The sequence below is a fragment of the Glycine soja genome, chromosome 5 (genome assembly GCF_004193775.1).
Source record: "Glycine soja cultivar W05 chromosome 5, ASM419377v2, whole genome shotgun sequence".
Classification (NCBI taxonomy): domain Eukaryota; kingdom Viridiplantae; phylum Streptophyta; class Magnoliopsida; order Fabales; family Fabaceae; genus Glycine; species Glycine soja.
This window is the reverse complement of record NC_041006.1, coordinates 31,720,217-31,792,305: the sequence shown is the minus strand read 5'-3', so window position 1 is coordinate 31,792,305 and position 72,089 is coordinate 31,720,217. Positions and strand designations below refer to the sequence as shown.

General features: G+C 35.5%; 2 pseudogenes across 1 annotated transcript; both read left to right on the top strand.

The window, feature by feature from the left end:
• Positions 1-10,665: 10,665 nt before the first annotated feature.
• Positions 10,666-19,890, top strand: LOC114411299 (annotated as a pseudogene).
• Positions 19,891-34,646: 14,756 nt separating this feature from the next.
• LOC114412531 lies at positions 34,647-48,093 on the top strand (annotated as a pseudogene). The gene is made up of 6 exons (XR_003666768.1): positions 34,647-34,727; positions 35,187-35,468; positions 35,555-35,722; positions 46,896-46,989; positions 47,071-47,259; positions 47,470-48,093. The product of XR_003666768.1 is annotated as an eyes absent homolog (transcript).
• Positions 48,094-72,089: the final 23,996 nt, after the last annotated feature.

Genomic DNA, 72,089 nt, shown 5'->3' with positions numbered 1-72,089 from the left:
AAATCAAGTGAAACCAAATCCATATCTTAGCTACCATCTAGGGCTACAATTTTTATGGAGACACCTAAGCCTATTCTGGTCATTTTTAAAACTCATTTTTCACATTAAAATAACATTCAATTGAAGAGTAAAAGCATACATCAACAATTAAAGAAGGCAATAACTTAGGAAGGATAAGTGAAAGCACTCACCTGGGTAGCACAAAGACGATCTCCGACCAAATCAAAAGAACTTGGTGACATCGTCCACCATGGCCCTCGCAACAACTCTTACTATGGCTAAAACTTAGATGTTATTTAAAACATTACCCCAAGCCGCCTATATGCCCCAAGTTTGGAAAGTCTAAGGGAAAGATACAAATATTAACTGTGAGGGGCTTCACGCTTAACGCTATGCCTACTCTATTCTTTGGTGCTCCTAATACTTGGCAGTCTAATCTATATATAAGGAAGAAAAGGGCTTCATGAGGTTATTTTGTCTAATATGGGACTTAAGGTGTTTTTCATGATCAAGTGACCTACTTTGGAGCTAGTTTTCTATAAGAATAAAGCCTATTTTGGTTTACAAGTTGTAAGGATGAACTGTAGCTTTTTTAGCAAGCTTTAAATGATGAAAACAACACCTCAAACAAACAACTATAACTTACGATATGACATGGTCTTTTATGGGATTTTCATCATAAAACTAACTAGACTTAGACAACTTTTCAAGCATTCATAATATAAGAACTTAATCTAATACTTCTCTAACAGCAAACATAACAACTACAATACTATATAACACAACAAACATAATATAATATAATAAAGACGACGACAATAACAACAACAACAATAACAATAATATACACAAAATACACATGTGCTTAGGAACACATACTATCACAACACATGTAAATGCTTAGGATAAAACCATTAATATACAAATAATAATAACAAGTATTTACAAAAAATATAACATAAGAGTCCTAATAAGGTTTCTCCTTAAGCTAATACTCCTAATACTTGAAACTTGGGGTGTTACACCAAGTCTTAGCTCTCTTAGGGCTAGCACCAATAGGAATACCTAGATAGACAAAAGGAATGTGTAATAACTTACAAATTAGTAAATGAACATACCTCTTTTCTGTTTCCATATACACCACAATAGTTCTTAATCTACTTTTGAAGTTGACCTTTAAGCCGAAGACTAATTCAAAGCATCTTAAAATGCTTTTAATAGTCATAACAATAGGCAATGTTGCTTTTCCCATAAAAATGAGTTTTTGAATATTGGAGAAGATTCACTAGCTTCTTGTTGTCCCCTACAAGAAAGCTTTGGAATAAATTCTTTTCAACCGCTTCCCTTATCATCCCACTCAAGCCTTCCATAATAATTGCAAACAAAAATGGCGCAAGAGGGTTGCCTTGTCTAAGTCCCTTAGTCACATCAAACTCATTTGAAGGACTACCATTGACCAACATTGACGCCTTACTACTCACCAAACACCCTTTCAATCCATTTAATCCATTTTGCATCAAATCCCAACCTTTGGAGCATATAAATCACAAACTCCCAACTAACCGAATCGTATGTCCTTTCATAATCTACTTTGAATATCAAACATTTCTTTTTCAATCTTTTAGCTTCATCTACCACCTCATTTGCTACTAATGCACTATACAAAAAGTATCTCCGCCCAAGAAGGCACTTTTCCTTTGGTGTATCACATCTCCCAATACTCTCTTTAGCCTGTTTGAGAGAAACATAGCCAATATTTTATACATATAACTGACAAAGGATATTGACTTAAACTCTCCCAAACTATGTGAAGCGATTACTTTTGGAATAAGGGCAATGAATGAGGAGTTGCACCCCTTTGGGAACACACCATTCACATGATACTCATTTAAAAACCTGATAGTATCTCCTTCAAGAAGTTTCCAAAATTCTTTGATGAATTTGAAGTTGAAACCGTCGGGCCCCAAACTCTTTGAACTCCCACACCGCCTCGTTAACCTCCTTTACACCAAACTTTTCAAGTAATAACAAGTTGTCACTACTTGATTTTTTTTAAAACTCACACTATCTAACCTCGGTCTTCCCCTCTCCTTTTCACAAAATCTATCTTTAAAGAATTTTTCTACTTCACCTTTTACCCTTCTTGAATTCTCCTTCTATACCCTATCAACATGCAATCCCTTAATTTAATTTTTCCTCTTTCTCCAATTGACACAATCATGGAAATAATTAGAGTTTTTATCTCATTCTACCACCCATTTCATTCTTAACTTTTGTCTTGCTAGTGATTCATTACTTATGGCAACCCTTAAAAATTCCTCTTGTAACACTTTCTTCCTCTTCCCCTCCTCCTTTTCAAGGTTGGCTTCATCTTCTTTTTTGTCCAAATCATTAAATTCTTTTTCATCTTTTGCTTGCTTTTTCACCAAATCCCTGAAAACATTTGCATTCCACTCCTTTAAATTACTCTTCAAAGCTTTCAATTTGTCTTTGGGGACAAATGCTCCCCAACCTACCACCCTTGATTCTCTCCCTTTTCCTTCAACAGCTTTAACTAATGTTGGATCTGAGAACCAACAATCAAGGACCCTAAATGGTTTAGGTTCCCAATCCACAACATTATTCTTGATAGGAATTGGACAATGGTCCAATACATTTCTATCAAGAATAACTTGTGAGCTTCCCGACCAAGTGTTAAGCCGCCCACTTGTTACCAGAATCCTATCTAACCTACTCCTTGCCTTCCCATTAGGTCTATACCAAGTGAACTTTCTCCCAATCATTGGTAAGTCCTCTATCTCCATCTCCATAATGAAATTATTGGATTCTTCCCTCTCCCCCACCACCATCCTCACCCCTAACACCAATTTTCTCCCCCACCATCTCACACAATTGAAGTCTCCCATTAAGCACCAATAAGCTATTTGACTATTCTCTTTTTTCTCTTTCACCTCTTCCCAACTTCTTCTCCTCCCGAGCCTATGACAAGATGCATAAATGTTTACAATGACAACTTCTTCCCCATTCTCTAGCTACACCCCTTCCTCCCCTACATACTCCATACTCACAAATTGTTTCTTAATTGAAAGCAATTTGTGTCACACATGCTTAGCAATCCTCCCGCAAAACCTGCCAACAATAATGCTATCCAATCCATGCTACTATCTCCCCAAATCAAGCTACACAATCTCTTATCAACCACTTCTTTCTTAGTCTCTTGAAGACACAAGAATTGAATTTCTTCTTTTTGTACTAATTTCTTTACTACTTTCACCTTTATTTTTTACCCAATCCCCCTCACATTGAATGACAACATCTTCATAACTTCATTTCCCTTTTCCCCTCTTGTGATTCTCTTTTGATTTTAAAAGCCCATCATGATCTCTTGTGATTCACTTTTTCCCATCACATTTTTATCACCATCATAAGTCACACCTACCGTCTCCCCCATCTACCAAATATTTTGTCACTGGTCATTTTTTTATCCATATCCGCCCATTGATGCCATTTTTAGAAACTTCATAACTCAAATTATTTTTTTTCCTCCTGCTCCTTCATATGCTTCTTCTCATCCTTTTGTTGACTTTGTACTTCCTTTTACTACATGAGATGTTGAACCTTCTTCAAATACAGAACTGCCTCTAACCGAACCACCAGAAGCCCCTTTCAACAAAGGCCGAAACCTGTTGCCTTCTCTCATCTCACAACTTGTCTCTTTTCTACTCAACATTCCTAAATCTTCTCCTTGTTTTTTTATTCTTTTCTCACGTTGCTTTTTCTTCTTTTTCCTTTGTTCAACCTTGTTAAGACTTATCCCATCATTGGTTGAGACATAGTGTGGTAATGTTGTAGCTGGCCCATATAACACTTTTTTCGCCTCCCTAGCCCAAATATCTATTGAACATAGACCCACAATATCCCCTAGCCCCTTTTCTCCCTTGTTTTTTTTCTAATTTCCCTTTGAGTGTTGCTAGGTGCACCCAACAGTTTTGCTGGTGCACCCAGCATTCTTGAAAAATGGCAAAATTGCCCTTGCTTAGTTTTCCACCTACGGATCAACTTGATCCGTAAGTTGATCCGTAAGTCTCTTCCGGATCAAGTTGATCCGTAAGAGGAAAAATAATTATAATACACTTTTAAATACAACATATTTATTTATAATATAATTAAATCTATTTTTTATTTTATTAATTATAATATATTTATAAATATTGATTTATTATAAATAATTACTTTTTTAATATATTTTTTTAGAATAAATTTGTTTAAAAAATGATATTAAAATACTTACTCAGTCCCATTATAATTATTGTTTAAGGTTATTTTATATATATTAATAAAAATAAATAAATACATAAAAGATAATATTATAAAGAATTAATCATATCATTATTAATATTATAAAGAATATAAAAAAATAATTAGTATTATATAAAAAATTAAAATACTAACTACTTTATAATACATTTTTTTACATGATCATTAGTATAAGTGGGAAAATTGTAATTATAAGAGAATTTAAAAATATTAGTACGTTATATAAGATCTTAGATAACGAATGATGTCCATTTTTTGGTTAATTATTTTTTTTACACCCTTTTCAACTTCTTTATTTCAATTATATTTAAAGTTATATTTTAAATTATTTTTTATTAGTTGGTAAACTAAGTTAACTAGACCATTTTAATAACACGCGTGTATATAGACACAAATGGAATACACAATCAATGAAAATAAATAAAACTAACATTAGTAATGAAAATAAATAAAACCAACAATACTCATGAAATGAGTTCATGTACAATATCTGTATATACAAGGAATATCAATGTAAAATATGTACATAAACCAAGCCTGATCAGTGCGCCGCCTGCGTCTACACCTAACGTATATTAGATGGTCCTGTGTGACACTCTTGGCCAATCTGAGGCATTCTTCGATCACCTCATGTGTCGATGAGCCAGACGTGACCACCCCTAGACTCAGATGGCGCTCCAACCTCTCAACAATGTCATCACAAACTTCCTGTTACATACAAAACAAACTAATTACACAAATTATTATGCAAATATTGAGGTAAATGGCGTAAATTATTAGTATTACTTACCACTGCATATTTGGGCTCCTCCGCAGATGTCGACGATGCTCCTAGCTCCGGCACGCGAGGGATATCCGTCTGCGGGGCCTGAGGGACGACTCGGGGCTGCGGGGCGTGACCATGAGGCAGAGGATCTACTGCGTGGCCTGGTGTCATGAAAGGATGGGAGATGCGGAAGAACCAGTCGATGTAGTCACTGGAACACGCCCCTGGCACCACGCACACCTCACCTCCAGGTAAGATATGATCCTCGTAGTGCATCCACCTGTCGTGTATATCATCATACGAGACCCATGAATCGACAGGAGGAGCAGGAATGGTCTGCGTGTAACCAAACTGCCGCACGACCCTCTCCGGTCGGTAATACACAGCAACAGGCCCCCAGCACAAGGGACCGGAGTAGCATGATCTGACGTGGAAGTCCTGGACCTCCGGATGCTCCCCATACGGGATCCAATAGACATCCGGAATCTGGAGCCAGTCCAGGCGCTCCCTGTACGACGGCGTGCGAATGCTCTTCACGGTCTTCTTCGTCGCAATCCACCTGCACGCACGCGGATAAGCCTCATCGTAGTCCTGATCAGCGGTGGACTCCGCAACTGAGGGAAAGTGCTCGTAAATCCAGCACTACATATGTAACATTCAAATTATAAACATTAATAATGAAAGTGTAACAAAATTTAAAGTTGAACATTGTTTAGCCTGAATGAATGAAAAACATATTTGTTACCTGCAGCAGTGTGATGCAACCGCCAAGCTGTCGACTGTGGCTCATGGATGCATCGTTCAGCTGGTCGTACATATGAACCAAAGCAGCCACTCCCCAAGCGTACCAATCTGTCATACTAAGGTCACGAAGGGCCTCCAAGTAGACAACATGGACATTGGTTGCACTCTTGTTAGCAAACAGAGTGCAACCCAGTAGGTAAAGAAGATATGCACGAGCCGCAGCTGTCCAATGACCTGCCTGGCATCTGCGATGATATATATCACGTACCCATTGCAGGCATACGTACGTTCCGCGACACTGGACTGTCTCAGCCCTAGCAGACTCTGGAGACATCATCAACAAGTCCACCACCATCTAAACCGCATTATCCACGTGCAAGGGCTCAAATGCGTGAAAGTCGCCTATAACGGGAAGATGGAGAAGAGAGGAGACATCGCCCAATGTGATGGTGAGCTCACCCACCGGGAGATGGAAACTAGACGTCTCCCGGTGCCACCGCTCCACAAACGCGGACAAAAGTCCCCGATCGCCAGTGTCTACCGAACACGTGATCAGAGGACTTAGTCCTGTACCAGCGATAAGTCCCTCAATGGCAGGGACAGGCCTGCCTAAACTATGGACCTTCCTCCCATGTGAGGATAACTTCAATTCAGGATGCTCCTGAATTGAAGTATAAAAGGAACACAAAATTCGTTAAAATTATCATTTAATGGAAAACTAATAGTATAATTTACAAGTAACTAAAAATAAATAGTATAAATACCTCTCCCGTCCATACGCTGCAAGCAACGTGATCCGCATACGCTGTCAACACAGATGGGTCGCTCGGACCACCCGGAAATCCCTGAGGCTGATCCTCAGCCGCCTCTGCGCCTGCGTCTGTAGGAATGTCCTCCACAGTAGCTGGTGCCTCCATCGGGTCATCCTGAACGTCTGGGTTAGGGATGACTGGCTCATCGATGTGATCCGCAGTCACAGCGACTCGCTGCCTCCGTGCGGATGCAGTAGGTTGTCGACGCTGTGGAGCATCATCGGAATCATCATGATCTCCTCTGCCTACACCTCTGCGAGTGACCTGACCTAAGGCACGACCTAATCCTCTGGTCCTAACCATGATCTGCATTGAAATCATTGACTAAATCAATAAGCACACACACTTGTGTGTTCGAAATCATTGAACGAAGATGGAATATCCAACTTCATCACCTATTACATGTGGCTGTCAAGTTTTCGAATGCAGAGTTCAATCATAATTGAATTTATCTTATTATTTCCAGTAGTTAGTATCTGGGATAGACCTGCTATTTTGTATCTGATGTTGCTTCACATTGAATTTATCTTATTATTTTCAGTAGTTAGTAAGAAATTGGAAACATGTGTCTATGATAATTGTGAAAACATCCAAATTTGATATTAATCTCTATCACAATCGTAGTTACATTGTTAACCATAAACAACGGGAGATAGAACTAGTGCTAAGAAATTTGGGCAAAGTGAAAGAGTATTTATGCTTTGTTCTAAGCTGAGATTTTGATGTAATTAAAGAAAGCACATCAAGCATGAGGTGCCCTTTCTTGGCCTCTGGCAATAGAGAGAAGTGCTAAAGAAATGAGGAAGAGGAAGGACAAGCCAATGTGACTCATGGTTGTCTCTTTGGTTTTGCGTAAATGACTTGGAAGCAGAAAAGGAGGTAGCTTTTGGAGGTTATATTAGACATATACTCAAATTCTAAAACAGTATCAGAGTCTATCCTAGATTCACTCTTAGGCCAACCATACTTATCTACACTCTAGATGTATTTTCTTAGACATAAAAGGGTGTTATTGGATCACCCATATTTGTATCCACTCTAGATGTTTATTTCTAGGCATCAGGGGGTGTTACTATTGGCTACTCACCTTTGTCCATGCTCTAAAGGTCCACTCCTTATAAAGGTTGGGGCAATCATCACCTTAAAAGCTGGTTTTGTGGAATTGAGTTCAGCCATAAGTCCAAATTCTAAGATAGTATCAAAGTCTATGCTAGATTCGTTATTGGGCTACTTGTATTTGTCTACGCTCTATGCTATAGATGTTTATTCTCAAGTGTGAAGATGTTGTTATTGGTTCACCTCCCATTTGACTATGCCCTATGCTATATAGGACCAATGTAGTCTTTATATGGCTTGGGTAGTCTTTATATGGCTTGGGTAGTCCTCATTTGTCTATGCTCTATGCTATATAGGACCAATGTAGTCTTTATATGGCTTGGGTAGTCTTTATATGGCTTGGGTAGTCCTCATTTGTCTATGATCTATGCTATATAGGACCAATGTAGTCTTTATATAGGACCAATGTAACAGATTCTTACATTGTTTTGTAGGTATCCTACATATTAGTATCAGATCATCTTCATAGTGGAGCTTTTATTCGTCTTTATTCTCAAATGACCAAACCATCTAAGGCAAAATTCTATCATCTTTCATCAATAAGTGGTACTCTGAGTTTTTGTCTTAACACATTCATTCCTAAGCTTTTATATTTTGTTATATTTCCACTAATTTCACCACAATATTCTGATATTTATAAAGCTTTTATATTAAGTCTCTCACTCCCCTTTTTCTGCCATAACTTAAGCCTATAGATAATTCTTTACCCCATGTGTGGTTCCTAAAGATTAGTATAATCATCACATACTAGGTATCTTTTGGAATTTTTTAAATGAAAAAGAGGATACTATTTCGATAATCAATATATAATCATAATTCATGATAATCAATCTAATCAATATAATCATAATTCATGCTAATCAATATATACTATTTCAATAATTCCCTAAAAGAGGATACATCTATATATAATCATAATCATGCTAATCAATCTAATTCATTCTGAAAAGAGGATAAAATGAAATTGTGGTTGTTTACGGATCAGGTGATCCGTAAGCATTTTCCGGATCAAGTTGATCCGTAAGAGGAAAATGCTTACGGATCACCTAATCCGTAAACAACTCCAAGCTTCCCTACTCTGACATCAATGGTGGAAAACGATTGAAATGCCTACCTCGACGATCGACCCTGACGATGCTAGACGGTGGACGCTGGTTCGTGGCTCGTGGCTCCTCTTGACGGCAACACGGCTCCCTTCACGGTGGTTCGTGGTTCGTGGCTCATGGCCGAGGAAGAAGACGAAGATGGTAGCGTGAGGAAGAAGAATGGCTGGCTGCAAGGAGAATGCGACGAAGAAGAAGAAGAATGCGACGAAAAAGAATGGCTTTGTGGGGGGAAAGAAGAAGAATGCAAGGAAGGAAGAAGACGAATACGAGGAAGAAAAAGAGTGTTGGGTGCGTGAGGAGGAGAGAGAGTAGCGGGAGAGAGAGAGTCAGACATTTTTTTAAAAATTAACCCAGGGGCATAAATGACATTTCACATAAAGTGTTGGGTGCACCAGCAAAAATGCTGGGTGCACCTAGCAACACTCTTTCCCTTTCAACTGCAAACTACAACCAACGTATTCAGTTTGAACTTGATCCCTACTGACCCACGTGCCTACCCTCCCTAGCTCATTACCTACGACTTTCACCACTCTTATTGCCTCATGATCTTACTTGTTTTTGTCTTGTCCTACCTTTTCTTTTTCTTTTGCTTTAATATTTGGCAATTTCTGATCCACGCAAGCTTCCTTTTCCACACAACATGCCTTATGTCTGTTGATTTCCTCGGTAGCAGGTTGGTCTTTATCCAAAGGACTATTTTTTGAAAATCCCATTGTTTCCTCCATCCAACCATCTCTCCAATGTCATCATATGGATTCTCTCCGCCCTCTTCATCCACCATGTTGTCTTCTTTAGCTTCTTCTCTGTTTTCTGATTCCGAATATCCATACCCATGACACTACATTCAAAATTGCTCTTATCAAATGCATATTTTCGTTGATACCTACACCAATTGTAGGGATGATACCTGCACCAAGAATATCTCATAATCCACTCTTTTCATGTTGGAAGTATCACTATCTGCAGTTATATACTTTCCAAACGAGCTTGCCACCGCTATTAATGCTTTTTCTCCTTAACAATGAAGTGGGATTCCACTACAACTCACCCATGCTAACCTGTTTCCTACTGTAACCTCTTCTCTCCATTTTTCGTTCAAATGGAAGATAGAGAACAATCATTCTGTCTCTTCTTTGCATATTGTTGTTATAGCTTCTTTTGTTATCCCTCTAATCATTGCCGTGTCATCTCCAACGTAGTTGAGTTTCACTTCCCCTTCTCCTTGAAGCATGAAGACGTCTTCCAGCTGATCGAACATTGAGAGGTCCCTCAACCTACCAATCTAACTCTTATCTAACCATTCTTTGTTGTTTTCAATTAATTTCAGCTTCTTACCCCACCATTTGTGCTCTTTGAATGACTCAAGGAATTTGGAGAAGAAAAAGGTGGATATTCTACCATTCTTCCTCACCCCACACTACCCGTCTTTTTCTCTTTTTTTCTCTCTCATACTTTGAGAAATATTTATTAAAGAGGTGTATCTTTATAATATGAAATGAAATCAAGCTAAAAAAAAACTATTATTTTTTTGTATTATATAAAAGAAAATTTACTAGGTGTTGGTAGGCTAGGTGCATGAAAGATATTTATAACATATGTGACATGATATTTTTCACATTTCATAATTTTTTTTTCTTCTCATTTTTTTCTGTCTGAGCCTGCAACTGTTGCTTGTCATGTATTTGTGACCGAACCTCAACAGAATAAAAAGCCAAATCCCGAAAGCACAAAGCCACACTATAATTGAACTATAGAAGCCTCTTTCTTTCTTTCTTCTTTTTCTTCTTCTATCATATCAAAAGTCATGGTCACGAGACCAGAAAGTGAGAAGGACCCTCCACAACCACCTTCACGTGACTTTTTGGACACAATACAAGAAATCACCAGAATCTATAGTTCACTATCACCTAGACCTTCTATTGAAGAAGTGGAAGCTTCCACGTCCACTATGGACACCCTCAACAACAAGGAACAAACCAAACTCAACGAAACTCTGAACCTTAACCGCCCCTTAGAATTTGAGGACTAAGGGCTGCCTCCAGAAAGAAGAGAAGGTAAGAGAAAACTGATATTATTAAATTTTGTTTTGCTTAAGAGATTTCATACATATATATAGTCTATCCTATTACTAGACCGAGGTCCGACAATTTATCGACAATCATAACAGAAAGATGCTAACAACTAGCAATACTCTAACATAATTATTTCCTTAACTAACTATGATATTTTGCTTATGCCAAATAAGTCTTTTACTCATAATCTTTCAGGTATGAAGGTCGATAATGCTTCCTCTTAGGCCTATCTTTTGAAGCTTCTTTTGGCACATTTTTTTCCACTTACACCTCCTTAGTTTTTGCCTTAACATTCTCATGCGTATCAGACCAAACCTTGTCCTCAAGGTGGTAGGTAGCCTTTAAGTCAAACCAGTCCTCACATGAGGTGTCTTCTGGGGCTAATCCAGTCCATTGAGTAAGGACTTTCTATTTTGGCGCAGAAGAAGTAGAGTCCCATCGAGTTGCCAAGAAGACTAAAGGACGAACCTCAGGTTTGTTGTCCACTACCAACATTGGTAGAGCTATAGGTTCTAGCATTATCGAAGAAGATTGATAAAATGGTTTCAGAATTGAGCAGTGGAACACCGGGTGAATGCGGGAGTGTTCTAGCAACTGGAGTTTATAGGCAACTTTTTGGATTCAATCTTCCACCTGAAATGGTCCATAAAATCGCTTGGATAATTTTGAATAAGATTGTCCTGTAGCTGAGACTTGCTGGTGTGGTCTCAATTTCACCATCACTCAATCACGAATTTGAAACTCCTTATCCCTCCTATGTCCATCTGCTACCTTCTTCATGCAATTTTGAGCTTTCAACAGTTTCTTGCTTAGGGAAGAAAATACCAAGTCTCGATTTGTAAGTAACTCATCTACTACTTCGAGATTAGAGGTGCCTGTGATGTATTGTGGGGTATTAGGAGGTTTGCGACCAAAGGTGAGCTCAAATGGTGAAAGGCCAGTACCAGAGTGGGATGATGTGTTGTAGGACCATTCGGCCCACATAAGAAATCGCCCCTATGAGGACGGTCTGTTATGAACAAAGGCCCTAAGATATTGCTCAGCGATTCGATTCGATCCTTTGATTTGACCATCCAATTGACGGTGGTAGGCAGAGCTCATGCGGAGCTTCGTGCCACTCAAGGAGAACAACTCCCGTTAGAATCTACTAATGAATAGTGGATCCCTATCCGACATGATGCTATAGGGCATATGGTGAAGCTTACCGACAATGTCCAAGAATAGCAAGGCTACTGAATGAGCATTTGGTGTGTGGGTAGCATACCCAAGTGGATACCCTTCAAAAATCTATCCACCACCACCAAAATTGATGTATGATCGCGATACGCCAGTAGACTGGAGATGAAATCCATGGATAAATCTTCCCATGGTCTTGACGGTATCGGCAACAGAACCAATAATGCCGTCAATGTTGGCAACCTAAACACCTAGCAATGAATTTGCGAACATCCTGGTGAATGTCAGCCCAAGTAAAATTATCGTTTAGGTGAGCCAGAGTTTTGTAGACCCCCATATGGCCTCCCGTTGATGACTAGTGAAACTCAGACAATAGAGTTTGAATAAAAGGAAGTCCATTTGATAACCAAATTCCTTTGTTTTTCATGATGAAATCTTAAGTAATGGAATAATTGAGATGAGAGTCAGGCTCAGACTGGATGGCTTGTTGGAGTGTGAGAAAATCAGAATTTGCGATTAGCTCCTTCTTCAATTCCTCAAGAAAAGCGAAGTGCGGTGTGGACAATAACAACAAAGTCCTTGCAGGTGGTTCATAGACTCTTGATAAGGCATTTGCCACCACGTTGGATTTGCCGACACGATATTGGATTGTGTAATCATATCCAAGAAGACGAGATAAGTACAATTGTTGTTCAGGGATCTGTATCACCTATGCCATGAGTTCCTTAAGACTTTGGTGTTCGGTGAGGACGATAAAGCAGTGTCCTAACAGATATTGACGCCACTTCTTGACCACCATGGTAATGGCGGCAAGTTCTCGGATGTAAGTGGATGCACCAGTTAATTTGGGGCAAAACTGCTTACTGAAGAAGGCAATGGGGTGACCTTCCTGCGAAAGCATGGCACCCATTCCCACTTCTGAGGCGTCTGTCTCGACTACGAATGGAATGGCGAAGTTGGGTAAGGCTAGGACTGGTGCCGCACTGATGGCATCCTTGAGAGCTTGAAAAGCAAGGTCTGCCTCTGGTGGCCACTTGAACTACTCATGGGCTAGGAGGTGCGTTAATGGTGCCGCTATGGTTGCATAGCCTTTAATGAATCTACGATAGAATCCCTTCAGACCAAGGAACCCGTGCAAGGCCCGAAATGAACGCGGTGGTGGCCATTGTTGGATAGCCTTCACCTTTTTTGGTACTAGTTCTACTCCTGTTGCCGAAACCAAGTGACCCAGGTATTCTATTTGGGTCTAAGCAAAACAACATTTGAACAACCTGAGGTGAAATTCTCCATTCTGTAAAACCTGGAATGCAGTTGTGAGATGGAGCAGATGATCATTGAAGGTAGCACTATAAATTAAAATATCGTCGAAGAAAATTATAATATATTTGTGCAAATAAGGTTTGAATATCTGATTCATTGTAGCTTGGAATGAGGATGACGTGTTGCACAGGCTAAAAGGCATCATACGAAACTCGTAATGGCCTTGGTGCATGCGAAAAGCTGTTTTGCTCACATCATCATCCTTCATTAGTATCTGATGGTAGCCTTGTAGTAAGTCTAGTTTCGAAAACCACTTGGCACCGCCGAGCTCATCCAAAAATTCAACCACCGTTGAAATAAGAAAGCGGTCTTTGATCGTGATAGCATTCAGAGCTTGGTAGTCCACACAAAATCGCCAAGAACCATCTCGCGTCTTCATAAGCAGGACCGAAGATGAAAAAGGGTTGGTGCTTAGTTGTATGAGTGTTAGTCGTCATTTACGACTAACTTTTGTATTGAAAAGTATTATGAAATTTATGTTTTTTCCTCAATTTATAGTTCTTTTTGTAGGTTTGTACATATTTTTATGTTTAGTTTAATTTTTATGTTGTAGATATTCCCTTCATTGTGTATTAATGCGTTTTCAACTTCAGTTTCAAGTGAAAAGATGAAGAATAAGAAGGTTGCAGTAGCTGGTGTCTCGCTAAGCGAGGCATATGCGCTTAGCAAGCAACATCCGCTAAGCGAGACATCAGCTCGCTTAGCGAGTTAGGAGAATCTGAAAGAGAATCTGCCATGCATGTGCGTGCTCAGCGCGCCATTAGCTCGCCCAATGAGTCATTTGTCTCTTCTGACGTCCAGTGTGCCTAACTCACTCAGCAAAATATCACTAACTCGCGCTTAGCGCGAAAATGGCACTAAGCGAGCCTTCGAGGACAAAAAGCCCTTAAAAGTTGAAGTTGGCGTAAAAAAAGGGGGGGTCTTTGAGTCTTTAGCTTTTGGAAGAATATAGATATACGTGAGAGACGCAGCAGGGCAAGGGAGCACAAAAAACCTCAGCTTTCAAGAGGATTCTAGGTTTTAGAGTGATTTCTAGGTTCCTAGAGGTGGAGGAGACATCCCCACCACTATGTAATCTGAATTTTGCTTCCAAAAACCCCTATTGTAGACGAAAGGTGATAACTTGCCATGGAAGGCTAAAGCTTTTGTTGGGAATTTCTGCTGAGCCTTGATGTAAAAACTCTTTACTATATATTTAATGTTGTTTTGATGTGTTCATTGCTTCTATATGAATTTAATTATTGCATGCTTGTGGGCTGATCACCCATGTGTGTGTAAAGTTAGGATTTTAGCATTGGAAAATGTTTTGAATCCTTAGAACTGGATAGACCAGGACTAGATAACTGTATGTATGGACACGGAGTGTAGGGATTTAGTTTTTAATATGTTGTAATCTTAATGCAATTCGTTTAGGCTAAGTTCGACGATGGATCCGAGAACGAGGTTTAAATAAAATTAGTCCATTCATGTGAGGAATCGGTGTTTGGTATATTTGCCCTCGGCATAGAACACAGAAAAAACCTTAAATAGAGAAAAACGTTTAATTGCATTAAGTTACTCAGTAGAAGGACCCAACGTTTTAATCATCTGTTTATCTCTCGCATTTATATAGTTAATTTTGTAGTTATCTTTAGAATTGCAACTATATCCTGTGTTTATTTCAATTTCATGATTTTATACAAATGTCTACTTATTGAATGAACGCTTTTCCGAATGAAACAAACTCCCTGTGATTCAATACTCGATTCTTACCTTTTTATATTACTTGTGACTCAATACACTTGCTGATAGATTTCGCATTTGTCAAAGAGCGGAACAATGAGCCCCTATTTTAGCATAGGTTCAACCTGGTTTTCAATCTCTTGTTTTTGGTAGTATGGATATCGGTACAGCCAGACATTCATGGGGGAGTTGGAAATAAGTGTAATGGAATAATTAGTGGTGTATGCTGGTGGTAGGTTCGTAGGTGGTTGGAACAGATGGTGAAATTAGGCAATGAGGCTGGAAATGGAAGGTGATTGATGGTGAGGAGAATTTGGGGAAGAAGCTGTTTGGGTTGAAGGAGGCTCTATGCACAAGTGGAAGAACGTGTTCGCTGTGTCTAAACGGGTCATGCATCGAAGCTGTCGAGGGGTTACCGGTGTGAGCTCGCTGTCACGATCACCACGTAGCTCCACCACCCTATCTTCATGGTGGAATTGCATGGTGAGAGTGTTGTAGTCCGTGAGAATTGGACCCAACGACTTCAACCATTGAAATCCCAGTACAACATCGAATCCACACAAGACTAGAACATGGAAATTGATCGAGAAGGTGTGGCCCTGGATATGTACTAGAATATCCCTGCAAAGCTGGTGGCATTGAAGTTCATCACTGTTGCCGACAATGACTCGTAATAGGGCTATGGTCTGAGTGTGGAGGCCCAGGGTTGAAACCAGTTGTTGTTGCATGAAATTATGGGTGCTACCCCCATCTATTAATATAAGCACCGACTTGCATGAAATCTGGCCCATTAAGTGAATTGTGTCAGGGGCAGCATGGTTTGAGAGGGCATGTAAACTAATTTGGGCCTAGGGTGGAGTATCCAGGTCTGTTAGTGTATTGAGCGTTAAAGAGGAAAGGGAACCTTCGGGAAGGTCTTCCTCTTCATCCTCAGAAATCAACAGAAAAATCTTAGAGGAGCAACGATGACCCTGCGAGAACTTTTCATTGCAATTAAAGCATAGCCCCTTCTCTCGTTGCGCCACAATTTCTTCCGGAGACAAGCGCTTAATCGGAATGGGTGGTGGTTTTCTAGGGAGAAGCGCGGGTGATGTCGAAACTGACGATGAAGAGCTGGTGGTTTAGCGAGGCGACAGAGGTCCCATGGTAAGGGAAAATCGAGATGGTGGTTGTCCCGAAAACGACAACGGAGGTTTGACCTGAAGGGGACGACAGGAGTCGAGGATCTTCTCTTCCTGGAGATGAGCCAGGGAAGCTGTCTGAGTTAGCGTCAGAGGTTGTAGGGCTTGTACCTCACGGTGAATCTCAACGGCGAGTCCAGAGACAAAGCAACTAATGAGGAATTGAGCCGGCAACCCCACAATGCGATTGGCCAATGATTCAAACTCAGATAGGTATTTTGTAACTGTACCTTATTGTGTTAGCTTAAAAAGTAGCCCCGTAGGGTCCTCGTAAGAGGATGGTGCAAAACGGGCTTCGAGGGCGTGAAGAAATGTAGACCATGAGGACAGTTGGGCATTCCGAGACGTCCATTGGAACCATGCAAACGTTGGATCGTCCATGTAGAAGGAGGCTATAGTCAGACGTTCACTGTCTGGAGTAGAGTGGTAGTCGAAAAACTGGGTGATCTTAAAGATCCAAACCATGGGGTCAGTGTCGTCGAAGCGGGGAACCTCTAACTTCATCCTGTGGTGGGCCGAGGCAGGTGGTTGTGCTAAGAAGTGGAAGCGGAAGAAGCAGGGAAAGGTTGGATGGTCTTTAATTGTTCTAGGCGAAGGATGACGTCATCGATCTTGGTGGACATGTTGATTTGAGAGGAGGTAAGTCGAGCAATGGCGTCCTTGATACGGTCCATGTTGGACTTTGAACGGGTTGATTCTGCCATGGCAATGAAAGCACCAAACTTTAAGACTCTGAACCTTAACTGCCCCTTAGAATTCGAGGACTAAGGGCTACCTCCAAAAAGAAGAAAAGGTAACGGAAAACTAATATTATTATTTTCTGCTTTGCTTAAGAGATTTCATACATATATATAGTCTATCCTATTACCAGACCAAGGTCCGATAATTTATCGACAATCATAATAGAAAGATGCTAACAACCAACAATACTTTAACAGAATTATTCCCTTAACTAAATATGATATTTTGCTTCTGCTAAATGAGTCTTTTACTCATAATCCTTCTGGTATGAAGGTCGGTAATGCTTCCTCTTGGGCCTATCTTTCAAAGCTTCTTCTAGCCCATTCTTTTCCACTTGCACCTCCTTAGTTTCTGCCTTAACAAAATCTCAATGCAACAACCTTCTCTCTCGATGTCCCTAAGGACCTTTTCTCTGTCCTGCAACAACTCAAGAAAACTATGGTCATGTTCCACACTCATCAAAAGAGGAGAGAGGCGCTTTATCTTCTTGAGCTTGAAAAGATGTTTCAAACCTTTGGTGATCTGATAACAATACTACAATACAAGCATCACCAGAAACAAGGCCCAAAAGGAAAATAACTGCCCCTGCACACCTCAAGGATTTGGTTAACTAATTGTTGCTGAGCTGGCACCTTCTGTGGGTTCCACTGTGGCCTTGTCTGCCATTTCCTTGTTGCTTTTCCATTCTGTTAGGATTTGCTAGCAGAAAATTACAAATTATGTTATTTCAAATATCAGTATAAATGTAGGAATGTTGTAATAAGGCAGATCAGTAAGAAAATTACCTTCTATAGTTCTTCTTTATTCTATCAAGAGGTACTGGTCCTTGAAGCCAGAAATTATTCCGAACTACCAACATGATCTCATTCAGAGGGCTTCTGAATTGGTTTCTGGAGATAGCCACAGCAAAAACTTCCCACTATACTTGAGGAACACATGGTGATCAATGAGAAAAGTGAAACTTTGGTGAAGGAAGAGGAAGAACCACTCAAGAATGACCTCCAAGTGGTAAAGCCTTCCTTGTCTGCAGGTTAGTTTATTTTCATATTTGTTATTATTATTGTTACTATGTTATTTCCTCTAATTATTATTTCATGTATTATGGCTGATGTTTGAAATATCTATTTATTTTTCTCTCTTATGTAAAGGAAAGAAGAACAATTGATGTACTTAGAATTTGTTTGCCGTATCGAATCTACATACAAAAATGGTTTTGTTTTACTTTTGAATCAAATAACATATTATGTTCTCTTAGAAGACTATAGTTAGTTCTTAGCTGCTTCAATTTGAGACCTTATCAATTAGTTCTCTAGTCTACTTGTCTTTCTAAAGCTTTTAATTTTTAAATTGTGGTCGCAATCACGGTTTTCTTGCAATCTTTGATATTGTGGGAAATTGAAGACAAATGCTGCCTACTAAAATTGCGGGCACAAACTGTTGTTTAAAACGTTGATTTGCTATAATGTTCATTCTTTGATTTGATTTTAATTTTGTAGGGGATGAAAGAACTGAGAAATTAAGTCGAATGAAAGTGGCTACTGTTATTGAAAGTTGTGCTGGTAGTGGAGCTACAACCCTTGAGCTTAGAGGGAAATTAGTGGATCAGATGGAGTGGTTGCAGGTGTCAATTGGGAAATTATCTGATGTCACTGAAATGGACCTATCTGAAAACAGACTCATGGCTCTTCCAACAACAATTGGGGGTCTCAAGGCCTTAACAATGCTTGATCTTCACTCAAACCAACTTATAAACCTTCCCCACTCATTTGGTGAATTGATAAACCTTGTTGATCTTGACCTCCACGCTAACAGATTGAAATCACTTCCTGCTACATTTGGAAACTTGACAAACATCATTGATCTAGACTTGAGCTCAAACGGGTTCATGGATTTACCAGAAACTATTGGAAATTTGAGATCTTGAAGTGATTGAATGTTGAGACGAACGAGCTTGAGGAACTGCCTTACACAATCGGCAATTGCTCATCACTATCGCTGCTTAAGTCGGATTTCAATCAGCTCAAGGCCCTTCCCGAGGCAATTGGGAAGCTTGAATGCTTTGGAGATTCTCACTTTGCACAATAATAGAGTTAAGAGGTTGCCTTCCACAACGGGTAATCTATGCAATTTGAAGGAACTTGATGTTAGCTTTCATAAACTCGAATTTGTACCGGAGAGCCTGTGTTTCGCAACTAATTTGAAAAAGTTAAACTTAGGAAAGAACTTCGCGGACCTACGAGCCTTGCCAACATCAATTGGAAATCTTGAAATGCTTGAGGAGTTGGATATAAGTGATGATCAAATAAAAGCTCTACCAAAGTCTTTGAGATTCTTGTTCAAATTGAGAGTTTTTAGGGCTGTTGAGACCCCCCTTGAGGTGCCACCCAGAGAATTGATCAAGTTGGGTGCTCAGGTAAATTTCTTGAGTTTCAATGTAACTTTTGGCTTGTTCCTATTCTGTCACCTTCTTTATTTACTTAACACTTTTGATCATTTTTTTCACGAGGAAGTTGTGCAGTATATGGCTGATTTTGTCACCAAGAGGGATGCAAAACTTGTTCCATCAAAGAAGAAAAAGAAGGGATTTTGGTTTTGGTTTTGCTCCATATTTTGCCCTCAGAATAGGAACAAGCCAAAATGGTACTTGGACAAAATCTATGTTAAAATTTATATTTCTTGTGGTTATATTTTGTTTGCCCGTTGCATATGTTTGGAAAACCTTGTTTTTCCTAATAAATTGATCTGTAATATTGGATTTGCCTTGTATTGTAAACTAGTGTTTATAATTTTGATTTTCTGTTAATTATGAATATACGAGTGTTAGTAACATAGACCTTCTGGCTGATCCATGTCATTTGTAACTGAAATGAAAAGATATGGTAATACCATATATAGTTTTTATTTTTTTTGTGTACACACATTTCCAAAGTAAAATAGACCTTGTTTTCATTGCTTTTTAGAAAGAGTTTTAATATTTTTTAACATAAAAATTGACACCATATATAGTTTTTTTTTTTTTTTTTTGTGTACACACATTTCAAAAGTATATGATAAAATCAAAGAGAATGTCTCTGTAGTCCCCATTATGTGTTCAAGAAATACTTTCCTTAAAGTGATTTGCAATTCTGCAGTTTTCCATTACGTTTTTGACCTGAAGCGTAGATTCATGCATGTGTATCTGCAGCTGCAATGCAACTAAAATATTGGGAACTGCTATAAGCATGTCTTATTTTCAACGTTTTGAATTTCATGAAAAAATGGATAAGAATTAATAGCGTGAAAGCTTTCCTTTCTTTAAAATTAAAAATTATGTCAGAATCAGAAGCCAGTCATAATCCTTAACACAATCTCATTCGGATGTAACCAAACGCATCAGCATCTTTGGTCTGCTGATGACTGTTTTTTAAATTTTTAAAAGAATGAAAGTAACTCGTATTATTATTAATAGAGATAATATAGCAATCCGTCGTTAGCTTCAACAATGGTTGACTTGGTTAAATATGTAACTAAATTGGAATAACATATAAAGAAACGTTTATTGTAATACCATGGGCTTAAACTCTGGCATTATCGTGTCAATAATATTTTCAACCCAAAATTGAAAAAGAAAAAAGTCTTCACTTTGGGCGGCTCTGGAGAAAGTTTTTGATGAACATATTTATTTGAGTTGTTTCTGTGACTAAAAACAGTGAATGTCATTACAATTTACAAATTAAAATCATCAATTTACTCATCTTTTAGCATCTTTGTCTAATGTCTCACGTTTCTCCGGACAGTTTTTTTGATCAAATTATTATATTATTAGTTTGATCTTTATTTTTTAAATTATGTAGCTATATATACTTTTCATCTTCAAACATGTCTCGGAGTTCATAGGTATTACTTCATCCCTTTCAAAATAACTATCATTTTAGATTATTTTATAAATATATGAATGAAAATAATAATTTTATAAAATTAATCTTGTATCATCATTAAAATAATATTATAATTCATCATTAATATATAAGAAATATAAATAAAAAAATAATTAATATTAAACTGAAATATTAAAATAATAATTATTTTGAGACAACTTTTTCTTAGACAAATTATAAAACAGGAGTACATTAAGCCAAACATTTCTTGATAAATTAATTTTCTAATCAGTACAATAAAATATTTATAAATCATCATTAAAATAATATTCTGTCAATTAAATTGAGTTTTATTTTTTAAAATGAAAAATTTAAATTTATTTCTCTTAGCTAAATGCATGGTTATTTATGTTAATTGTTGGGGTAGCGTTGCAGAAATAAACAAAAAAAAAAATCTTGTCCCATTGCGTTTATATTAAGGGAACAATATATTTAATGAGAAAATATGTATTCAATTTTTTATTTATAAATTTTTTTGAATTAACAATAATTACACTTAGTATTTGATTGGGTTTGGAAACTAAGATGTATACGCAGGACCATAATACAAAAAGAAGCATGTATAGCAGTGGTTCAAGGGTGTTGCTAGATGTACCCAACAATTACCTGAACTTCCAAATTTGCCCTTTATTAAGAATCAATAAAAAAAAAGCTTTCTGAAGTGCACCCAGCAGCCGTTCAAATTTCTTCTTCCGCGCGCTTCCTTCCTTTCCTCCGGCGTCCATTTCTTCTCCGTTCTTCGCGCTTCCTCCGCCATTGCCGAAGCTACAAAGGATTTTAGTTGCGTTCTCGTCGCCTTCCGTTGTGTAGGTTAGTGTTCTAACCTCCTTTATCTTTTAATCGTGTATAAAGGCTTTAGGTTAGAAGACATTTGTGGTGTGTATGCTGGCTTAGGTTAGACAACATTCATGGATTGCTTGTTGCGCGAGGGAGAAGATGAACCTTTTTCCGCGTGAACGTGCGTTTCTTTCGCGGGTGAAAGTTGCTTCATGTCGTTCGAGCGAAAGATGGTTCTTCCGCTGGAACCAGCGGAAGAAAGTTCTTCCACGGGATCCAGAGGAAGAACATCTTCCGCGCGAAGGACACGAAACGTCTTTGACACCCGTGGAAGAAGGTTCTTCCGTTGGATCCCGCGGAAGAAGCTTCTTCCACCTGGTGCTGCCACGGAAGAAGGTTTTTCCACCTGATTTCGTGGAAGAATGTTCTTCCACCTAATTCCTCGGAAGAAGGTTCTTCCGTCGTGTGCCACGGAAGAAGGTTATTCCACCTGTTGCTGCGGAAAAAGGTTCTTCTGCAGGAAGGAAATTTTTCTTGCAGAAGAACCTTCTTCCGCGGTAACATGTTTTTGTGTATATTGTTTTTTTTTAATTATGCCTGAACCATCATTTTATTCATATTATTAGTTAGTTTTTATTTATTTATTTGCTATTACAAAATGCATATGTATATGAGAAATGACAAATTGAATTTATATTACAAAGTTAACTTGATAAATGAGGGATTTTATTGAAGCATCGCATGAAAATTAAATTACCAAAGCAGAGACATGAACCACTACATGTCTCAATATTTAACTTCTGAAATTAAAACAACAGACTATTCCCTTCAACTTCTTTTAAAATAATTCTAAGTTCTTGAAACTTAAACTTCAAACATTAGATATCTATTATTCTTTTTTCCTTTCTCTCATTTATTCTAACACATTCATCTAATACACAACCTTAATTTTCTGAGTATTTTGTATTTATTTAGCACTCAATTTTATCATGCAATACTAGGCAATTAAAGAACTAGTTGGGTATATGGTAGAAAAAGCTAAATGTTGATGAAATACATATCTTGATTTAGAATTGAATTGATTATTGACTCTGTTTCTAGATGGACTACCCTAGATAGGGTTGGAGGCTACCTATCTAGACTCCAAAGCATCAAGTGTGTGTATTCTACTCTATCTCTAGGGCACACTCTAAACAGCTATGATTTATATAAGCATTAGTTCTTCAAAATTTCATCAAAATGAGCTAAATTCCTTGGCAGTTGTGATTTATATAAGCATTAGTTCTTCAAAATTTCATCCATGGTTACAAGTGGATTTGTTATAGAAGAGAGATCAAAATAGCAATATATTTTCCTTGAGATGTCAAGGTAGATTATTTTTGTTAGCAATGTGAAACTAGAGGTGCCATTTACCTTGATAAGAATATAGCCTTGTGTAAGCAGTTTTGAAGATGCTTTACAAAAAATGGTAGCCTCATTGGCAGAGAAGTGCTAAAAGAATGTGAAACAATCTTTACCCTCCCCTTATTTTATTCTTTGCTTCATTTATCTTGTACAATATTTAGATGATCATTAATTTGTGTCACCTTATCTTATTCTTTTTGTGCTTACTTTCTTTGTACACAAAATGTATGTCGTGGAACAATATCACATGTAGTGCGAAGATTTTAAATTGAAGTCGTAGTCCCAGTTTTGTCTTGATCCTAAATATTAGAGAAAATTACAGATATTGTAGAGATTAAAAAGTCTTGAATCCTTGATGTTGCAGTTGCCTACAGGTTTTTAAAACCTTGCATACAATGAGCCGATGATGAAGAGCTCGACATTGGGAATTTCATGTCATATGTCTGACATTCTGAAAGCATATAAAGTGCTAATGCCATAGACAAAGCTACTAATGAGAATCAAAGATAACTAATGAAAAAGAGACACATTTATTTGTTCCACACGTGTTCACAAACAAAGCCTTTTCTCCATATTCATTTTTTTTGTACAGTTTTTTTCCCCTCTAGTGACTAGCATGCTCTATCCTCTCTACATCTATCAATGATGGTTTTGTATACATTACATCAATTAGAACATCAAGCAAGGTTGATTAGCAACAACGAAGTAGAGCTTGTGATGGAAAGGTGCATTGATGATTCTAAGCAATGATGTTGTACCACTCTCAACAATGTAGATAGCTAGAGATAAACCGAAGATATAGAGAATGGAATTCAAAAGCTCCTGCAACAGTATAAAATAATGCTAACATATAAAGTTATTGATAGTTAGCATATAGCAATAAAACTGACTCAACCAGGGGATTCTCTTGTCTTATAAATTCCTCTCAATCTTTCCTCTTAATCTTGTCTTATGTTAGAAATGTATTTTGGATTGGGTAATCCATGATACAAATGTATTACAGATTAACCAATATGCAATACATTCATGCCTATTACAAATTTCTCAATCCATAATACACATTTCCTTCTTCGACACCACTGTTGACCTCAACCACTACCTCTCCAACTCATTGGACTCAAGTTGATAGTTGAAACTACTAGAATACAAAGCTTGTGCTTGAAGAACATTTATAATAAAGGTTCACACTTCAAATAGAGCAATTTCATACCTGGCATGCCTTCATTCCACATGTCCCTCCTAATCAAGTAGTTCTGAAAAGATCATGTCCAAGAAACATACAAAACTTAATTTAACCAAATTAGTAAAAAACATACAAATTTTAATTTGACCAAATTAGTAAGAAGCATACAAAACTTGTATTTGAAAAAATTAGTAATGACAAAGCTTTGTTACCAATTATTTTAATATTTAATTTTACCAAAAAAAGTAAATGTTCTTCATGATTTCAGGATCATGGTTAGAACAAGAGGGTTAGGTCGTGCCTTAGGTACTAGTAGAGGCAGAGACATGAGTCAGGATGCACATCATCCTAAAGTTCCTTGACGTAGGCCTACTACTTCAGTACGTAGGCAACGGGTTCATGTGACTGAGGATGTTACTCAGACACTTGAGGATGTGCCTCAGTTGAATGAGGATGTTCCTCATGTGTCTGACGCTACTCCAGAGATGACAGGCGCTGTCGATGCTGCGAACACAGAGGGAGTGGCTACTGATGGTAGTGAGGGTTCATCTGCTGCTAATGAGGGATTCCCTGGTGGGCCATGCGACCCATCGATTTTGACTGGTTTTGCCGAGCACGTGGCACATAGCATCTGGAGTGGACAAGTACTTACATTTTGACGTTCAGTAATTATATGATAATTATTTATAGTTTGATTGTTTTTTATATAGACATTTTTATAAACTGTTATGTGTTATTCAATTTAGGAATGACCCGATCTGAAGTTGGTCTCCCATGGTAGAAAAGTAGATAAATTTGGGAGACCAGCGCCTGAGATAGAAGGCATGATTGCGGCCACCGGATTGAGTCCACTGACCAGGTGTTCGGTAACCACCACTGATCCTAGACTTATATCCGCCTTCGTTGAGAGGTAGCATAGGGAGACCAGCACCTTCCACCTGCTAGTAGGAGAGTTGACGATCACTCTGGATGACATGGCATCACTCCTACATCTTCCCATCACTGGCACGCTGCATACCTTCGAGCCGCTGGTTACTTCTGACACGGTCGTGCTTTTGACGGAGCTGCTTGAGGTCAGCCCTGAGGAGGCTAGAGCTGAGACCCATCAGGCTAGTGGGCCTCATGTTTGGTTGTCTTGGCTTTGGGACGTGTACGAGAGTAGGTGCCAGGCCAGATGGTAGGTTGTAGCACCTCGCGCGTACCTCCTCCACTTGGTCGGTTGCACTCTTTTCGCTAACAAGAGTGCAACACATGTTAATGTCATGCACCTGGAGGGTTTCAGGGACCTGGCCCAGACAGGGGGATTCTCTTGGGGAGCGGCTGCATTGGTCCACTTGTACGAGCATCTGAATGAAGCGTCGCAGACCCCTACATGGCAGATGGCCGGTTACATTACATTATTTCAGATAAATATTGTGTTACTTATAATTTAAATTGAACTAAGACAAAATTCATGTTTTTTTTATTGATGTTGACTTCATGTTTGTAGTGCTGGATATACGAGCACTTTTCGATGGTGCATCAGTGCGTCGTTGATGATGCTTATGCTGAGGCAAGCCCACGTGCCTCTAGGTAGCTTATGGGTAAGGCTCATATGATGGGGATCAAGGGAGCCACATACCGGGCACGTATGGAAGTCCTGACTGTCACGGACGTGTCATGGATGCCCTATGTTGAGCACCGGGCAGTTAGGGGCTTCGACCTGATCTCATCGTACACGGGCCAGCTCAGATAGGGTCAGATAATTGTCTATGTTCGACCAGAGCGGGTGCTTCGACAGTTCGGGTACATTCAGACCGTCCCTCCGCCGCATGTTTGTGATTCGTTGATGGGTCCTGATATAGATGACCAGTGGCTGCACTTTTTAGATCATCTAGTGCCCGTGGGGGAGATCCGTGTAGTTCCTGGCTAGGTGGCGCCAGACTACATGGATTGGTTTTTTTGGATTTCGCACAAGTTCATCACGCCGAACGAGGACAGTGCTGAGCCGAGCCATCCGCCTACCCCATATGATAAGGAGTTCGTCGAGCCACCTATCCCGAAGGTTCCAGTTGCATCTGATCTCCCTACGCATTTAGTGGTGAGCTAAAATTGTGTACTTTTTCATAATTTAAATTTTTTTAAAATGGGATACTAACTTTGTTATTTTGACTATGACAGGTTGACTGCCAAGGATGTGAAGCGATGGCTGAGGATTTGGAGCGGGTCATCAACCTCAGGATGGTCACTGAAGGCACTAACTTATATGACATCATGGCTCGTTGCCTGAGGATAGCTACAGGTGACGATGCAGATGGAAGTCTTAGGCCGCGACAAAGACGATGCATAGGATAGGATACATATTTTTATTGTATTTAAAGTTTTAATTTTTGTATTCCTTTTTATATATATATATATATATATATATATATATATATATATATATATATATATATATATATGCTTCGAAATTTAAATATAAACCACACACACATACATAGAGAGAGTTAAAAATTATCTATCCAAATAAAACAAGATATAGGTAAATAACTAAAAATTATGAAATTATAGTAAATGACAAGCGTTGAAAAAAAATTATAATATTCGAATAAATAGAAATAAAATGAAAGAAATGAATAAATTTCTTTTTCCCCGTTTGGGATAATGGAAAAGAGAGTGAAAATAAATAAATAAGTTATTTAGAAATATTCTATACTAATAAAAATGTAATTTTTTACTCCACTAATAAAAATAGGATTTGGACCGTTACAAATATGCCTAAGTACCCCTGTTCGGCATTTTTTTTAAAATTATGTGCGAGTCGCCTAAGACATTCGGGGGCACTATTTCTCATGTTTGCATGTCATGGAACTAAAAAAAAATAAAAGCCTCGACCGGTTCCATTGAATCGGACCTTAAAAAAAAGCACAAAAAAAAAAAGGATTTGGATCGTTACAAATATGCCTAAGTACCCCTGTTCGGCATTTTTTTTTAAAATTATGTGCGAGTCGCCTAAGACATTAGGGGGGCGCTATTTCTCATGTGTGCACGTCAAGAAACTAAAAAAAATAAAAGCGTCGACCGGTTCCATCGAATCAGACTTGAAAAAAAGCACAAAAATAAAAAAAAATATAATTACAAAAATGAAAGTTTGAATTTTCTTAATTAACATTTTCAATTCAAGTATTATAAATAGAATATAATTACTTTTGTGTTTGAATCATTATTATTAATATATAATTACTTATATAATTAAGAAACAAAAAAGGGAGTGAGAGATCTTGAGTTTGAATCATTATTATTAATATATAATGACTTGTGTGTTTCTAACGAGCTTATAATATAAAGATTAATCGGTAAAATATTTATTTATGAAATTATCTAAATTTATTTATATGATTTTTATCTTTAAGGTAAAATAATTTTATAAGATTTCAAAGTAAAATTAAATTATTAGTTATTTATTTTTTAAAAAAGAAGTAATTATATAAATTTATTAATCAATTACTATAATAATAACATGCTTTAACTATTTTACATAATTCTGAACATATTATAATTAATCATAAAAGTTAGAAAAACAATTAATTAGTACCAACGACATTAAGCATCCGTTTTTCATATATAATACACATAACAAATGGGTCACAAACATAACAAAGCGACAAAGAGTTGTTTACACACTAACACATTACATTCAGTTGAACATGGTGGACACAAATATAATTTGCATGAAACACTGCAAAATATAACTAGCATTCAATCCTGCAACGATGTAACCACCTTGTCCTCATTTTCCATTACCGATTTATTAAAGAGAGCCAAAATTTCTATTGGCACAAATTATTTTCAGTAATTGGACTCTACCAACACCTTCAACACATCGTCATCAGATTTCTGCTCAATAATTTCAAATTTTAAAACTTTGTCAAAATACTCCAAATGAGCAGGTTGTCGAAAAAACAAACGCCTTACAACTTGGGATTCATGAATCCCATGAGGAGGATTCCCTTTAGGTTCTACTTGTTTGATCAAATCCTTCAGTTCATATAAGGTACATCCTTTTGGAATATCAAATTTTTGGGGATTTTTTCCCGTGAACGCGTAACCTACAAAGTTGTTTTAGCGTGGCATGTTCCACCTTCCGTTGTAATACAAAACCGCATCATGAGTAGTGGTCATAGTGTGTTCAAGTAAGTTTAAAATTCCATTTGGTGTTCTACCAGCAGTGCATAACAACTCAGTCGGTCCAACACATGAAAATCGATCATTACACATTAACATTGTGTTCATATCCATGTCATCTTTCAATTGCATACATTGGAAGTGAATTTTGTTACCTGTATCTTCGAGTGGTCGCTGGTAATGAATTTCATCCACAACTTGAATGTCGTTTAGCTGAAGGGTTTTGTGTATTCTGCTTTTAATAGTTGTAAAATCGCACATGTTTTGTACTCGCATGGGCACTGGAGTTAAACTTTAAAAATAAACCCCACACTCGTTGTGAATGACGGATCCATTTGGAAAAATGAAGGCCAACCTTGAGTTGACGATCGTCTGAGAGGAAGTTTCTCCTAAGAATGCCATTATTTGTCGAATTTTTTTTTTGACTGAATGTGAATACCACTTGATGTGCGATGGATGGGCACTTGGCCATGTCTAATTTATATACATGGCATGCAGGTGTGTGGCTTCACTTTTAACAGACCCGTGACCATTTTCCATTTTTAAATTTAGAACTAAAGCAATGTCGTGTGATCGAGGCCGAACCCGAATCAAATAAACATTAAAATGCAGTAACTAGGAAGTGATCCTAGGTTGTTTCCCAACGAGCAATGACACACCAAATGTTCATAACAGATAGTAGGAAAATAGTAACGAATGGGGGGGGGGTTGTTTGCTTTTGTAAATTAAACATCGAATAAATGTGAATTAGAAAATATCAGAATTAAAACACATTGCTTCCCCTTGATTCACAAGCAAGTCTCTTATCCTAGGTTACGAGAGTTTATCCTTTATCAGTTCAACCACTTAATCTAACCCTAATTAAATTACTAAGCGAAATTTAACATAAGACATTCATTATGTGATTAAGCAACACATACACCAATTAATCATAAACGATCATTAAGCATGAACATTAATTAAGCGCAGAGACAATTAATCAAGCACTAAGCATGCATGAATTAATAGCAACAAATTCAGAGTAATTAGTGAAAAGGAAAAATTGAACAAAATTTAACAGTAATAATAGAACCTCAAAGAGAACTGTGCTTGATCCTCAAGAGAAAACAACGATGGAGACTCAGCCTTCCATTAATCAATAGAGAACGAAATTATGGATTGAAGAACGAAATTTTATTGCTGAAACGAAAAGTAAAAACTGGAATTGCAAAATGAAAAAAAGTGTCTAAAAGAAGAAAAGCCTAAAACTAAAAACAAAAACGGAGAAAGAGAAGCGAGGCCTAAACTAGAACCTTGGTGTTGTTATATAGTTTTCCAGCCCCAAAGCTTACATATCTGTTTTAAATTCAAGCCCATAAATAAAATAAAATCAAATCTAGATAAGATACGATAAGATCTAGATGAGATCAAATCTAAATAATATCTAGATAAGATAAAGTCTAGATAAGATAAAATTTTGTGGAATAAAATAGTCTGCCCTCTTCAAGTCCAAGCCCAATTCTGGATTCAAGCCCAATGCTTCATTAATTCCTGAAATTAGATTAAAAACATCAAATTAGTTGAATGGGCCCAAATAATAAAACTGCCTAATTAATTTGACAATTAAGATTAATCAATACTTAAAATGGTGCAAAAAGGGTTAAGAAATAGGAGAAAATAATGGCACATCATCGTGTCACGTCATTCAATGTCATGTAACGTCAATCAATGTCAAGTCAAATCAGTCATAGTCATGTCGTGTCACGTTAGTCATTGTCGTATCGCATCACTACTTGTCCTGTCACATCAATGAATATCGAGTCATGTCATGCAACGCTTTGTGACTTACGACACTGACACATGACAAGCACGTAATTGTTTTTAAATGAACAAACTGATCGATTCGTTCATGCAACAATTCATTAGTATTTCAATACTGACATGTTACATCAACACAAATCCTATCGTAAATACAGATACATAAATGCTACAACTTCAGTGTTTGTTTAGGTCTACATGCATTGTTTTAATTGTCATTAGGCTTAAGTACTGCTGCATTCTACCTATGTATGTAGTTGGCCACTGTTTTGCCTAAGGATATGAATTGCTTGACCACAACAACGCCGTAGGCGGTAAGGGACAACGATCTTTGAGATAAACCTGTTGTAAGTGAAAAAACAATAATAAGTTAAACGAACAAGCCAAGTTATTGAATAATTGAAAATATTTGAGTAAATAAATTTTCAATGGACCTGAACAAAATGATTTCCAAACACATGACTGACGCATATCATGCGGTGCGTAGAAGAATCGGGCGGTGGTTAACTTCTGAGAGGAAAAATGTGAAGCTTTGTTGTCGTGACAACGATACAAGGATTACATTATATTTTGATGCAATGACATATCCCATGTCCATTATATCCATCCGCTTGTCCACACTAACCTAAATCACAAAAAATACATGTGTGAGGCATGTAAACATTATTTATATATAAAAAAAGCATAAACAACATACCTTGGATAACCCATCCACATGTAGGGACAACCTCAACTGTTCAAATCTCTCCATGCCACCAAAGAGCTTTATGTAGTCTTGCGACCATTTGCCAAGTTCTTTAATCAATTCGTTGCGCGTCAGTGCTCAAGATTCTTCTCCCATATCTAACAAAGCGGCAAGTGACCGATATCCACAGTTACCATCCACTTTCACATCAACAATGTCCTCAATGAAACCATGTATAAATGGCGCAAATTGATCCAACATCAGGATCATCCTTGTTGGCTTCAGTGGTTCAGAAGTTGAAGCATTACGTCTGACTGATGTGTTGCTGTTTTGAATTGAATTATTAGCATCAACATACTCCCAATATGACGGATTACGCTTTGTTGATCTTTGGCTTCTTTTCATCACTTTCTTCGGTGCACCTTTGGTGTTAACCTTTGACGGAGGAGGACACATAGAGTTCTCATCGGGATATGCGAATTCTCGAAGTTTACTCTTGAAAGCAACTTTGTCGTAGACATCAAGTTCCTCAAATATTTTATACATTCTATCCATCTCTTCCTTGATGTCGACTTCAGCCTCACATAACCCTTGGTTTGAAAAACTAAGTCTCCTTCAGTACATATGGACTGCATCGAGTGGGATGCTGCCACCATCATACCTTTGTAGCTCACATGCACAAGGAAGACCTAGTGTGGTTCTCAAGACACAACCACAAGAAGACGGATTGTCTCTGAAATAACGTACACGTTCAAACTTATACATAATTTCATTTAAAGCGTACCTTGAAACCATTCCCACAAGCCTCTTAAGGTTTTTTTAAATACATGTCCAACGACATGCATACTTGTTTCAAATGATGCTCTAATTTGAGTGTGTTGCAGTGTGATCATGTTGTTCATGGCATCCCAAACACTACAGAGGTCTCCAACGCTATTCTGTAATACCCTTTTCAAAGCCCAATGAGCATATTCAACCCTACATTTAAAACACACAACAGACAAGACAAATGAATAACAATTATGTTCCTAACAATCATTAAAAGAAACTTGACTAAAATAATAAAACATTTAAATACCTATTTGTTGTTGTGTTGCCTAGGTGTATCACCTTATTCACCCAGGTCGTGATAAATTTCTCCTTGTGTGGAACAATCCATGTCTCACATACATAGTCAACGAACATTGGCCACGGGAAACACATTACTTGAAACCTTTGAAGGTGCTCAGGGAACTGCTGTTTCGAAGGACAATCTACCAGAGTACCCCAGCTATCCATTACGTACTCCCAGACATTTTTTTAACCAATTAGTGATTTGCACTTTGCCTTCACATTCTTGTCTATGTGAAACTTGCACAACAAGTTCATACACTCCGGAAACACAATTTTCAGTGCATTCATGAGGGCTAGGTCTCTGTCTATGACAATAACAACAGGGAGGCGATTGTTTCTTAAAAACAGGCCTCAAAATCGTTCCAATGCCCATACAAGATTGTTCACACGCTCACCCTCCATGTATGCAAACCCAGCAGAGAAAGTCATCCCTGTTGGTGTCACCCCCACAAAGTCAAGCAATCGGAGTCTGTACCTATTTGTTTTGTAGGTACTGTCTATAAAAAAAAACAAGATGACACGCATTACATAACTTAATTGCATTTAGGTGACACCAAAACAAATCACGCACCACAACTTCATCCTTCAATCTATGCCAATGAATGTATTGATCACGTTCAAGAAGCCTCATTAGGTGTTGCATTTCAGTATCATCTCCTCTGATTGAAAAACAATATGCACTTCTTGCATTGTAGATTTGTTTGATTGTGGTGCAACTGTTGGCGTTGTGCTCCTTCAACGTTAGCAGGATATTTCTTGGTTTCACATTTGACTTTTTCATATCAGCAATGATATTCTTCTCATCATTTGTCAATCTCCTAGCATATGGATGTCCAATTCGCCAATTCATGGTTGTGAATCCCACAAATCAACATCACCATCCAACCTTCTCCTCCATGCACTGGTTTCTCACGAAGCTTGAAGGGACAACCACATTTCCTAGTGTCTGTGTCTCTTCTAACAAATTCTTTCTTCCTATACTTGTACTGACCGCTCCTTTCACACCTAATTAACACAAATGAAGTTTTTCATCTACTACCAATATATGTATCAGACCTCATAATTACTGCAACAAAACCATTTTCATAGGCAACCGTTCGAGCCCACTGCAAAACGTCGTCTCGGGTTGCAAAGACCTACAATGCAACCCCGACATATTACTTTTTACACAAATCATACATTAAACCAAACGACTGAAACTTATCAACATGATTACCTAAGAAGTATTAAAAGCGTCTGAACAATCAACATGTCCTTCATTCACACCACAATGTTGTTCATCTTCAAAATCCATATCAACTTCTTCAGACATCGTATTGTCATACGCCCATTGATCTTCGTCCATCTTAATTCAAACTATAACTATCACCTAATTCAACATTCAACTAAATAATTTGAACAATACAACAACCTAAAAAAATTGACTAAATAATAACTTCAAAATGTGAATATCGACTAATTCAAGATTTAACAACCTAATACAAAATATTTTATCTACATCAATAATTTAACAACAAAAAAAATTCAACTTTTAATTACCTAATTTCAACATTATAACTAAATAGTTCATATCACCAAAAAATACTTCAACCTAGGCGAAAAAATCAACACTTCAACCAACTAATATAATAATATCTTACGTATTTTATGTTTGACATACATCACAAATAGAATAAACCAATATAACATACAAAATAATCTAAAAATTTAAAAAACAAAAAAAAAACAAATTAACTCACGGAAGAACCTTCTTCCACAATTGAAATTTTTAATTGCGAAAGAAGGTTCTTCCGCAGTTGAAAATAACAACTGCGGAACAAGATTCTTCTGTGCCATCACACGGAAGAAGTTCTTCCGCAGGAATTCACGGAAGAACCTTCTTCCGTAGTTAATGTTATAACTGGGGAAGAACTTCTTCCGCGAGATTGCACGGAAGAACCTTGTTCCGTAGTTGTTATTTTCAACTGCGGAAGAACCTTCTTTCACGTAATCTAGCGGAAGAAGTTCTTCTCCAGGAATTCACGGAAGAACCTTCTTCCGCAATTGTTAATTGCACATGTGGAAAAAGTTTCTTCCGTGGATTTCACGCGGAAGAAGTACTTCCGTGGCTTTCAAACAGAAACTTCCACCATTCTCATACCTAGAATAAACAACCAAACACACAAAAGTTATAAAATATGTACCTTGGTTGACAAATAACACACCAAAGCAAAGATCTCTAACTTCACCACACCCCAAACTCTCTCAAAGATCCAAATACCGCACAACACAACCACGGAGAAACAAAGAAAGCGACAATGTAACCAAAAAACAAATAAACCAGCTTTTTGTACAAAAAATACGTTGAGGGGTATTTTGGGGTTTATGAAAAATTGCTGGTGCACCAGCAATGGTTCTGGGTGCCCCTAGCAATACCCGTGGTTCAATTCAAGAAAAAATGGAGGCCCAGTTTTAAATAATGAACCTAATAGTGGGCTGACCATTTGGGCCTGTTGGAAAACAAAGTAAAGGGAGGAAAATATGTAGTTGCGTTAGATTCTTGAATTTGATGATCTGACTCATGTCAACTTCATCGTCCTCCTCGTACGCATGCGCTCTGCAACCTTAACCTAAGGTAAACAATTTTCTTTGTTACCCTCGTTTCCTATACATACATATGTTGTTTATATATGTTTTTGTTATTTGTTTTTATAGTCAACTCCCTGATTCGAATCTTACCGGTTTTGGTTATTGTAATTAATGATATAGTGCGTTCATCCTACTAATTCTGATTTCTGAATTCATCATAAACTCACATTGTTTAGTGATTTTTTTATTTTTTTATTTAGTTTTGTTTCATTTTAAAATTATTCAATTAATTTCAATTGAGGTTGCTTAAGTTTGTTCAACAACTGAATGAGTGTGAGCAAGGTTGAACTTATTTTCATTTGTTCTGAATCTTGATATTTTAGCTTTTAAGTGGTAATTCGTTGAAATTATTGAGGCATTGCATCCTTGTGTGTTGAAGATGATCTCAATATGGTGATGAAAGTGTAAATGAACTTGCTGCAATGAATTTAATATTTTGCTGCAGTACACTGTGAGGTGAGTTCCTTGGGTACACGCGGGAATGGCTGCTGCATCTGGCATGCCAGAGGAGGAGACAGCGATGTTTCCCGACAAAAGTGTCCATCCCAGGTTGGATGTCTACGTGTGGGACATGGATGAGACCCTTGTACTGCTCAACTCCTTGCTGAAATCATCATACGCTGAGGCTTTCAATGGTCTGAAGGATGTGCAGAAGGGGGTGGAAATCGGGAGGACATGGGAAAATCTCATTCTACAAATATGTGATGATTATTTCTTCTATGAACAAGTAAAATTTGGGTTTTATGTTGAAATTTCCACGGATTGTTTTGCTTGTGGAATGTTAGTGATTGATGCGGGGTTTCTATGGTGCAGATTGAAAATTACAATAAGCCTTTTCTTGATGCTCTGGCCCAATATGATGATGGGAGGGACCTATCTGATTATGACTTCAACGAAGATGAATTAGTTTCCCCACATGATGATGCCAACAAAAGAAAACTGGCATATAGGCATCGAGTCATTGCCCAAAAGTACTTACAGGTAAAACTTCTGTCGCAATTATTAGTATTTCTGTATTCAACTTTTGGAAGTCAGTACTATAGCATGGAATTTTACTTGTTATTATGTCACTTGCTATTTTATCTATCACATATGGTCCTTTGTATGTTCGATTTTTCTTGATGGAATGGTTCAGTTATGAAGCCATAGAGCATTGTTTTATGGACCTTGTTTAGAAATAATGGTTTCTACAACAGAATATCAATTCTTTCTAAGATAAAATAGAGTTTGATTGAGTTCACTTTTTATACTGTATTTTTAGTTTGGTGTTGTCTATAAATGCATAATCGTAATATGTATGGTTGATGTGGACTTCCTTTTTGGAAACAAGTTTTTTGAACTTTATTAGACTTTTCTCAAAGTGCATACATGTAAAAATAAAAGTGATAAAACATAGTTTCTGGAACATTATTGGTAGTCTTACATTTAACATAAAAGGTTTTGATAGGCCCTTAGCTTGTGATCAGGAGGAGGGTAAACATGAGGGGCCCAAGGATAGCATAGGCCTGTTGTTTATGAGAGGAAAAAGAAAAATAAAGCAAGGAGAAAAATAAAACATGGTTTCTGGAACATTACCAGTCTTACATTTAACATAAAAGGTTTTGATAGGCCCTTAGCGTGAGATCAGGAGGGTAAACATTAGGGGCCCAAGGGTAGAATAGGCCTGTTGTTTATGAGAGGAAAGAGAAAAATAACAGCAAGGGGAAAGAAAGGGAAAGTTCAGTTAGCCAAGGGAAAAAAATCATTACTGAATTGTGACGGGTGGCTTGTAGTTGGGGGCAGGAGATTCAGGAATCAGGATTAATAGAGGAAGGGAGGGAGAGAGAATGGTCGGACAGAAGATAGTTTAAGGTCTTGTTTGTGTGTGTTTGGGTGGCGGGGTTGGTTATGCTATATAGGCTTTGTTTAGATAAACTTCTTCATTAACATTTATAAGAAAAGAAAACAAGGTAAGATAAATTGAGTTTTTCCTACAAGTTAAAATCAGCTTATGCGCTTTTAACTTTTTTTAGTAGCTCTCTCATCTAATTTCTCCAAAAATTGAGCTGCTAAGTTAATTTCAGCATATGGGAAAAGCTCTTTACATGTTATCTTATGTTCTTCTAAGTGCTTATAGAGGGAAGTTTGTTCAGACAGTGTGATAGTAGCAATCACTTCTCCTTTCTTTTGTTGAGTATTTTGTTATCAAAGGAATTTTTCTCAGCTGTAAGGAGCTTTGCTCCTTAATTTCTCAGTTAATAGTATTCAGTATATTGTGTTTCTATCAATTTTCAAGTTAGATATTTTCTGATTTTTGTGATGAATATTCTGAGAGTGAGAGTCAGTTGTAAAACTTGCATCTGACTTGCTTTTTTTTATCATTACTTATTTATTGAAGGATTTTGGATTGTATATGATATTATCCGCTGTATTATGTATCTGTTACTTTTCCAATATTCTTTTTAGTTTGTGTTTTAAATATAGAATAGTTTGGCAATTGATAATTAACCATCTTTCCATAAATGTGTCTATGACGATATATTTGTTGTTTTAGTCTCATTTTATCTTCTTTATAAACAGGAAAATGTCAAATAATAAGACATAGCAAGCTTAATGTGTTTTGTAAACGAGTGCCTCGTCTTTAAAGAATTGCTTGTGGATTAATGTTAAAGACAAAAGAAAAGGTTACATAATTATAGACAACAGTGTTGGACAAGTGGTCTCAATAACTTAAGAGGGGGGTAAAGTTTCAAAATTTTTTCACTAACAAATTTTAATCCCCTTTTAAATAATATATATAATAGGCTTAGAATACAGAAGAAGAAGAAACAATCAATTTAACAATATTCCTTTAAATGCACAAGACAAAGTAAACTGCAATAAAAATAATCGAGATAAGGGAAGAGAGAAATGCAAACTCGATTTATACTGGTTCGGTCACTTCCTGTGCCTACGTCCAATCCTCAAGCAACCCATATGAGATTTTTACTATCTTTGTAAAACTCTTTTACAACTTCTGAACCACCTAGGGATCCTTCTCCTTTGTATTCAGGTTTCTCAAAATTCAAAAGATAATCAGTCTCTTGATCACAACAAATCTTTTTCAAAAAGTACAAATGTTTTTCTCTCTTTTAGAGAAGATGATACAAGTTGAAGATCTTAAAAGAATAGTTAATTGATTTGCAAGTATTTAACCAATGATTTGTTTGTGAGAGAATAAGACAATAAAGTTCTGAAAAACTCTAAAGATTTTCGTAGGCAAGTCACATATTTATAGGCCCTAAATGGCTTTTCAAAAACTTTTGAAGAGATGTGACTTTTCAGAATATATTTTAAAAATTATCTTACTGGTAATCGATTACAGCCTCTTAGTAATCAATTACACAGTTACATATTGAGAGGTCATGACTTTTCAATTTGAATTTCTGAAGTTTCGTTATTGGTAATCGATAACAAGAAAGTGGTAATCAATTACAGTATTTAAATTTCAAATTTCAAACTTCTTTTTGAAAAGTTTCTATAGTAATCTATCTTCTGGTAATCGATTACCAGTGGAAAAATCCTTATTTTAGCAATGATAAAATATTTTTAAAACTTTTTGTAATCATTTTGAAAATCATGTTTTGAGGCCAAATCTTTTCAACCAATAAGAGATTCTTTTAACAATAATAAACTAAGTCTTATCTTATTTTCTTGATCTTGAATTTTGACTTGAAGTACTCTTGTGTTGTTTACATCTTTGCTTCATCAAAACCTTCATGCACATATATTCACATTCTTTCCCTTTTTTGATGATGACAATCATCTGAAAGAATGTACATAAAATATTTTTTGCAATATGATCACTCCCCCTTAAAGTTGCAATCATTGCTTAGTAGAATACATATTTTCAGAAGATATACCCCGTTTCTTACATATTTCTCTCCCTTTGGCAACATAAAAAATAAGAAGCACTGTAAAATAAATAATCATTCACATAATAAACAAAATAAGGAGCAGAAAGATCCATACAGGTCCAAAAATAACCAATCATTCACAAAATAATCAACCAAGTGCGAAACATATCAAGTCCAAAACATAATAATTATAAATGACCAAATCTGAAATAAATGCATAAAGTTTGAAAGATCAAGGAATGTAAAGACAGATAATGCTAGATAAAATAGTACTAAAAAACTCTATGGATTTGTCGGAGGATCAAAGCATCAACGAATGAAGCTCATATCATCATCAAGACGCGTTATGCGTGAATCCATAACATCAAAACGATTACCTACAAAGGCCTGAAGATCCCGTAGTTCACTTATAACATCATGCAGCAGTGAAGAGGAGGAATCCCTTTGTGGTGATGGTGAGGGTGTATGTTCATCAGGAACAGTAGATGGAAGGTCTTGTTTCCGCACCCACTGACCATCCATATCCTTTCGATAACCAAAGGAGGCAACAACAGCAGCTCCAATAGCAAAAGAGCGTTTAACCTTAACAAAGTGTTCATCATCTAGAGGGACATTAAAATGTTGGAGAAAGAGAGTGACAAGTTGGGGGTATGGAAAAGGTGCATTTGCCTGTAATGCCTTATGCATACGGTAGCGGATTAGATGGGCCTAATCAATTTGATGACCGGTTTGAAGGGCCCACAATAGAATCAAATCTTCCTCAGAAGCTTAAGCTAGATTTGTTGAACGAGGAAGCATGATACAACACAAAATATAGTGCATGATACGACACTCAAAAGTGAATGAACCAGCAAGCAATCGACCAGTCATATCAACATTTTCATTACAAACCATTTTGCGGGCATCATGATTTGAATAAATATGCTTCCAGTCATCAACCAAAGTGCCCTCAAAAGGTAAACCTTGACTACTTAATTTTGTCAATGAATAAAATAAAGACTAATCAACCACAATGGGAATTTTATGCACCTCATAGAAGATAACATCATCCCAAATTTTCAGATTATTATAAAAGACACGGACTAACTCAAGATAGTATGATAGTTTGAGAGTCATAAAATCGATTAATTCAAAATTTTGAAAGATTTGATAACAATCAAAAGTCTTTCCTTCAAAGAATTCTAAGTCTAAATATTTGGGATCAATAATGACTTGATTGGAAAATGAGGAATAATACCTTTGACGTTGATCATCGGAGGAAAACAAAGTTAAGGAGCGTGGGGAAGAAATGGAGGGATTGGGTGGTGCAGTAGAGTCACTGGAAGTGTCGTGGCAGCGTTGGCCTGCAACGGTGGTGGTTGAAGTTGAACCTTTGTGCTTCTTATATGATTATGTCATTTGGTGCGTTTTTTGCAGATTTTGATCGGTGGATTTTATAGAGAATTGAAAATGATGAAGTTTGCACTTTGTTTGAAAGGATTTGGTTAAGAAACGAGAAAGTTATGAGGATTTGAAAAGTTTGGAATGGAGGATGCCGTCAAGGAGAGAGGGAGGAAGAGGGTTCTGCGCAATGAGAGAGAAAAAGTTGTATTTATAGGCAGAGACAAGTTGCAATCGATTATAGCTCATGGTAATCGATTATAGGCTTAACCTGTAACTGTCCATAGCCTCTGGTAATCGATTACAGCCTATTGTAATCGATTACAGTGGCCTTGTTCTATGGTAATTGATTACATGGATTGACAATCGATTACCAAATCCTAAAATATGAATTTCAAGTCTAATAATCATGACAAACATGTTATTTAAGTAACCAATATACACAATTATTATAAACAATAAAAAACATTTATTAGTATAAACAATCATCATAAACAAGCATGATAAACAATCATTATAAATAATCAAAGGAAACAATCATCATAAACAACCATAAAAAACAATCATTATATAAACAATCAAAGTGGCTAGGAATCTAAGTTATTTAGGTCTATGAGTCCTAATTCTCTTCTAATAGCAATGAAATTTTCTTTGGGAAGAGGTTTTGTAAAGATATCAACTAACTGATTCTTTGTATCAACAAATTCTAATATGTGATCCCCTTTTTCAACATGGTCTTGAAGGAAGTGATGTCTTATTTCAATATGCTTTGTTCTAGAGTGCAGAATAGGATTTTTAGACAGATTAATTGCACTTGTATTGTCACAGCGAATAGGTATATGATCAAGTTTTAAGTCATAATCAGAAATTTGTTGTCTCATCCAAAGGATTTGTGCACAATAACTTTCAACAGAAATATATTTCGCTTCTGCAGTTGATAAAGCAACAATATTTTACTTTTTACTATGTCATGATACTAGAGCAAAACCAATAAAATGACAAGTTCCACTGGTACTTTTTCTATCAATTTTGCATCCAGCAAAATCAGAATCAAAGTATCCTACTAAGTTATAAGAGGAATTCTTAGGATACCATAACCCTAGATTTATAGTGTCTAATAGGTATCTCATTATTCTTTTAACGACACTAAGGTGAGATTCTTTGGGATTTGATTGATATCTTGCACACATACAAACGTTAAACTTTATATCAGGTCTACTTGCTGATAAATAAAGAAGAGATCCGATTATACTTCTATATTTCTTTATGTCTATTGAGTGACCAGTTTCATCTTTATCCAGATAGCAAACAGTGCTCATAGGAATGGTCATTTGTTTAGCATTTTTCATCCCAAACTTGTTAAGCAGTTCCTTGCAATATTTTGACTGACTAATAAATATTTCATTCTTTGTTTGTTTTATTTGTAGTCTAAGAAAGAAATTTAACTCTCTCATCATGGACATTTCAAACTCCCTTTGCATATCTTGAGAGAATTCTTTGCACAGAGAATCATTAGTAGACCCAAAGATTATATCATCAACATAAATCTATACTAAAAGAATTTCATTCATTTTTCTTTTGATAAAAAGTGTGGTATCAACCTTTCCTCTAGTGAAGTCATTTTTTAAGAGAAATTTGCTCAAACGTTCATACCAAGTCCTAGGGGCTTATTTTAAACCATATAGAGCATTTTTCAATTTAAAGACATGATTGGGCATATCTAGATTTTCAAAACCAAGAGGTTGATTAACATACACTTTTTGAATAAACCATTTAAAAAAAAACTTTTAACATCCATTTGATAAAGTTTAAAATCCATTATGGATGCAAAGGCTAATAACATTCTAATGGCTTCTAATCTGGCTACTGGAGCATATGTTTTTTCATAATTTATTCCTTCTTCTTGATTATATCCTTTAGCTCCTAATTTAGTCTTATTTCTAATAACTATTCCATGTTCATCCAATTTGTTTCTAAATAACCATTTAGTTCGTATAACTGGATGATCTTTAGGTTTATCAACTAATTCCCAAACTTGATTTCTTTCAAATTGATTCAACTCTTCTTGCATAGCAAGGATCCAATGTTCATCAATTATGGTTTCATTTAAGTTTTTAGGTTCAATTAAAGAAACAAAAGCCATATTATTCCATGCATCTTTGAGAGAGTGACGAGTTGTTATCCCTTTTGAGATGTCACCGATGATATTATCAAGATGATGATATCTTGAAGTTCTCCACTCTCTTGAAAGATCTGTATTTGTTTTAGTTTCATCAATTTGAGAGTCTTCATCATTTTCATCTCCTTTGTCTTTGTGCCCTTCCTTATGAATGTGCATGTCTTCTAAAGAATTTGTAATATCATCAAGTGTTTTCTTTCTTGGCCTTATAGGGTTAGTCTCATAAAAAACAACATGAATAGATTCTTCAATAATCATAGTTCTTTTGTTATACATTATAAAAGTTTTACTATTTGAGGAATAGCCAAGGAATATACCTTCATCAGATTTTGCATCAAACTTACCTAAGTTGTCTTTCCCATTGTTTAACACAAAACACTTGCATCCAAAAACATGAAGATGAGAAATGTTTGGTTTTCTTCCTTTGTACAATTCATATGGTGTTTTCTTTAAGATATGTCTAATTAAAGTTCTATTCATTATATAACATGCAATATTAACAGCTTTAGCCCAAAAATACTTAGGAAGATTTGTATCATTTAGCAAAGTTCTGGCCATTTCTTCTAAAGACCTATTTTTTCTCTCAACTACTCCATTTTGTTGAGGGGTTCTAGGTGCAGAAAAATTGTGTTCAATACCATTTTCATCACAAAATAATTCAAAATCTTTATTTTCAAATTCTCCTCCATGATCACTCCTAATGGATGCAATGTTAAGATTTTTTTGTTTTGAATGAGTTTAGCAAGTTTCTTAAAAACATGAAAAGTATCACTTTCGTGAGTAAGAAATAATGTTCATGTGAATCTTGAATAATCATCAACTATAACAAAGGCATAATAATTTTCACCAAAACTCATGGTTCTAGAAGGACCAAAGAGATCCATATGCAAAAGTTGTAAGGGTTGAGTGAAAGAAACAAATATTTTTTGATTTAAAAGAGACTCTTACTTGTTTTTCTTTTTGACATGCATCACATAATCTATCTTTTTCAAATCTGAGTTTAGGTAACCCGATTACTAAATCTTTAGAAATTTATTTATTTAAATGTTCCATATTTATATGAGCAATTCTCCTATGTCATAATCATGCATCATTATCTTTGCTTAAAAAACATTGAACATGATTTGATCTTTTATCTAAATTTATCATGTATACATTATTAATTCTATATCCTATATGTTTTATATTCTTGTCATGCTTATTTTCAATAAAACAATTGTGAGAATCAAATGATACTAGAAAGTCTTTATCACATAATTGGCTAACACTTAGTAAACTATGTTTGAGACCATCAACAAGTAAAACATTTTTAATGGAGGTAGATGGATTCGTACCTATTTTTTCAACTCCAAGAATTTTACCTTTGTTGTTGTAACCATAAGTCACATGTCCACTATTCTTGAGAGAAATATGAGTAAACTTTGATGCATTTCTCATCATGTGTTTAGAACATCCACTATCAATATACCAACTTTTCTTCAAAGAATTCTTCATTCATATAATCATATTTTTTGACTTAGGTATCCAAATTTTCTTGGATCCTTGAATGTTAGTTCTGATTAAAGATTCTTTTGGAACTCACATCATTTTAATATTATTACTATTTTTTCTAAAATAGCATGTAGATGCACTATGTCCTTTCTTACCATAGTAAAATCATGTCAAGAATGGAGAACTATTCTTTTGAGTAGATACAAAGAAGTTTTTATACAATTTTTGTTGTTTGTCAGGTCTATATCCTAATCCAACCTTATCAAATACACATCTTTGTTTTCATAGTATAATATCTAAATTATTTTTGCCAATAGTAAATTTGGCAAGAGAATTTTTCAGATCTTTGATTTCTTCTTTAATCTTGTTATACAGCATTTACATGAGTTAGATGCTTCATTAATATCTTGTATCAATTTTATGGTAGAAGATTGATTTGTATCAATTGATTTCAAAGTTTTGACTTCAGTTTTAAGATTTTCTAATTCTTCATTTAATTTCAAAATTTACTTTTTTAAATTTGAAATAATTTTCTTAGAAAATGAAACTAGTTTGATTGATTCTTTATGTAAGTCATTGAATGCATCTTGAAGTTCATCAAAGGAAATAGATAAGTTATTGTTAGAAGATGTTATCTCTTCTTCGCTTTCATAGTTTTTGGACATGAGACTTAGATTCACGACTTCATTTTCTGAGTCTCTGGATCAATCTATATCGTTATTTTCCCAAGTGATGTAAGCTTTCTTTGCTTTCTTATTTTTGAAGGTTTTCATGTCAGATTTTTCCATTCTTCTCTTGAAACTAGGGCTATCAACTCTTAGATGTTCAGGTTGATTACATTCATAACACTTTGGAACAGAAGATGAATCTTCTCCTTTTTTTCTTTGAATTGAAGTTTGTTCTTCTTTGATTTCCTTTGTTCCTTAGAAACTTATTGAATCTCTTTACGAAGAAACTAAAATCATCATCTTCTTTTATTTCATTCAAGTCCTCTTTGTCACTTTCTTCTTGAATAGAAGATGAGGATTTAAGTGTAATTTCTTTCTTTTTCTTGTCATTTTCTTCATGTTGGTTTAGTTTCATAAGTTCCATTTTGTGTTCCTGAAGCTTCCCAAAAAGAGTTGCAAGAGACATGTTGGCGAGATCTCTTGATTCTGCAATTGCAGTTACCTTCGGTTGTCATTCCCTGCTTAAAAGGTACTTTGTTAATGAAATCCTCGTTAGAAAATATCTTTCCTAATGATGCAAGATGATTAACTATATGTGTAAATCTCTTTTGCATATCTTGTATGGTCTCGTTTTGATTCAATCTAAAAAGTTCATATTCATGTGTTAGGGTGTTTACTCTAGATCTCTTTACATCAATTGTTCCTTCATGGGTTACTTGTAATGTATCCCACATTTCTTTTGCATCCTTACAATTTGATACTCTAAAGTATTCATTCATGCCTAATGCAGAAGTAATTATATTTTTTGCCTTTAAGTTATATTGTATCCTTCTTCTTTCCTTTTCATCCCATTGTTTCCTGGATTTTTCTATAGTTGCATTTCCAACTATCATTGTAGGGATGTAAGGACTAATTTTAATGACTTCCCAGATGTTTAAATCTATAGCCTCTATGAAGATTTGCATACGGGTTTTTCAGTAATGATAACCCACACCATTAAATATAGGAGACCTATTAATGGAATTTCCTTCAGGAAATAGAAAGTTTGATGAGGTCATAATTATTCTTGAAATTTCTAAACATTATACAAGAATCAAGCTCCGATACCACTTGTTGGACAAGTGACCTCAATAACTTAAGAGGAAGGTGAATTAAGTTTCAAAATTTTTCCACTAACAAATTTTAATCTCCTTTTAAATGATATATAATAGGCTTAGAATGCAGCAGAAGAAGAAGAAAAAGAAGAAGAAGAAGAAGAAATCAATTTAATAATGTTCTTTTAAATGCACAAGACAAAGTAAACTGCAATAAAAATAATCGAGATAAGGGAAATGCAAACTCAATTTATACTGGTTCGACCACTTCCTGTGCCTACGTCCAGTACTCAAGCAACCCACTTGAGATTTTCACTATCTTTGTAAAACTCTTTTACAACTTCTGTACCACCTAGGGATCCCTCTCCATTGTGTTTAAGTTTCTCACAGTTCAAGAGACAACCAGTCTCTTGATCACAACAAATCTTTTTCAGAAAGTACAGATGTTTTTCTCTCTTATAGAGAAGATGATACAAGTTAAAGATCTTAGAAGAATACTCAATTGATTCGCAAGTGTTTAGCCAATGATTTGTTTGTGAGAGAATAAGACAATAAGATTCTGAAAAACTCTAAAGATTTTCATAGACAAATCACATATTTATAGACCCTTGATGACTTTTCAAAAACTTTTGAAGAAATGTGACTTTTCGGAATATATTTCAAAAATTATCTTACTGGTAATCGATTACAGTCTCTTGATAATTGATTATACAATTACATATTGAGGAGTTGTGACTTTTCAATTTGAATTTTTAAAGTTTCGTTACTGGTAATTGATTACAAGAAAGTAGTAATTGATTACAAGAAAGTAATAATCGATTACAGTATTTAAATTTCAAACTTCTTTTTGAAAAGTTTCTATAGTAATCTGTCTTTTGGTAATCAATTACCAGTGAAAAAATCCTTATTTTAGTAATGATAAAATATTTTTAAAACTTTTTGTAATAATTTTGAAAATCATGTTTTGAGGCCAAACCTTTTCAACAAATAAGAGATACTTTTAACAATAATAAACTAAGTTTTATCTTATTTTCTTGATCTTGAATTTTGACTTGAAGTTGAAGTACTCTTGTGTTGCTTACATCTTGGCATAATCAAAACCTTCATACACATACATTCACAAGCAGACTACTGCAACATTTTTGTAAATAAATATTTAAATTCCTATTAACCTATCCATAGTTGTAAAAAGTGGCAGAAACAAGCTTTAAGTTTCAACAAATCAATGCTCATAATATAAAACTAGATTTCTGTTTAGAAACAACCTCATTAGTTTTAGTTTATTGGTGAGAGATGGTGCTTTGTTTTCTAACTATTGAAGCTTTGTGGACATCATGAAATGAGAATCTGAGTTAGAGACTTAGAACTGGGGTGTAACCAAACAAGTTATGGTTGACTTTATTTGTTAGCTTTTCCATTGGTAGCTTGACATAGGGATAAACTTGACCTTTTCTTGTTTGGTTTCAGGGTTTACGGAATATTTTAGATAATAAGACAATAAAACTTTGGGATGAATTGTATGATAAAACTGATGAATAAACTGACAGGTGGCTTTCATCAGGTATGCTTTGATGGCTCAATGATATTATCTTTTGTTGCACGACCTGTATTACTTATAGCTTTCTTGTTTGATATATTGTAGCACGGACCTTTTTGAAGGAGTGTTCGGGTGAAGATAAAGATGCAGTTTATTCTATTGCTTTTGCTAACACCAGCTCAAACTCAACTAATGCAAAGCATGTAAATGTTTTAGTGACATCTGGATCGTTAGTTCCCTCACTTGTGAAATGCATGCTCTTTCATCTGGACAGCTTAATAACGCATGGAAATGGTGAGTAATTTTATCTCTTCTGGCTACAATGCCATGTCACATAATTGATTTTTTTATGCCATCTTGAAAGCTCAAAGCTCACAATCATTTTAGTGATGAACCTTTTTGAAAGCCTAAAACTAATAGTCATTTCACTAACAAACAACAGAGTTTAATCCTGATATAGTCAAACATAACTTGCTATTTTTAATGATGTATGTCACATTTCAGTTTATAGCTCATGGGAAGTGGGGAAAATTCAATGTTTCCGATGGATCAAGGAGCGTTTCAACCATCCCAATGTTCGCTTTTGTGTAATTGGAGATGGATGGGAAGAGTGTGAGGCTGCAGAAATCATGAGATGGCCATTTGTTAAGATTGATCCACGGCCTGGAAAACTTCACAGGTTCCCTGGTCTCACTTTGACAACAATTAGCCACTACTTTTCTGTCGTGTATGGAAGGCCGGACAACGAGAATGGTGAAGAATGATGCAAGATCTTCATGTCATCTACACTTTTCTGGGATACCTATCTGTAACAATAATATAAAATGAATGCAGCAACATGCCCAGCAATTTTATTGCCAAGTGTATGCATTGCTTCCATGAGATAGCTATCAATATCAGGTGCCAATTGCTTTTGAAGAAATTAGGTGGAGCTATTTTTCTATGGAATGCATGATCATAACTTTATGTTGCAGAAATGTATGTAGATCATTCACCAGTTATAATGTACATAAGATGTTTAAAATTCATCTGTGTTCCTTCTGTAGGGCCCTCAGCCCATTATTATGTATGTCCTTTCTATGCTTATTTGGCAGTAGGAACTGCAAATTTGAAGCCACACATGGCTAACCAGTAACCACTTCTGCACTGGTTTTGCTGCACAAAACAAACCCTCTAAAGGTCCTAAAGTTTACTGGATTTTGGGCTCATCTGAATTTTGGACTTCCGCAAAATAATGTACATCCATGACAAATCCTCCACATAAATCTTATAGTTTTTAAGTTAGAACTTCATAAAGCATAATCTTGGATGAAATGTCACTTTGGTCCTTGAAATTATAATTCACTATCATTCAGGTTTGAAAATATCAAAATATCATTTAGATCCCTAGGTCCTTAGGTCCTTGAAAGTATCAATGAAATACACTTTTGGGGATCAAAGTGACATTTCACGCAATATTATGATTATGACTCTATAAATAACATTTTAATATTTTTAGAGACTTAAGTGATAATGAATTAATGAATTACACTTTTGGAAATCAAAGTGATAGTTTATCCATAATGTTAATGTTTTTGGGAGTTTATCCTAGGTTCAGATGCATTGCTGATGTAATGATAACATCATCAATATTCATATGCCTATGTTTGGAGCTTCGTAAAGTAGTAGCTTCATCTTCATTTTCAATGTTAAGTAACAAAGTTTGACATCATATTCACATAGCTGTATCTGACGTGGCATGGTCGTCAACCAAAACTACAGGATAAATATCCTGATGTGATTTTCTGAGGATTGACCAAAAAAGATTGAAAAGATTTTTTGAGGTCCTTTTCAATATTTTAAATTACTGGACCTAAAAAATCGTCTCAAAAGGTAGGTCCTCTTTTGAATTAAGTTTGCTAATTAATTTGAAGCTGCATGGCCGGTGTTAAGTCCAATTTTTCTCTCAGCACGCCTGGGTGCATCACATCAATTAATCAGTTTGTCTTTTTTGTCAAATGATAAGTCCTAAAAAAAGGTATTGGTATGGTATTCCTTCGGCATTGACATGCACTATTATATTGTTCTGACATTTGAGATATGCATGCCACAAATCGATCCTTTATTGTCCATAACTTGTTTAAGACACACAATGCATTGATTTGAAGTAAGGATAAGCTAGTTCGATAATCGATGTAGATCAGGTTGAGGCTAATTGTCCAAATGAGCACTTTGTCCACTTAATCATCCTCCAATCAAGGACAAATCACAAAGGATTTATTTGGCTCTGTACAATTGGATGACAAATACACTTTCATTATCAACTTTGGCTTGGCACGGTGACATAGACACTTTTTTTAAAAAAACTTCTTACAATACATTTTCTGAATGCGAAGTTAGCATTCTTGAGAAGATAGCCTCTGTAATATGTAGGATTTGTATTTTTTTTTCCCTTTTGGCCATAGTCATTAATTTGGCATGTAAAATAAGGGAGAAAATTGTTGTTGGCTTATCACAGTTAATGTCGAACTATTAACAATATGGATCTTAGAAAATGTCAATATTGCTATCTCAAATTGCAAGAGATGATATAACTTATTTTGTAAGACAAATTAAGATTTTAGACTTATCATTAGTATAAGGTAGATAATAGACCACATGCTACATAATCAATGATAGTAGATTTTGTTTGGGAGCAAAAGAACATATATGGCTTGGATTCAGCTTTTGTACAGGGGTCCCATTGCTGCATTATCCTCCCAAACAAAGGCATGACCCATGAGATTGTCATTAATAATCATCAAATCGTTTGTACCTAGTCCTCCTTGGTACCCACCTAAGGAGTCTCTTCTCTCGTATCATTGAATTTTGAAAGTATCCTTAATTTCTTAAGATAAATTCTAAAAACGTGTTGTGCTTTAGCACAAATCATAAAGTCCCAATAAATGAATCTGTTGAAGCGCTTCAAATCATAAACCTAGCTTCTTTCATTTATTTCATTGTTTCCCTATACAGTTTTGTATGGTCAATTTTTTGTGGACGGAACCATAGGTGATGTTTGATAAAACCAGTTAATAAACTAATTAAAAGTTAATGATTATGTTCAATAAGAAATTTTAATTATTTCTAACATTTTTTACTAACTAAAAAGTTTTGTTGAGTGTTCGGCGAACAACTTTTTTATAATAATTTATAGTGTTTTTTTAAACACTACTTTAAGTAGTGTTTTTTAAAAACAATAGCTTCTAACTTTTTACTTTTTATATTTTCTTTCACATTTATCCTTAATATTTATCCATTTTCATGATTATTCTTTTTAAGTAAATCATAATTGTATTATTTTTCTGTCGTTTTACACTTTTCAGCTACTTTAACGGTCAATTTTACTGAATGTTTATAATTTAATAAGCTAATTTTTCAGTTTTCAACTACTAACTGTTAGACACAAATGTGTATGCTCAAGATCTAATTCATCATGTTATCAATTTTAGTAAAGAATTGTTCTTTATTTTATTATAAAATTTATTATTTTATTAAATTATTAATTTGATAAGTCCTTGATTAAAATTAAAAACTTGTTATCGTGATAAAGATTATGATAATGAGAAACAAGTCCTTTATAATTTTAATCTAAATTATTCTTGGTTGTAGGATTATTGTGAATTAAACATCAATAACCCGGATAAATCAATATATATGTAATGGTCTTTATTGGATAAAGATTAATAAATCTGATTTATTAAATTGCATATATAGATGATGTATAGGTGGATGTCATTATTGAACTGACTCAATTGAGAATTTATAATAATTAATATTATCTCGATATGTTAATAGAAAGTTCTTCATAAGAAATATAATAGTTTCATTTGACTTGAGATTATCATAGTAGTTAACAAGTTATTTGTTATATTTTAATTTTAGACACATAATGTCTTAGAGCACTAGTTGAATGAATATTGGATATGATTAAATACTTCTAGAATTAATAATTAAGAAGGAATCCATCTACTCTAGGTAATGAGTTTGAGCTCTTTGATAGAATTAAAACCTTGGTCAGGACAATTGAATGAAAGAAGAAAAGAGTTTCTTAAGTCATTCATTGATTAAATACAATGTGTTAACTTTGAGTTGTAAATGATGAAAAAAAATATTATATTATTCTTCTATTAGTTCTTGAATGTAAATAATGTTACTTCATGTTATTTAGACGTTAAGAAGTGTTGCTAGACGATTACCTTGATTAGTAAATTAATTATGATTAATTACTACTGGTTTAGTGTTGAACCTATGGGATCACACACAAACAAGTATTTCAATCTTTTCAAAAGAAAATAATTTATTTGATAATTAAATTAGAGAATTTAATTTAATCAAATAAATATTTTAGTGGAATAATATTATATTCTTTGCTAGCATCAAGAATATAATTAATATAAACAAAGAGTATCATTTATAAATGTAAAAGTTGTCCATAAAATCAAAATAAGATTCTATTGTGATTATTTATCGTAATTAATCATGTGATTATTTAGGAATTATCTTTGCATTATAAAGCTTTTTAAGATACAAAGATACGAGATAGTTTTTTTTTTAAAATATAAAGATAAAGAGATATAAAATTATTTTAAATAAAATCTCTTTTTTTATAGCATAAATCAATTCTTTAACATTATAAATAGAAATATCTACCTGAGAGCAAAAATAGAATGAGGGTTTGCTCTTTAGAGTTCACACGAAAAAAGATTTTGTTGTTTTAAGAATGCGCATCTGGGTACACAAATTTATTTTTTCTCAATTTATTATTATTATATATTTTGAATGCAAATCAGATCCTAATTTTTTGCTGCAAGTGTTGGGAACACTTCTATGTAACTATTGCTAACTAACTTTTCAACTTCAGGCCTTTTGAATGGAAAGCTAGTAACTAGAAGATGAAAAACTAACTTATTAAATTATAAGTATTTGATAAAATTGACTATTAAAGTAGAAATAATAAAATCATAATTTATTTAAAAAAGATAACTAGGAAATTGAATAAATATATTAGAATAAAATGAAAGAAAATATAAAAAACTAGAAGTTAACTTTTTAAAAAATGTTATTTTAGGTAGGTTTCAAAAAGATGTTAGAAGTTATTATAAAAAAAATTGTTTACCAAATAATCAAGTAAGTTTTTCTACTAGTAAAAAAATTAGAAATGAACTGAAATACCTTGTCGAATATAGTCAAAGCCTTTAAGATATAAGGCATGAGCTGAAAAGCTTAAAGTTAGCTAATTTAATTGAAAATATTTGATAAAACTAGCTAATAAGTTAGCTCATAGATGTCAAATGACATATTTAATAGTTTTAACATTTGAATTTTATTTCTAATAACTTATCATCTTAAAAAGTAAGATAATAATTTTTTAAATTTTATATTATAACAAAATGATAAAATTAAATTTTAATTTTTTTGGAAAAGTAAAATTAAATTAACTAAACTTCATTAGCATTATATTGTTTAAAATAAATTTTTAACATTTAAATAGTTTATTAATAATATTATTTTAAAAAATAAAAAAATGTTTTTTCTGTATAATTTTTCTTAAATAATCATTTTTTTATTTATACAACAAAAACTTGAATGTGTACGTCTCTCATTTATACCATTACAAAAAATTAGATATGAGAATTTTATACAGACAATGAAAAAAGATAATTTTTAAATTGAATAAAAAAATAAAATAAAATTTTAAATAAAATAATAAGGATAAAATTGAAAAAAAAAAGTTAGTAGCTTATACACTAACTTATTTTTCATCAACTACTTTAAGTAGATTATAAAAAGTAAACTACTAAAATAAATTTATATACTAAACTAGCTTATTTTAATCAAAGAAACTTACAAGCTACCCAAAGTAATTTATAAGCTCACTAAAAATCTTACCAAACATGTTTTGTTTAACTTTTCTACCATTAGGCAGTCCTAGTGAGTTTGTAAGATCATTTTTATTGCCTTGCTTTGTTTGTAGTTTGTAATAAAACTAAATTTAGATTTTTTTTTTATATTTTTATCATTGTTTAATTAATTTGTAAGTACTGAGTATTTTCATTAGGTTTTAGTTAAGTTATAATAGGGTAAAAACTTTTAGTTAAATCTTTTGAATTTAAAATTTTTATAACTGTGTCCTTTAAAGTTAATATTGTTAAACTTCTGTTCAATATTACTAACATTTTTTCACACAGTTAAATTAATCTGTAAGTACTTATAAATTTATTAAATTTAAGATTAGGTTCTTATAGTTAAAAAAATTTTAACGAAATTTTTATAATTTTAAAATTTTATAACTAATGCTAAGTTTTTATTTTCTATTTTTTGCAAAAGGAGCAGAGGAAGATTACGGTAAAATAGTGGTTGACATTCCAACCTCTAAATCACCAGAGAAACCTACCTCCAATATTATTAAAGAACTAAGAAATACAAAACAATCGAGAGGGCTAGACCAAAATGCTGAAATTATATATATAAGCCCTTGTATCTAAGGAGTACCCGGTGAACAAAAGATGGTGAAGAATCCCATCAAGTATATCCCAAAAACTGAGGACCATAAAAAACAAGTTTATCAGCACAAGCACTTTCCGATACATGTCAGCGATTCTAAAAATTATGTGTTTTTTGTGCTTTATATAATTCATCCAACGAGTATAAATATATAGGATGACTAAAAGCATGAAGAAGGAGATTAGAATCAGTTTTATATTTATAGATTTGGTATCTAATTGAATAATAGAAATTTAAAATTTCCTTTTATAAATTTAAGAAATCAATTTATGGTATTCTAATTTTAATTGATTCTTAATTTTTAGTCGGAAACTAATAATGTCAAATGTGAAGAACCTTCATTTTATATTATTACTATAAAAATTTACCATAAATATTTTTTAATATGCTCAAACTTTGAAAAAAAAATTATCAGATTTTTGAATACATCAACACAATCAATAAAGAACGAAGAAAGAACAAAGAATGACTCTAATTATATTTCTAATATAATTAATTAATAATATCTTGAAGGACACACTTACATGATTGGACTAATTTAGAAATATAGTTTGGATAAGATATTATTGCAGCTTTAGGAACTAATAAAATATAGAATAAGGAAAGAGTGAGTGAGTGACCGAAACTTGTTGGCATATATTATATGAATTAATGAATGCGTAAAATATATATAAAAAAACACATAATGTGTAACATTATTAACCATCAAGGATTTAGTTATAAATTTAGAAGTACAGACATTTAATTAAAAGTTTCTAAAATTATATGGACCTAATTAAAAACCTAATGAAATAGTGGGGACATATAGATTAATTTATTCGTTATCATCAAGTTCTTTAACTAAATAATGTTATATTGTTATGTAGTTTTTCTTTTCTTTTATTTTGCAACATGTATTTAGATGTTATAATTTGATTGAAAAAATTGATAATAAGGATACAAAGAAATTAATCTAAACTTTGTCTTTTGTGTATAACCTTTTTTCACCTAGCACTTTTATTAATTCCCCTTTTTCATACGTCCTTGCTAAAGATGAAAATAAGCAGAGTGAACATTAAAGGGTTAAAATGGTTGGTATAAAATAAATGTTAGACAAGGATATAAAAACTCAAATTAAGATGGATCTAAGAGAGGGGTCAAAGTGAACAAACTTTGGCATATATAAATCTATTAGTAAGTACAAGATTATAATTTTTTTGAAAATTTAAAGAAGAATTGGAGGCACGATGGCCCCGGTAAATGCATCTCTGACTCAAATTTGAGATTAAAAAAAAACGAGTTAAATATGTAATGTAAAAAATCTGTATAAAATATTAGTTTAATTTTGATCTATTATCATCCTAATTTTTTCCATCATCATATCGTCAAGAGTTTTCATAATATTAGAAGTTTTTCACTTAGTGTTGGTATAAACTATAAATATCTTATTCATTTAAAAAAAATTATAAGTATCATCATGACAATTTTACTCAAAATCTTGTAGAATTATTATAAACAACAATCTCTCCAGTAATATTTAGCCAAGATTTGAATTCAAAATTATTTATTAACTTTTAATTTTCTGTTAATGCATCTACTATGGGTGAGAGAAATTTTTCATCTAGTAAAGTAATGATTAGAGTGGAGCTCTTTTAATAATATTGTAATATGATAAAGTGAGAAAGAACAAAAAATCATATATATTAGCCGATGTCATTAAGATATTAGTTAAAAAAATTTAAAATAAAAATATTTTTATTGAAAGATGAAAAATTATGATGTTTTTTTTTACATTTACTTATGTTTTACACAATAAATATTTTTTCTTTTAATTCATTAATTAATACTTGAAGGGCTCTTATTAGTCAGACCCATAGACATTAACTAAACGTGACAGCATGTACCAATGAAAAAAAAATGTGGCAGCATGAAATAATTTTCAATGAACTTCTGTGTCACATGGGCATTCAATTGAATATATTAATTTTCATTTTGAGAGTAAGCATTACTTTTTTAAGTGTTTCTTCTATGACATAAGGATTTTAACAAAGAAGACATAATCGTTTAAAGACATTTTTTTTTACGGTGGATTCAAATTATTTAGTTGATGAAAAAAATATGATGCAAGGTGAGATTATAATAAAAATTATCCGATCAAATTTTATGACAAAGATCAGTGACAGTCAAAGTAACAAAGATTAGTGACAGAAATTAGTTACCCATAAAAGTTGATAAATAATTCACGTCAATAATAATTATAGTATTTAGTTAAATAACAATTTTCACAACTTAACTATACCCAATTTATAATTAATCAAACCCAAACTTTATTCAAAATTGGTGGGTCGATTTAGGTCATTAAACAAAATCAATTCCAAAATTAGAGAATCTAATTAGAAGTTCTACAACATGGTCTCTTCCTTTACGTGAGATGTTTCTCTCCCATGAGAGCTTTGTCCTATAACCTGTACGTGAGCTTTTGAACCTTAACTTTCATTACTACTTAAGTGTTATCCCTGAGTGTTACCCAACCTAACCTTCATCTGAATTCATCCTTCCCATCCATCCATGGAACCAAACAATATCGAAAACCTCAAAATTGATTCCGAAGACATAGGCCTAGAGATTATTAACTTTGACCCACCCTCTGAAACAAATGTTGATTTTTCTCTCTGCCTGGTAGGGTGCTTCTTGTCTGATAGGAACATACAAAGCCAAATAATGAAAAAACAAATGTTGTTGGTGTGGAAGCCTTTTCAAGGAATCGCCATTTTTGAAGATGAAGTTGGGAGATTTCTCTTTCAGTTCTACCATCAAGTCGATTATCAGGGAGTTCTCAATGGGGATCCCTGGAGCTTTGATAAAAATATACTGATCTTGGGAGCCATTAAAAAAAGGATAAAACCCAACAATTGTTCCACTCTTCTACGTCTCATTCTAGACTCAAATCCACAATTTGCCAGTGGGATTTATGTCACAAACTGTAGGAGGAAGCCTAGGCAATCACATTGGCCAATTCCTGGAATATGATGTGAAGAACAATGCAAACTTCCTCAGATCCTTCATGTGCATCAGAGTTCTAATAGATGTCCGAAAGCCACTAATGAGATCCAAGAAAACCAAGAGAACTCAAAGAAGTTACCATGAAATACGAGTGATTCGGTCCTTTCTGCTATTTTTGTGGAATCCTTGGACACACTGAAGATCATTGTCGTTATTTGTTGTTCAAGCCCTAAGATGAAGGTAAACGTGATTGGATCCCTGTATTACGTGCAAAATCTCGTCCAAATGGGGATCTCAGAGGTTCTTGATACCTTCGTGAAGCTGGAAATTCTTCCACTTGACAGTTTTCGGTCGACGAGAAATAAGGAAGCGGTGACATTAAATGCGGAGACAATGCATTTAATTCAAATGATGAGGCTGACAAAAATCATTACCAATTTGTGGTAATAGTTTTCAAAAATTCAAAATTGACTCCACCAATCAATGTCCAGCCAACAACGTCCAATATCAATGTTAATAACACAACAATGGTTGCAATTCACAAGCCAATTAGTGCCCAGCCAGCAACGTCCAACATCAATGTCCATAACACAACAATGATTGCATGAGATAACTGCACTAATGAGTTCGTAATTGCTAACAAGAAATATAGTGTTGCAAAAGAGGTCTCTGACTTTAAAATTATTTATCCTTAGATGTACGATGAGGAATTCTGACTTACGTAGTTCTTTAAAGTGAAAAAGTTTGTGTGTTGAGTTGGTTTTATGCTTTTGAAATATTCATTTTAATTACAAACAACAAACAGGTCGTTAAGGCGTTGAACCTTGAAAATGATCTCAAGTGATATTTGATGGAGAGAAGTTAGTTATGAGTTGGTTTTTTTATTTTGATTTGTGTTTATTAGCTTTCAATCTTTTTAAGACAACAAAGTTTTTTACGGCACTAGTGATCAGTTAAGATTAAACTTTATAAATAAAAACAAGATCACCGATGATAAATGGAGAAGATGAACATGCACATGATAACAAAGGGAACCCCTAAGGGTACATAGATTACATTCAACTCTTAAAAACAAAACTAACTAACTGTTGCACGAGGAACACAGAACAAGAGAATGATATAGGAGATGATTACATTCGCGATTCGGTAGTGCCTAGGCTTCATTTCTTCTTCTTTCTCTTTTCCCCCTTCTTTTCTCTCAACTTCTAAACCTTGGAACCCCTTAACCCCCCCCCCCCCCAACATGGCTATTTATAGGGAAAAAACCATTTTGGGGCAGTTGAAGCTCACCCAAGCGAGCTAATGCTTAGCCCTGAAGGAATGAGCTCGTCCAGACGAGCTAGTTGCTTAGGCACGAAGCTATTTCATGGCACAGGCGAGTCAGATACTAGCCTGGGCGAACAAGGGTCTAGAAAAATCCAAAAAAAAAGAGCCTTTTGCCCTCTTCCTAGCTTGGTATTTTTTTTTGTTTTCTTGATCAAAATACTGAGCGACTCCTTGCTTTGCACTGTAATTGGCACCAAATATCGTAATTTTACTAGCACGAACCAAAATATCATATCAAACGATATTCCCCGAACGAAATTAGGGTCTAATAGTTGTCCCTCTTTACTTATCTTTTATTGAAAATGAAAAGGTAAGTAAACATAAGGACACTAATTTCATTTGAGCGATCTTGCTATTTGACCGGACGTCAGAGAAAACAAAGGAAGTGAAACCTGAAAAAAACAAACGAGCATTGACATGGAAGTATCAAAAGCATCAAGCAAAAGACGTTGTAGTCTTGTAAAACAAAATTGGACACATTGAAGTCTTTGGAAATGTAAAAGACAGAAGACATTGAAGTCTTGTAAATGTAAAAGACTGAAGACATTGAAGTCTTTTGAAATGTAAAAGGCAGAAGACATTGAAGTCTTGTAAATGTAAAAGACTGAAGACATTGAAGTCTTTTGAAATGTAAAAGATAGAAGACATTGAAGTCTGTTAAATGTAAAAGACTGAAAACATTGAAGTCTTGTAAATGTAAAAGACCGAAGACATTGAAGTCTTTGAAAACTTTCACTAAATGCGAACACACTTGGTAAAGAAATCAAACCCCCAAACCAATCAGAACGCACACTTTTCCAAAGAATAATGCGACAAATGAGGAATGAAAGCACAAAGATAGAATTTCTCATAACCAAGAATGAGATTAAGACATTTTTCATTTCGTTTCTAAATAAACATTAAAAGAAACACCAGATTCAATTAAATAGAGGAATATCACTCAAAGGTGTATAAAATCTCACACAGGCAAGTGTCTCCTCTCGATTCCGAATCACAAATATGTCATAAATCGATTTTGCAAGTCATTTCCCATCAAATCAAGTGGTAATGTGCATAATCATCACTGATCAATGGGTCTTTTTGAGGTTGGACTTGTAGGAGATTTTGGCTTTGGTTGCTTTGGTCTCTTTTTTGTGTGTGTGTGAATAGGAGAGTAGGTATAAAGATTTGGCTAGTAACTTAAATGGCCCATCATTTCCTATCCCTTCATGTTGTGACCAAGTTATTATTATTTTTCTTCCTTTTTACTCTAACAAATCTATACATGGTTCAGATATTTGTTTATTCCAAAGAACTTGTTTTTCTTTTCTATTTTCCTTTTTTGCTCTTTTCCATTTTTGATTTTTTTTTCTTTTTTTATGATTTTTTTTCTTTTCTTTCCAGATAAATATCTAACTTCCTTCAAAATCCATGATTAATCACAAAAATGATAGAAATCTCCCTTGAAAACACCCTTACTCTCCTATCCTAAGGTAAGGTTGGAAACTTTCATCCTAGGTTAGTGTTCTGATAAAAATCAAGTGTCTGGCTCAAAGGGCTTGCAAATGGCGAAAAAATAATGTATATTGGAAAAGTTGTTTGGCCAATGGCATAGAAAGAAAAAATGCCTAGATCACTTCCATGAATCATATGTTATGACAATTAGAAATTCATGCAAAACCAATCGTAGAACATATCCATGCGAACACTCAATATAAAATTTGTGGTCACACAATCACTAAAGCTTAGGGCTTATTTCTACATTCAGATCAAATCAGTGTTTCAACAATTGTCCTTTTATCAAGTCCATGCAAAACATCTGAGTCCATTTTGGTATTCGGAAAAGTCCTTCATTATTCTCATCCTCAAGATACACATTTTTTTTTCAAAAACCCTTTTTGTTGTGTTTTGATCTACAAAATTTTTGAAGGGTACTGGTGGTTGTTTCTTTCAAAAGCACGTTAGTTTTTAAGAAAAAGGTTGGAATCCCAGACAAAGTTGTAATCCAAAACTACACTAACAAACATCAAAGCACGCGCAAAAATAAATCAAAGATAAACCATGCGTAAGTTTTTTTTTCTTTTTTTTTAAAAAAAAAAAACAATCATCACAACAAATAACATAACAAAGCAATAAATAAGATAAAGACAAGTTCACAAATTTAGAAGATCGTGGTCGGGGAACTCAGCCTCGTCCAATGAAGAAATCAAGCAAATCTACCATGTCTCCATCATCCTCAGCTCCGCCATCGTCCCCTCGGGCAGCTCCTTGAGCATCTGTAGGACATGCCTCCTCCTAAAAATTGGGCTTATCCCCAGGCCATGTGACAATGGCTCTGAACTGCTCGGGAGTAGGCCACGGGTAAGGGCTAGAGTCCTAGCAATGCTGGTGCAGTGTATACTGATAGAAGTTGTCATTCAACTGCATATGGCCCCTATGCTTTGCTACCTGCTGATCAGCCAAATGTTGCATGTATGTGTGCATCTGGAGCTCCATCCTCTATATGTGAGTTGAGATGGACTCTAGCTGCTGCTGCTGGTCTTGCCCCAACTGTTGTACCTACCTCGACATGCAATATTTCTTAATGAATGTCCTGTTAATGGAAGGTCAAATGAGCTTTGTCGATGCTACCGATACTCCATAGAATTGACAGAGACATGTAATCAATGCTGGAAACCCCAGTGCCCTGTTGGACTTTTCTGGGTCCACTGGGTGTCTCAGAGGTGCAATACCTATGAACTGGTGGATGGCATCTGAGATAAGCTACACCACATAAACACTGATCTGGGTCATGATGTTGTAGACCAACTGACATTTGGGTAGCGAGAGATCAGATTTATGGTCACTAGGAAGGATGTTACTGAGCAGGAGCGTCATCCAGATTTGAGTCAAAGTGGTTATGCTAGTGTGTATGATCTGCACCCGCCTCCCTACTACGCTCTGTGCAAAATCATGTCCCGGGGAGCAAATCAACTGACCTATGACCTCTTCATCAAAACCTAAAAATTGACTTCTTCTCTCAGCGTACTCGTATTGTTGTCCCTTTTCTAAGACCAATGGATGCCCCCAAGAATTGGTTGATAGCATCTGTGTCATATGGGATCCATTGGCCCCACACCTAGGAGCGCTTGTCCACAACTCCTTCTTCAGTGGGCCAAGCATTTGTATAAAAATCCATGACTACTTCGGGATCATACTTTGCCATAGGCTCTGTCAGCTATGTCCAACGCCTCCTGGCAACTTTGGCTTGGAATTTCGCATACTCTCCCTCCGCTAGCTGGACCCGTCTTTCTTTGAGAAAAGACCAATCCTTAATCACCTCAAAACGACGCTGATGCTCTGGGAATGTGATGAAATGATATATCATCAAAGAGTTCCATCAATCCCTTGATGTAAGCCTGGTAAGGCACCAACTTGTGGTCTCTGGTCTCCTATTCACCTTTCAATTGATGAATTACCAACGTCGAGTCTCCGTATACGTTATATGTTGAGTGACTTAACCCTAAAGTTAATTGTTGCTTGGATCCCTAGGGCGTATGCCTCGTACTCCGCCATATTACTTGTATATTCGAAACACAACCTAGCCGTGAAAGGCAAACATTGTTTGTCCGACGAAACCAACACTGCCCTAATTCCATGACCTAGTGCATTAGACGCACCATCAAACCACACAACCTACTTATCTCTGTCTTCATCTTCAACCTCTTCCTCAAACAAAGCCATAATATCCTCGTCAGGGAATTTTGGATGCATGGGCTGATAATCATTTATGGGTTGCTGAGCTAGATAATCTGATAAGGCGCTCCTTTTTATTGCCTTCTGAGTGACGTAGACGATATCGAATTCTGACAACAAAACCTGCCATCGAGCTATTCTCCCAGTAAGAGCGGGCTTTTCGAAGATGTACTTGACAAGATCCATTTTGGACACCAACCAAGTAGTGTAACTCAACATATGTTTCCTCAAACGGTGAGTTGCCCACACCAAGGCACAACATGTCCTTTCTAGCAACGAGTAGTTCATCTCGCATGCTGTGAATTTCTCGCTCAAGTAATAGATGGCTCGTTCCCTTTTTCCAGATTCATCGTGTTGTCCCAGCACACATCCCATCGACTTATCTAACACTGTCATGTACAAAATAAGAGGTCTCCTAGGCACCGATGGCACGAGCATATGAGGATTCATCAAACACCATTTAATCCTTTCAAATGCTACTTGACAATCATCCTCCCATTTGACAGAATGCTTCTTACACAACAATCTGAAAAGAGGCTCGCAAGTGGCAATTAACTGTGATATGAATCTTATGATGTAGTTCAACCTCCCCAAGAAACCCCAGACTTGCTTCTCTATACATGGCTTGGGCATCTCAAGGATCGCTTTCACCTTGTCCGGATCCACCCCTATTCCTCTCTGGCTAACAACAAAGCCGAGTAACTTTCTAAATTTTACCCCGAACGTACACTTCATGGGATTCAGTCTAAACCTGTATTTACGTAATCACCCGAACAACTTTCGCAAATTGACTAGGTGTTCCTCCTCCGTTCTTGATTTCGCGATCATGCCATCCACGTAGACCTCAATCTCCTTGTGCATCATGTCATGAAATAATGCCACCATGGCTCGCTGGTAGGTTGCCCCAGCATTCTTCAGCCTAAATGACATCACCTTATAGCAGAAGGTTCCCTATAGAGTAATGAAAGTTGTCTTTTCCATATCCTCTTATGCCAGCTTTATTTGGTTATAACCTGAAAATCCATCCATGAAAGAGAACAGAGAAAAATTGATCGTGTTATCCACGAGAGCGTCGATGTGCAGTAAAGGAAAATTATCCTTTGGACTGGCTCGGTTTAGATCTTGATAGGCCATGCACATTCGCACCTTCCCATCCTTTTTCAAGATTGACACAATATTGGCAACCCATTCTAGGTACCAGGCAACGGCCAAAAAACCTGTATCGAATTGTTTCTTTACTTCCTCCTTTATAGACATCTTAGGTTTCATTCTCCTCAATTTTTGCTTCACCGAGGAGCACTCAGGATTCAAAGGTAGTTTGTGTTGCACAATTTTTGAGCTCAAACCAGGCATATCCTGGTAAGACCAAGCGAAGATGTCTTGGTAGTCTTGCAACAGAGCCACTAACTCATCTCGAATGTTCGCGGACACACAAGTGCCAATCTTGACCTTCTTTTTCTCTCCACCAATGCCCAAATTCACAACCTCTATCTCCTCTTGATGTGGCTTCATCTTTCTTTCTTCCTGTTCCACCATTCTCCTCAAATCCGGGGGAAGTCCCCAATCCTCAATTTCTTCCTCCTTGGCTTGATTTACGAGCCACTCAAAGTCAACATCTGGGTCCTCAGTATTACTGCTTTCATAGGACTCATTATCAGATCTGCGTCAAATCATTTAATCACAACGAAAATAAATATGCAGAAAAATGAAATGGACAAAGGTGCGAGAGGGAACATATCAATAAAGGGTTGTATATTAGATAGTCGTTGGAACATTAAAGAAAAGTATGCCCAACAAGAGGAGCAGACCCTAAAGCCTAGGCCCAGCAATAGGGTCCAAACTACTTGATTACATTGGATCCGACACAGAAATCTCAGGTCGCTCCATGATCTGCTAATTTTTCAATTCAAAGCCCGGGGAACATGGTTGCACCCAATTTGGCTAATCTTGGTTGGTTTCTTCGTCCAACATGGCAACTTGATCTTCATGCATCCATCCTGCACCGACAAAGCTCTCGTTGATGTGACAAATAGGGACCCTCTCCATCTGTGGTCCTCGCCCTTATAAACGAGCTAAGCTTCTTTCTTTCTTCTCTAAAGAAATCCTCCTCTTGTCAGCATTTGTAGGCTCATAACCCAGACCAAACCTCCCACGGTTTTCAGCAAACTTCAACAAGCTTGTTGTGTCATCACTGTTCCGGCCTAAACCCATTCCATGCTCATAAGCATCTTTCAGCATAACTCGGGCTACCATCAAAGAGGCACCAGACAAACGTGGTTGTATCGGAGGAGAATCGACATAAGCGTTGTTCACAATTTCCAATGCTTAAAAGAATGTTTCTAGCGACTCCTCCACAGCTTCAACAAAAGGCATAGAAGACGGACAACTCACTAGTATGTTCTCTTTGCCCGACACTATAACCAGTTGACCCCTCACCATAAACTTCAATTTCTGGTGCAATGTTGATGGGACCACCCTAACATAATGGATCCAAGGTCGACCTAACAAGCAACTATAGGCGGGGTTTATGTCCATCACTTGGAATATTATTTGGCATGTGTGTGGCCCAATCTGAATCGGGAGATCGATCTCTCCTCTCACATCATGACGACTACCATCAAAAGCCCTTACCACCAGGGGGCTTGGCCTCATATACAATGCATCAAATGGAAATTTATCCAATGTCATTTTGGGCATGGCATTGAGAGAAAAGCCTTCGTTAATGAGTACCTTGGCCACTATGTGGTCCATGCACTTGACGGATACGTGCAAAGCCTTATTGTGTCCCTTGCCCTCAAGTGGCATTTCTTCGTCACCAAAAGTCAGGTAATTGTTTGTGGTGATGTTGTTGACTATTCCCCCGAAACCCTACACCGATATGTCTTGCGCCACATGGGCCTCGTTCAAGATTTTTACCAACAACCCCCGATGAGGCTCGGAATGCATGAGCAACCATAATAGAGAAATCATGGCTGGTGTTTTGTTCAATTGCTCAATTACTTTGAATTCACTTTGCTGAATGATTCTCATAAATTCAGTTGCCTCCTCAGCCGATATCTCTCTCTTGCTAAGGTTGTCCCCTTCCTCTGCAAGCTTTCCGACAGGGGCCTCGTTATTCGTGGTCAGGCTCATCTTCTCCCTTTCACCCATATCTATCTTTGCCTTCCCCTTGTCTTTCGACCTTGCTGGTAGTTTGGGAGGAGCAAAAATACACCCACTACGAGTCATGCCGCTCGTATCGGAAATATTCATGATCTTAGCAGCTGGCATGCCAGTCCCAGCACGTATGACGAATGCGTCCTGCCTTCTATCAGATCCCTGTACGCCATACCTCCACAGTATTACATTGCCACTCTTATAAGGGAAGGGTGCTAGTGTCTTTGCTATAGAGGGCTAGAAACCTCGAGGTATCTGAGTGGTAATATCTCTGGTGAAATGAATTACTAAAGGCTTTTGCCACTCGACTGCATGAATACCCCTTCTTCCTCCTTTTTTGCACTGTGGATTTCAATTTGACCTCTACATATCAGTCCCTGCAGCAAATCCTCAGCTATTGGGCACCTTTCTACATCGTGTAACACTCCCGAATGCATCAAGCATGAATCTCCTTTATTACCATCACATTCAATCACACTGGTCTCGCGTAACGCCTCCAATATGAATCGTTTTGGAGTCAACACATCCCCTATCTGTTTCAACTCCTGAGATTTCCCTTCTCCCATTGTGTTCACCGACAAGCTTCCATGATTTGCAAGTGGATTATTCCTTATATTGGGGCTATCCTCTTGAAATGTATGCCATCTCGCATCAATCAAACTTTGTACTTTGTTCTTAAAAGCTACACATTGCTCGACGGAGTGCCCCAAGATGCCACCATGATAGACGCATGTGGCGTTAGGATTGTACCATCGGGGAAATGGAGGTTGATAAACCAAAAGAGGTTTGCGAATTTTGAAAATAAGGGTTCAGGAGTTGTTTACGCATAAGGAAGGTATTAGCACCCCACACGCCCGCCACAAGAGGCGGCAGCCTTTAATCGAGTGTGCACAACGTAACTTCAAAATTATTTATTTTTCCCTTTTTATATTTCTTTATATTTTGGGGTCGACAAGGGGGTTGCCCTTGCTCCTACGTATCCTCAAGTGCGATGAGGAATTCAGACCTACATAGTTCTTTAAAGCGAGAAAGTTTGTGTGTTGAGTTGGTTTTATGCTTTCGAAAGATTCATTTTAATTACAAACAAAAAGGTCGTTAAGGCATTGGACCTTAACGATCTCAAGTGATATTTGATGGAGAGAAGTTAATTATGAGTTGGTTTTTTTTATTTTGGTTTTTGTTTATTAGCTTTCAATCTTTTTAAGACAACAAAGTTTTTTATGGAACTAGTGATCAGTTAGGATTAAACTTTACAAATAAAAACAAGATCATCGATGATAAATGGAGAAGATGAATATGCACATAATAACAGAGGGGGCCCCTAAGGATACATAGATTACATTCAACTCTTAAAAACAAAACTAACCGACTGTTGCACGAGGAACACAGAACAAGAGAATGATGTAAGGGATGATCACAGTCGCAATTCAGTAGTGCCTCGGCTTTGTTTCTTCTTCTTTCTTCTTCTTCTTTCTTTCTTTCCCCTTCTTTTCTCTCATTTTCTCTCAACTCCTATACCTTGGAACCCCTTGAACCCCCCCCCCAACATGGTTATTTATAGGGAAAAAGCCATTTTGGGGCGGTTGAAGCTCGCCCAAGCGAGCTGATGCTTAGCCATGAAGGAATGAGCTCGCCCAAGCGAGCTAGTTGCTTAGGCACGGAGCTATTTCATGGCCTAGGCGAGCCAAATGCTAGCCTAGGCGAGCTAGGGTCTAGAAAAATCCAAAAAAAAATACCCTTTTGCCCCCTTCCTTGGTATTTTTTTTTTGTTTTCTTGATCAATACACTGAGCGATTCCTTGCTTCACACTATAACTAGCGCCAAATATCGTAATTTGACTAGCAAGAATCAAAATATCATATCGAATGATATTTCTTGGACGAAATTAGGGTCTGACACATAGGTTGGCAGAATCTTTAGTCATCAACGTAGACTTGCAAAACATTCCAACAACCAACAACGATGATCACATGATTGAAACCTCTAGCCCAACAACAAACCCTAAACTAGACCTTTATTTTTTAATGGTGGGCTCTGGCAGTAAGGCTCACTAAGATCAACGAGTCTTCTTAATTGGAACTTTCAAGGAACTCGATTGCAGTTCCTGTCTTTTGTAATCTTGTCCGATCCTATCTTGTGGATGTTCTTTTTTATGTGAAACTTTAGTTCATACTCAACATATTGAGGAAATAAAAACTATTATTGGTTTTGATTCTTGTCTTGCTCTAGATGTAAATGGTAGGAGTGGTGGTCTGACCCTACTCTAGAAGGACCCTTTTGATAGTCAACTTCTCCTCTAACTTCATCAATGTCTAGATTCATCAGAAAAACCATCCACCTTGGAGGCTTACTAGATTCTATGGGTACACAGAAAGAGACATAAGAAGAGACTCATGGAATCTTCTTTGAACCCTGGCAATTGATACTTCTCTCTCTTGATGCATCTTTGGAGATTTCAATGGTCTTCTCTCCAATGACGAAAAAATTGGCTTGCTGGATCGCCCAAACTAGCTTTTAAATGGCTTTAGAAAGGTTTTTGTTGCTTGCAATCTGCATGAACTTCCAATGGAAGGTTATCAATACACGTGGGCAAAGTGTAAAGGAAAAAGCTTGAACGTGGCTTGGCTACCTCAAACTGGATTTATTCCCTAATTTCAAGCTTCTAAATGGTATTTCATCAAAATCTAATCACTTTGCCATCTTGATCTGATTTGATTCGAAAAATTAAATATGAGGCATTTTTAACAAACCTTTTCATTTTGAGAATTCCTGGTTACTGGAGCTTGAACTTTTTGATGTTGTGAAGAATGGCTAGGACAAATCCCTACAAGGCGACTTCTTGTATAGAATTAATTTTTGTACTAATGAGATGAATATATGAGGTAGGAATTTAAGAAAATAGTTTCGAGATCAAATTGATGCATGTATAAGAGAGCTAAATCTTCTTCGTTTCTCTACCAACATTAATGGAAATGATCATTACCAAGAGCTCTCCAAGAAATTAGGCCAATTGGTTGCATAAGAAGATTCTTACTAGAGACAGTGGGCAAAAGTTTTTTGGCTAAAGGATAGGGATACTAATTTGAAGTTCTTCCATGCTTCTACAAATGCAAGGAAAAAATTCAATTCCATCTCATCCCTTACTCGTAAAGCAGGATTCGTGGCCAATGATCATAATGGAATTTGTGATGTTGTTTCTTATTTCCAAACTTGTTTGAAGTTGAGAATAATTGTAATGATTTTAGCCCTATTATCAATAAAATTCTTATCTCTATTTCCCCCTATGAAAATGAGTCCCTTTTGGCTCCTTTTGTTATTGATGAATTTAAAAATGTCCTTTTTCAAATGGACTCGAGTAAATCTCCTAGCCCTAATGGTTCAAACCCTGCTTTTTCAAAAAAAAAAATGCATTTTGTGTGGACCTTAACTTTTCCACTTTGGTGTTACATGGCTTGAAACGGGAAATCTTCCTCCTTAGATAAACAAAACATTTGTTGTCCTTATACAAAAAAAAAAAAAAAAAATTCACATCCATGACAGATTTCAGACCTATCTCTCTTTGTACTATCATTTACAAAATTATATCCAAAGGCCTTGCCAATCATCCTAAGCCTATTCTACCGAAATGTATATCCCAAGAGCAATCAACATTTGTTAAAGATTGCTCCATCCCGAATAATGTCATGATAGCTTCAAAGATCATTCACCACATGAAATGCAAAACAAAGGGTAAGCTTGGTGAGGTAGCCCTTAAAATTGACATTAGTAAAGCCTTGGACTATGTTGACTGGAATTTCCTCTTTGGTGTCCTTGAAAAAAATGGGGTCTAATGAAAAATGGGTTTCATGGATTAAACTTTGCCTCCAATCAGTCCAAGTCTCTATAGTTGTTAATGGTGACTGTATAGGGAAAATTTCTCTTAGGAGAGGACTAAGACAAGGTGACTAACCGTCACCCTACCAGTTCATTTTGTGTACTAAGGGACTTTCAACTTTACTAAAAAAAATAGAGAGGCGAGAGGGTGATATCCATGGTGTGAAGGTGTGTAGAGGGCCCCCACCCGTCTCACATCTTTTATTTGTTGATGATATTTTTTGTTTTGCACTGAAGACAATGAAATCAATATTCTAAAGGAGATTCCAAATACTTATGGTCGTGCCTCAAGTCAAATCATCAATTATGAAAAGTCAGAAATTGTCTTTAGCTTCAATACTTGCCACCATCTCATGCACAACATATCCGCCTTCCTTGGAGTCACTGAAAGTATCGATTCTAGCAAATACCTGGGACTACCATCTATCATTGGTAAAAGGAATAAAGTAGTCTTTAGTTTCCGAAAAGATAGACTTTGGAACCGCATCAACCATCGGACTAGCAAACATCTCTCAAAAGCGAGTAAAGAAATTTTTGTTAAATTTGTTGCACAATCAATCCCCGTATATTGTATGAGTGTCTATTTGCTTCTTTCTTCTATTCAAGATGGTCTACAGAAAATGATGAACTCCTTTTGGTGGGGTTCCAATAAACAACAAAGGAAAGATATAAACTGGTTCAACTGGGACAAGATGACAATGAAAAAAGAATTTGGAGACTTGGATTTCAAACATTTGCATGCTTCCAACCTCGCCACGTTAGGAAAACAAGGTTGGAGAATGATGATCAAACATGATACTAAAGTTGCTAAAGTTTTTAAAGCCAAATATTTTCCTTCGGCCGATTTCTTGGATGCCCAATTGGTACACAATCCAAGTTTTATATGGTGTAGTATCCATGTTTCATGGGTAGTGGTGAAAGAAGGTTTGCAATGGAGGATTAGTAATGATAATTCTATTCATGCTTGGATTCAACCTTGGCTGAAAAATGGTAACAATATCTATGCTTCTTCTAATCATTTCAATGAAGATTTTGATTTAAAAGTGGGAGATCTTGTTGATCACAACAGCTGTACCTGGAATAAAAGACCTTGTGCTGAACATTTTTAATCAAATGGATGCGTATAATATCCTTTCTATTCCTCTTTTAAATGTTTTGGAGAATGACAAGCTAATATGGAAAGCTAATATGGAAATTTACCCAATTTGGTGAGTATTTAGTTAGAAATGCCTATCATAATATCATGGATAATTTGCTTGATGCTAGTCATTTGAAATGTGAAGGAGATTGGTCCACTCTTTGGAGTATTCGTGCCCCACCTAAAATAAAGTTTTTCATTTGGAGACTTTTACGTGGATGCCTTCCTACACGCTCTAATCTTCGTGAAAAACACATCAATTGCAATATTGAGTGTGTTTGCTGTGAGTCAAACATAGAACATGAGTGGCATCTTTTCATATCTCGTGACCATGCTAAGCAATTTTGGCTCCATGCAGACTTATGGCATCATTAATTTTGAGGCAAAATGGGAAACGGAAGATCTAGAGTTTCAAAGCTCTTATTAATTTTTAATCTTTTGCAGGAATCCAATCCAGATTTGCGAGCAATAATTAGAGTTGGATTGGGTCCATTTGGCAAACTCGAAACACAAAACTTTGGGAGCAACAACAAACTCATCCAGCCGAGGCTCTCTCACTGGCCATGCAGCAATATTCCCAATGGCAACATATTAATTCAACTCATCATCCTCACCAACCCGGTCCAACAACCACAATGGACACAATCTGGAGCCCACCACCACAAAGCTTCATAAAATGCAATATAGACGCGTCTATCTTCAAGGACCTTACATCCTTTGGAGCTGGAATGTATTTGAGAGATGCCAGTGGGAATTTCCTTAAAGCAAAGTCTATCAATGCAGTAGGTCTTCAAGAACCAAAAGAAGCCCAGGCTTGGGCCCTCCTCCAAGCAATGATCTGGACACAACATGTCACCAACAGTAACGTGATCTTTGAGCTTGATTGTAAAATGGTGGTTGATATTCTTTTAACGGCTTCTCCAAAGGCTCTTCTGATTTTCATGTCACTATAAATATATATGTAGACCCATTTTCTTCAATTTCGCAAATTCTAGTGTGAGTTTTATAAAAAAATAAGTTAATCTAGTAGTTCACAACTTATCAAGGACTTCAAGATTTTATGCTAGCTCTTCATGTATTGTTTCACAAATATTGAATGAAATGATATAATTTTTTTTGTCTTTAAAAAAAATTGGAAGTTTAGACTTCGGAAATTTTTGCATCCGATGATAGAACTTTTTTTTTAGAGGATTGCACCCGATAGACCTGAACCAATATATATGAAAACAGAAAAAAAGTAATACTTATATATTTTTATATTTTTAAACATATAGTTTCTTGAGGAACGATCTACCATTTAGAGACTTTTTTTTTTCCTTAACTTGATTTTTTCTTACTATTATTAGTTTTAACAAGATATATATTATATTTTTTTATAGATCTAATTATCCAATCCTATAAACTCATTTACAATCTATTTAGGTTAACAATAAAAAAAATCATATACTAACGATATAAAATAAAATTTATGATATCATCTAATTACAAACTATCATATATATAACAAGTTTTTTTTACTTTTACGATAACAATTCTAAAAATCATACTAATAATGATATTTAATTGATGACTAAAATATATTTTTTCTCTTCATAAAACTGAAAATGTTTAGATTTTTTTTCAACAAAATTTTTAGTATATTTTTTTTATCATAAAATTGAAATATGTCAAATTTTGGTTGGGAGTTAATCTAAAACTACAATTAAGTTTTTTTATATCGATTATGCATATGACCGATGTAAATGTAATATTTTCTAAATCGATTATGTATATAATCAATATAAATATAATGTTTTCTTACATTTGTTATGTATATAAATGATGTAAAAAAAGTTATACACAGGTTCAAAAATTTGAACCTTGATCTGAATTAAAAAAAAAGACATATTTCAATTTTATGAGAATAAAAAACGTACTAAATATTTTATAAGGGTGAGATCTGAATCTTTTCAATTTTATAAAGACGAAAAATATATTTAACTTTAAAGAAACATTTAGTAGATGAAAAGTTATTACTTTCCCAAAAATCTTGAAGTGTGAAATTATGATTCTCATATTTGGTATGTAATTAATAAAAAAGATTGTAAGAAAACTATTATTTCCGGGAATCAATTTTAATTTACTTTTCCACAAAAACATTCCCAATGAGAGAGAGAAGAATCCAACTTTTCATATTTTATACATTCCTAAGAATCATGTTTTCCCTGGTATAAAAAACTTTCTATCTATCAAACGCCTCCAAATTGATTGACAATGCAAATGCATAACTCATAAAAAAAACTTTAAAAAAAATTATCCAATCCTCCCATATAACAACTTTCTCCGATTTCATCTTATCTTATTCAATGGCCTCAAAAGAATGTGTTACTAGTAGGTGACCTTCCACTTCGATGCCCCATGTTTAATAAAA